Here is a 72089-nt window from a genome sequence, read left to right as displayed (position 1 = left end):
CATGGCGCCCTGAACATTCCAACTCTCCGCTTGAAATGCTGCAGTATTATAGGCTTAGAGCTGCAGTGCGGACTATGTGGCCCTCATGCCCTATTGAACCCCCAGACTCTCCTGAAATACAATACATAGCAAACTCCGGAGGCGCCAAGCGTATAATAACCCATCTGTACAAAATGCAGCTGAGTAAATCTGCGGATACCTCTCTCAAATCACGCGAAGCGTGGGTTAGGGAACTTGGGATGGAAATTACAGACGGTCTCTGGGGCACAATGTGTACACACACACGAAGGGTCTCCCTTAGCGCCAGATTCCGCTGCATACAATTTAAGCTCCTTAATAGGCTCTACTACACACCGTACAGAGCTGTGTCATTTACAGGAACCCCGACTCCCGTGTGCCCTAAATGCAAATCCCGCGAAGCGGATCACATACACATGTTCTGGTCCTGCCCCGCACTCAACACGTTCTGGGCTGCCGTGACGGAGGCACTCTCCGAAATAGTTGGTTCTCCCGTGAACAGGGAGCCACTTGCCCTATTGTTTGGTGCTTGGGAAGGTGAGAATGTAAGGAAAATGTCAACATTTTTGAATGTGAGTGCTATTGTGGCCAAAAGATGTATATTGCAATGTTGGAAGCGCCGCAATCCTCCCACTTTCACGAGGTGGCTGAAGGCCCTTACCTGGACACAAATGTGCGAGGAAGAATACATTGGATCCCTGCCTTCGACATCACGAACCAAAAATGTCTGGTCAGAATTTTGTAGCTACTTCAATAGTAGAGATGAGGTGGAATTGACTCCAACTCCCCTGCCAGGTCAGCACGATATGCTATGTGAAGTCTAACTTTTCCTATTGGTTTCCCCTTGCCTGTGTGTGCTTATGGACGCCTCTCTGCGATATCACTCGATGTTATTTTCAGATGTTCATTTTAACCATGGAGTGCTGCCAAATGAGCGGTTATGCTGTCAGCTCATTGCTATGTAGGTTGTGCTGTGCCTGTCTTAGCCTTTATGCCAATAAAAAAAGTTTAAAAAAAATAAATAAACTGGGTTTCCCACCACATGTGCATCAGTGTGCAGGCAGAGCCTGGACAGAATGCATGTGTGCTTGTGTCTGTGTGGGGGCCGGGGGCTGCCATCCTGCACTGTTGGTGGGCTTCACAACAACAGGGAGCTGGCGCTGTTGGGCCATCCACCCAGCACAGATATACTGTAATGCTGGAACAGGACTCATGAAATGGAGTGGGGGGGGGGGTCGAGGCTCACAAGGCCTGCCCACCGAAGCAGTGTCTAGACCCTGCATGTACAGGGCCCACATGGGATCCCTGACCCTCAACCCCACTCACCTCTAAACTCATCCAGCGATGTGTGTCCTGAAGCTCTGGCCTGCTGGGCATAGCTTCTCTCACCCTTAAAAAGGGGAAACCCTTTAGACCACCCTCTTAATGTGAGGGGAGTGGCTTGAGGTGGTGATGGATAGCAAGGAGGGACTGCTGCCTGAGGATCATTGGCTCACGGTTCATTAGCTTGGCCAAGCTAAATTCTTAATATTGCAAGATTTTACAAAAGAAAGTCCAGCATATTCTGAGATAGTAAGGTGGTGGAAGAGGATAGAATGGTCCCCAGTACCCTGTCACCCCTAAGAGGAGAAGGCAAAACAATATGAACACAGTACCAGTAACGTGTTACAGAATAGCTGAACAATGATAAAGGAACCTTTCAATAAACACTCTGGACAGTGTATGCTCTGATGTACAGCCTTTTAAGTGTATGTATTATGGTCACCAGCTTCACTTGGCATAGCACATGACAAATCCATAAAATCTTAGTACACCAACCTTAATTTCAGCACAACATTGTATTAAAGAACACGACGAGTGACAAGTTCCAGAATGTACCTGACCAAAGTCCATCAGAAATCCATTCAAATTCAGCCTAACCAATGTCTAATATACATATACAGGCATTACTCCTAACTAGTATGGCTGTAACCATAAAAAAACTCGAAATGAACACTTTCTGCTTGCAAAAATATAACACTTTCGGACTACAGTTTATTTCACATGCATTGTGTCCTGCTGCTGCAGAGTCTGTAATCCTCCATTAATGACTCTTGTCAGGTTGTGGGTCTATTTGACATAAAACGTTTGACCTAATCACATTTGATCGAATTTATTTGACAATTCTTTTTGGTCTAAAATTAGACGAGACCCCCTGCAAACCCTTCACTTCCCCTCTAACAAATCTATATCTTTACCCACCCCAATATTTAGGTCGGAAAAATGACATCAAATGTTTTACGTCAAATATTTTTAGGAAAATTATGCTAATACCCTTGGCAATAGTGGTTAATTTAATTTGCCAGATAATATTCTTTGCACCAGCAACTGCAAGTAACTAGAAAACAAAAATATGACAGGGAGAGGTGCTAAAATGTTTTCCCGAAAGTGGTGTTAAACGTTGGGGAAGAATGCAACAAAGTTTGCTCGCATTCATTTTCCCGCAACCCAAATCTTACGTGTGATAGTATGGGACATGGGAGTAATCTAGGAACAAATGGCACTTTTGTCACTTTTGTGAGTCAGGTGTACTTTGCCAATTTATTTCTCCACAAATCCCTTTGCTGAAAGAAAACAAATCTTAGTAAATCGGATCTAATATGTCCAGAAAAGGAAAAGGAATTTCTGTAAAAATGTGAATGAATTCACTCTCTAACTACTACAAACAAAATTTAGCAGATAAATTGAGCTGAATGTCAACAGTGATTCGGGCCAACATGTGTCCTTATTGCTTTGTAAAGGGCATCCGTACAGATAACTTATAACATGTGCTGATAAAATCTTCACACCTTCTTGATCAAAGGAACATTGGAGATAAAAAGGCACATCTTCTTGAAGCTGACATCATGTTTCCATCAGACTGACTTCAACCTCATCTCCAAAATGTTAATGAAAAGTTCATTTCAAATAGTTTACAGGTCATGGCAGGTTTTATCTTTGAAACTGTTTTTAGTCCACAAAAACACACCTGGAAAAATCTGTTTTTCTCACAAAGAGGCAGAATGAAATAGGAAGATTCAAAATGCATAGGCCACATCTTGCACATATGGGGAAACTGGATACCTGACTGCAGCCCCATTTCCTGGGGCGACTCCCCGGGGAACAGAGCTTAAGGCGCCCAGGGAGGGGAGGCCAACCCAGACAACTGCCTCTGCGTTTTGCTGCCGGTACAAAGTTAAGCATTCCTTTGTTTCAAATAAAGGAATGCATATTCTGAACACAGACAGTGAGATGCTCCGGTGACACACAGCCTCCGCCCCCTCCCCAAGTGTCCAGAATATGCTCTTTGTGTTGATAGAGCCTTTAAAGTGGGGGCCTTTTATAAAAGATGGCTTATTTAAAAAGCCATTGTTTTTACACCACAGTAATAAGAACTGAACATGGGTTATTTGTATTCTGAAGGCCAGGACAAAGCATCAGTTAGCTGACCAAATCTATGGGCCTCATTATAAGTTTGCTGGTCCGGGAACTACGGTACCGGTATACTTGCCGGTACTGTAGTTCCTGGACTGGCAAACTACGAGTTGTGCTCGCGGTGCCTTTCTTATAAACGGTGTCTGTGCATCCGACCTTCCCAATCAGCCCTATGTGGCCGAATGGCAATGGGGAGCATCTTTTTCCTGGTGCCCGCAAATGGGAAATTACCGGACCCGGCAGGGCCGTAATGACCCGGTAATTGCCCAATTGCGGGTACCGGATAAAAAATGACACCAGCGGCAGCCGTGCCTTTATTATAGGCACGGCTACCACCGATGTCATAAAGAGGTATTCTTCCAAGAGAATTAACATGCCACACAGAGAATGTTGAAAAATCAGTTATTTATTTTCATGTCCTTTTATTTCACACACCAAAACCTTTTTTGGGATATTACTTTTTAGTTACATATGGCAGATGCCTGAGAAGGCTAACTGTCATTTTCTTGTCTAAGTGGTCAAGCAGCTGCTTTGGGACATGGACTAATTGCATACCCTCCCCAACAAAGAACTTTTCATTATCTTACACGCCAACCACTGCCAGATGGTTCCTCAATGTGACTAGACACCTTGGTTAGGAAATCGGGGCTTATTGTGCATTACCATGCAGATAGTAGTCTGCGGCAAATCAATGCTGTGATGTGTGCAGCAATGATTTGTGCAGTGGCCAAGTCACAACCCTGTTTGTTAAGGCATCTATGTTCTACTCCTCTATATAACAGCACATATGACTTTTTTGTTTGATGTGTCCCATTTTCATACAATAGCGCACTGAAATTGTTTGTGTATGTAGCTCTAATGAGTGTTCCATACTGTCCCCACACTTAATAAATGATTTAGATTGCAGAAAATATATTAAAACACGAGAATGCACAAAGGGTGCTGTAGGGGGATCTCAATGGGTGGAAACAACTGATGGGAGATACATGTATTTTGATCATACAGGGGAAAACAATTCGCTTTGCGATAGTGTTATGCAGAATACATTGCATGCACGTAGTAGTTATAACATGAACCACTGCTGCATTTAAGAGTAGGTCTGAATCCTCACAGGCCGGGTTGGAGATACAGAGGCCTCATCTCTTGCTTGATTTTCACATTCTAATTCCCAAGCGCTGCAAGGAACACACACATACACCCAGATATAAATGTATCAAGATGTACATTTGATCAATTAGGTAGGAATGCAAGCAGCTAAATGGGAGAAGGGCCACAGCCCTGTACAAAGGCCACGCTCATGGGGGCCAGGGCAGAATTCTTGGGTTGGCAAAACATGAACTGAGATTTAGGACACTAGCGCCCCCTGTGATGATGGCTATTCCATTTGAACATCCAGAGGAACAGGGACGATACTCTTAAATCCTGCATGGATCAGTTAGCTATCAAGCTCACCTCTTGGGAGGAGTAACTGATACAGTGGGGGAGTCAAGTACAACAAGGTCCATGATTTGTACCAAGGAGAAACACATGCAATGCCAATAGTGTGGGGAGGATGATGGGGGTGCCCGAATGTCTGGGACGAGAAAAGAGTTGCTTTGTTTGCAAGGACCAGGCTCATTTCGAAGTTATCTGCTGAGTTCATGCTGGCAGCCAGGTGCACATCACGTGGTTTGGTTAGGAGTAAAGACAGGGTGCTGTCTTTTTAGTTTATATAATTATCTTGCAGCACATCAAAGTGGAAGAGATTGTTACCCACGCCTGGTGAAGATGGAAGAGAAGACAACATGACCAGTCAAAAGAGGGGTTACATGTAATTGTTAGCATGATTATATGCGGCACCCAAAGAGAGTGGGGGATGACTACTGTATACTGTGCGCGTCATGGAAGATGATTTGTATGTTATAAGATTAACTCAATTTTTAGGATGAGAGCGAGCTCTTTGATGGTATATTTATAATACGTTGTCGCCCATTCCTTTTTGTGTACAAAGAAAAGCCCTTGTTCTTCTCCAAAAAGGATACACCTTTTTCCCTAGTGGGTTGTTTTTTCTTGATCTGGTTTTTGGAGAGTTACCCTACATTATTGATGACCATGTTATTCTAGACTTCCCAGCAAAGATGGAGAATTCCTGGACGCACATCTGGATGTGCCGCGGCCACCTGCAATGACCAGTCACCTTGGGAGTAGCTTTTCGAGGTCTACAGCAGCCGTGTTACCAGAATTCCTGTCGGATCTTTGGAGCAGGGCAATGTCCCCGGATTTTGCAAGCCATTAACGGGATCCTGTGTCGGAGGACTTTTGGCAAACACATAGATGTAATTGCACCTTATTCAGAGAAAATCAAGTGGGGTATGGGAACAGAGTGTGAATGGCTGAGTGTGTGTGCTTTGGGAGGATTTAATTGGTAGGTTGGAAATCCACGTGATGTTGTATATAAGGTTATGTTTATTTTTTATATAGAGGATTCTGGTGTAACGGGACCCTTTTCTATGGTATTAGGGAAGAAGACAGTGCTGTATAATGGAGATAAAAGGATACAGTTAGAGACACCGTCAATTTAGTGGGTATGTGATCCCTCTGCCCAGTATAAGGGGGGAGCATGAGAACGAGAAGTAGTTGAGGTAGAGGCTTTTGTGGGCCAGGGATCTCCTTACCCAATATAAAGGGGGTGTTGGAAGAAAAGTAAAATTTATAGTGATTTTTGTTGTTGCCAATTTTTGTTGCGCTTAGTATGAGGCTGAGGGAGGGCCTGGCATGTTTTGTAATAGGAGGTTTGTGAGGAGTGAGTGGATGCGTGTCTGAAGGAAGTGTGAACGGGAATAAGTATTGTGGGGGGAGAGCATCCATGGTGGGTGGTAAACTTGGGAAAAGGGGCATTGGTGAGGGGTACAGTTTGTTGGGTTAAGGCAAGGGTGTTTTCACTGTTGTAAAAGAGTGATACAGGGGCAGCTGCAATGGAGCTGGCAATCCCGTTGGAATACATGTGCAAAGCCCTTCCTTTGTTTCGAGAACAAATTCTCAAGTATCATAAGGAATGGCTAGCTGAAGCAAAAGGAGGGATGTATAAGCCACGGCCAGAACAGGGGACAAATAACAGAGTAATACTAAGTCATAAGTACACATTTTTACCGGCAAAATATAAAGGGAAAACATTTTTAAAAAGAAAAGCGGTATTAGAACTATGGAAAATGGTGTAGCATTTGGAAGATGGTTCTACAGAATCCCTAAAGACTAGGAGCAATCTGGTCACCCCATGTGCCACTATACCCACTATTGTTACTGTCCCAGGTGCCCCTGTGCCTCAACTGATGCAGTTCAATGTTCCCCATTAGAGTGTTAACCTACAAGTAGTGCATCAGGATATACGAACCCCATGTATTTTCCCCTGACTGTCACAGCTCCTCTGCCACCCATGCCTGCACAATACCACAACCCCCCTAAACTCACAGAATCTGCTGCTGCGAGGGGTAAAGTGCCAAAGGTAATTGATATAAAACCACAGAAGGAGTTGGCATATGCATTAAAGAAGGTGGAAGGTGAATTGGAACGATTAAAATTAGATAGTAGAGATGGAGAGCAGATGTCTGTAGCTAACAATGAATGGTGAGCGGGAGATATTTTGTTTTGGATAGATAGTACAGCCATTAAGGATATGTAGATAGAGAAGGAAAGAGTGGAGAGGAAGAGACAGGAGGAGAGCATGGATTATGATATGGTATGGTCGGATGATGAATATGATGGTACGCAAGGAGGAGAAGAGGAATGGGACACTGTAAATTAGTTGGAAGAAGAGGAACAACCACCTGCGATCTCTCCGCAAGCAGAACTTTTTTGAGGACCTAGGTTATGAAATAGGTATGGACGGATAGCAGTGGGTAAGAGGTTGGTGTCAGGATAAAGGAAAGTTGGGAAGACGGTAGAAGCACAGTTTCCCTTATTACACATGGGAGTGGGGAGAGCACAGTATATACCGTGGGCCAATATGAATAAAAACAATATTATCAAGGCTCTCTTGTCTCTCACTGCTGGAGCGGGTAAGTGGATATATGCTTTTGAGAAGCAAACAGCTGGTACAACTTTGGTACTAGGAGATCTGAAAATCCTGTTTGTTTGTATACTGGGAGATTAGGCTGATAACATATGAATTAAAGCTGGTTACCCGGGTCTGAAGTTGGGTAATGAAAGCCATGACGGGGCACATTCCAGGTTGCAGAGCAAGATGTGAGATGATGAGGATCCTGCTCAGTACATATTACACATACAGGAGATATGGAGGGCAGAAACAGGAGATTCTTGAGATTGAGTGATTCCATTCTTTAATTGTTTTGCAAAAGGGGACTTCTGAAGGCAGTACAGAAAACTCTAGACAAGATAGTGAGTTTTGAGGCAAAGGGCAGAGTGGAAATTCAGTGTATTATTATACAACACTGTAAACAGCTTAAAGAAGAGTACAAGGAATCACTACAGTGAGTTCAAGCAGAGGAAGCTAAACTGGTTCAGAAGAAATTAGATACAGTTGTGTTGGAGGGGGCTGTAGTGGCAGTGCAGCCAGAGGGATCAGCAGATCTCAGGGTGGTTCAGGCTGACATGCTAGTGGAACCTGAGTGGGAAGGTGTGGGGAGGCGTAAATGATTGGGCATGTGGGTATCAACCACATTTCCAAGGGGAATTTCCAAGGGGGGCTTCAGCAAGGCCAAGGGGGGATTCAGGAGCCCGGGGAGGATGCAGAGGTTTTGGAGAAATTGGAGTTTGGGGCGGAGAAGTAGGTCACTGTTGGATATGTGGGCAAATTAGTCATTTTTCAAGAGAGTGTAGAAGTAGACCATCATTTTCGTACCCTCAACACTAGATACTATCCATATCCCCATTGTGGTCCAGCCAAATACCCTCAGTAGTACGGGCAGCGACCCCTGGTAGGTCCTTATGGTGCGCCATTGCCTGTTGCCCCACCTGCTCCCCGCCAACAATTGTGCAGTTGTCAGCTAAATGTTCTAGTAACATGCCACCATACGCAGTACAGCAAGGACAACAACAGAATCCTTAGATACCGAACAGTGATGCTGTGTTGAATGGCATGGTGACACATTACCAGGGGGCCACAGTGTTTGGGGGATCTCATTTGTTTTCCCAGGGACAAATACATGTCCAGATTATTACAGCCCACAGAGAACCTTAGCATGCCCAGTCCTATCGGTCATTGCCAACCCAGAAGAGGAAACATTGGTGTGTGTGTGGAGACAATAAACAATTAATTTTCATGGTGTACAAAGGTGTGACTAAATCATTAGTGAGGGAGAATTCCCTTTATCAGGTGAGGTCATGTATACACAGGGCTTCTCTGGGTCAATTCAATCAGTTCCTTTTATGAAGAAATTAAGGTAGGGGGCAGAGAGGTGTGGGCCCCCTTGTTGCACTCCACTGCAATACCGATTCATTTCTTGGGAAGGTACATTCTGAGTAAACCTAACATGACCATGTTGTTCACTGAAAGGGGTGCAGTATGCTCGACACCCGGTATGTATACCGTGAGGGTAATGTTTTTTTTACACGCATTGGGCATTGAATCCACAGAAAGAGGAATACCAGTGGCCCCTGATTTGTTTATATATGGTATATGTGGTATTACAATACTACTATATATATGGTGTTACAATAATACTATTGCAATGCAACAGGTGTCTAATAAATACTGGTGAGTACCTTCTGAATTCTTGTTCAGGCATGCCCAACCTCAGGAAGTAGTTGCAGGAACGATCTTCATGCTTGATATAGAAGGGGTTCTTGTTGTTAGGCAGAATTATACACAGTCTATGAACACAAAATTGTTAAAACACACACAGCAAAACACATGCAAGAGTGGGAAAAAGGCTCACACTCTTACCAGGTGAAAAAAATCCTAGAAATCCAGCAAAACTGCTGAGGGACTCAGCAGGTAAGGGAAATTAGCCATTCTGGGGAATTCTCCCTAACATTCGGCCCCTGCAGACTAAGGCACAGGAGGATTTAATCCACTCCTGGATGAATCTCTACCTCTAGTCGATTAAAATAATCCTAGAGAGACCATCAGCATTTTGGTGGTGACATCCTGCTCTGTGCTCAATGGTGAAATCAAACCCTTGCAGGCAGATTGACCATCTCAGAAGTTTTGGGTGTTCCCCTTTCATTTACATTAACCATCTCAAGGGTTGGTGGTCTGTCTGAATCACAAAAGTAGATCCATACAAGTATGTTCTAAACTTCTTCAGAGACTACACAATGGCAAAGCATTCATGTTCTATGGTTGCCCACCTTGTTTCTGGTTCCTTCAGTTTCTTACTGATGAAGCAAATGGGGTGCTCCCTACCTTTCTCATCCAGTTGACTAAGGAATGCACCTATACCTGTATTCGAGGATCTGTCACACAATGAAGGGTGGTGATAATCAGGAGCTCTTAGGACTGGAGCTTGACAAGGGGCTTTCTTCAGGTTTTCAAAGGCTTGAGTGCACTCCTCATTCCATCTAACCTTTTTACGGAATTTTGGAGAGGAAATCACATTCAATGGAGAAGCTTTGGTCCCATAGTTCTCTATGAAATTCCTGTAGTACCCAGTGAGACCTAGGAAAGCTCTCCTTTGGGTTTGAGTAGTAGGGGTGGCCCAGTTTTGTACAGCTTGTACTTTGCTAGGCAATGGCCTTATTTCACCTCCTCCTACCTCATGACCAAGGTAGACCACTTTGCTCTGACCAATTTGACATTTGCTTGCCTTTATGGTCAGTGGGCCTCCTAAGTGATCAATATGTTCTTTACATGTAGGGCTGAACACTGCAATGTCATCCAAGTATGCCATGCAGAAGTCTTCCATCCCATTCAGAACTTGATTGACCATCCTTTGGAATGTAGCAGGTGCATTCTTTAATCCTAATCCAAAAGGCATAATCTTGAACTGGTAGAGGCCTGCTGGCATTGAGAATGCAGTTTTCTCCTTGGCATGGTCTGTCCGGGCTATTTGCCAAAAGCCTGACATCAGATCAAATGTACTGAGGTACTTGGCTGAACCAAGTCTATCCACCAGTTCATCTGTCCTTGGCAAAGGATGGGCATCAGTCTTAGTGAATGCATTTATTGCTCTACAGTCCACACAGAATCTGAACTCCTTCAATCCTGCTTTTGGTACCAGAACAACTTGACTAGACCATGGACTTGTAGAGGCCTCTATAACCCTGAGATCAAGCATCTTGTTGACATGTCCTTTGATGTGGGCTCTCACATGTTCTGACATTCTGTAACCCCCGCTTTTTACAGGTAAACAGTCACCAGTGAGGATATCATGCTGGCTCTAAGGGGTCAAGCCTGGTGAAAGTGAAAACAGGGAGGCAAACTGATTTAACATACCTTTGTACTCCTCCTGTTGTTCAGATGTCAGTTGAGAAGAGGGATTGAGTCCTTCTATTTTCTCATCCAAAGGTTGGCCTGAGGAGGTCAGGTAGATGTTCACACTCCTCCTCCTCTTGAGCTGAAGCTAGAAGCAAAGCTCCCACTTCTGGCCTCGAGACATATGCCTTCAAACGGTTGGTGTGAAAGACTCTGGGAGCCTCCTTAGGTCTGCCTAAGTCCACCAAATAGTTCACCTCTCCAAGTTTTCCCACAACCTTGAAGGGTCCTATACATTTGTCCTGCAAGGCCCCCTGCCTTGTTGGCACCATAACTAATACAAGCTGGTCTTGAGTAAACTCAACCATGCTGGCCTTCTGGTCATGCCAATGTCTGACCAGAGCCCCACCTGCTTTTAAGTTATCACTAGCTTCTGCCATCATGTGCGACATTCTTCTCTGGAGACCTATCACATAGTCAGTCACTCTGACTGCCTTGGAGGAAGGAGCACTCTCCAACCCCTCCTCAATCAGGGCCAATGGACCTCTGACTGGATGGCCATAGAGAAGTTCAAAGGGACTGTAACCGACTCCCTCCTGAGGGACTTCTCTATAAGAAAAGAGAAGGCATAGCAGTAGAAGGTCCCACTTTCTTTTAAGGGGTTCCTCTAAAGCACCTATCTTGCTCTTCATAGTACGATTAAACCTCTCTACCATTCCATTTGTCTGTGGATTGTAGGCTGTAGAGAACTTGTAAGTGACGCCACAGTTTTTCCACATGGCTTGCATGTAGTGGGACATAACATTGGATCCACTGTCACATATCACTTCCTTAGGAAACCCTACTCTGGTAAAAATACCAAGTAGAGCCTTATCCACAGCCTGAGCCATAACAGTTCTCATAGGTATGGCTTCTGGGTATCTTGTAGTGTGATCTACGACAACCAGCATAAACCTATTCCCTGAAGATGTGGGAGGGTCAAGGGGACCAACAATGTCGATGCCCACCCTCTCAAAAGGAACTCCCACCACTGTGAGAGGCACCATGGGTGCCACATTCTTGGCTCCACTCTTGCCAGAGGTTTGGCAAGTGTGACAGCTCCTACAGAATTTGTCAACTTCTGAACCCATTTTAGGCCAGTAGAAGTATAAGGAGAGCCTTTCTTTGGTCTTTTTGAAACACAGATGACCAGCCAAAGGTATCTCATGGGCCAACTGTAGGAACTGGAGTCTGTTGACAAGGGGCACTACAATTCTTTTGCAGTCCCCAGAGATAGACTCTGTTGATTCACTGTAGAAGAGGCCATCTTCCCAGTTTAACCTATGTTTTCCAACTTCTTGCCCATCAAGTTGGTTAGCAGCCTGTTGTCGAAGACCTTTGAGAGTAGGCACTCTCTTTGTCCTCTGTCCTGTTGGGTCCACCTTCTGCCAGTAAAGACTGCAGCTCAGGATGGTCAACAGGGTCAAGATCTCCAACCAAAACATTGTCTTCTTCCACATCTGACCCCTCAGAAACTGGCTCAAGGACACAAGGTTGTACCACACTCTCTGCCTCAGCAGGTGGAGGGGTCACAGGTGTGATCTTGGACAATCTTGGGGAAGTCCTGCTTGGCAGCACAGGGGTGCTTTCTGACTTTTTCCTTAAGGTCTTGGGTTTCCCCTTTGCCTCTTTCTTTCCAGAAATAACAGTCAGCAACTCCTATGGAGTGGGAGTGATAGTTTCCTCTAACAACTCCTCTGGAGAGCATCTTAAGATCATCTCCCTTGCAGGCCTAGTGAGCTTATGTCGCCTCTTACTGGGAGGCCTGGGGGTGCTGTACACAACTCCAAGAGTGTTCAGGTCATTACCCAAAGGGACTCACCGGGCACTTCACTATACACACTAACAGGTATTGTGACAGTCATATCATTACACTGGATGAGAGCTGGTAACTGGGGAAGCATTTGCACAGGGCCTCAGCTAACTTGGTGAGGCGTTTGAGTGCCTTAGCAACATCCTCCACCTTGAAAAATGATTCATCAACCACAGTTATGCTGGCTCCAGTGTCTCTGATGGCAGGAGTCTCCTGGCCATTCACAAGAACACTATCTTTATAATACTCTTTAGTTTGATCTGGAATGAAATTATAGACATCTAAATTCTGTTGTTCCCATAAGCCCAGGGACACTAAAGAAACACTAGCTGAGACTCTCATGGGTTCATCAGCCAGTAGGTGAGGGTTTCCACTTGCCATAGGTACTTCTTCCTCTCAGAAGAATGCTAAGGAGACAGTGTGGAACCCAGAAAGTTTACCCTTATATCTGGGATCCACTTTCACATGCTCAGTTGACCCACAAACATAATATTTCCCACATGTCTTGATGAATGGAGGTTTGTTCTGACCTCCATCTGGTTTGGGTCCAGATGGTGCACTAGCCCGGTTTGGTTTCCCTTATGGTTTACCCTTATGTTGCTGTTTGTGGCCCTCTTTTGGATTGGAGGTATTCAAATTATCCTTGTTATCTTTCTTTGGCTGCTTTCCCTCATCCTTCTTCTGAGTTGCCCCAGAATCCTTGTGAGTAGCCCTGTTGGCAACCCACAAGTCAGCAGCCTTAGCTAACTTCTTTGGTTCTATCTCCTTAGAATCAGCCACATGCTGTCTGAGCTCAGGAGAGCAGGTATCATAAATTAACTCCAACATAACAATATTTCTCATACATTCATAAGTGTTTACTCTGTAACCCTTAACCCAACCATCTAAGTGTTTCAAACATTCACAAACCCAGGTAGCCCAAGGGGTACCGTCATGCTTTGTGAGGTCCTAAACCTCTTCAGGTACTAGGAAGGGGTCTTCCCAAATCTAGCAATTAAAGCTAGCTTCACACACTCATAATCCATCCTATCCACCTCCCCCAACTCCATCACAACATCAAATGCAACAGTGGGTAGCCTAGAGAAGAGCCAGGGCAGCAACTGATTCCCTGTAAGACCTTGAATCCAATGGTTATATTCAAACATTGCCATCCAATCCAAAAAAGCAAGCTTAACCTCATACATACCCACAATTTATATAGGCATACATGGTTTCTTAGGACTGGAAGTATTTTCAAGAGATAACCTTTTCATTTCTGGTTCATGGTTCAACTCCATTTCTCTGAGCTTAAGTTCTTGGTGCTTTTGTTCAGTTTGAGCATTTAAACGTTTGAATTCCAGTTCAAGCCTAATTTTTTCTAGAGCAATGAATTCAGGACTGAGTGTAGGACCTAATGGGGTCCCAATGGACAAAGGGTGAGGTTGCTTAGCAGTTAAGGGAGCAGGACGGCCTATATTAGGAGACAGATCTAATTCCTCTAACTCATCAATAATAGACACATTATCATCCTCATTATTTTCCACATTTGCTTGAGAGTTAGGCATCTCAGACCCACTCCCCAGACTTTAACACATTTTCAATCAAATCAGGCTTTTTGCCTTTGGCAGAGAGGTTCCTTTCTCTACACAGATGTTTTAAATAATTCACAGTGTAACTAAGAAGGGTCTCCTCACTGTAGCTTTCCATATCAGACATGATTAATATTGCTATTTAGTGATGTTAGCCTTGTAGTTAGTTGATCCAAGGTAATAGCAGCACACTAAGTGTAATTACTATACTTGATCCTCACCGCTATACAACAGTGTTAGGCAGAATTATATGCATTACCCTTTGGGAGCACCACACACAATTAAGACTACAAGTGACAGTACAAATTCACCTTTGGTACAATCCTGTACTACACAGTAAAGTGGTAGCGATGGCTGAGCAGCCAGACTTATCTCAAGAGCAAGTGAGCAGTAGCAATAGTTACACAAAGGACAGCAATTACTATGATTCAAACAAACACTGACTCAAGATTTCTGAGTAAAAGAATATACATTTATTTACACATCAGTAGTATAACATCTCACTAAAGTAAAGCAGTTTAAAATCACACTCTTGATAAACCACACCACTCCCAGTAGATTCTGGACAGGTTAAGCTCAAAAATGAAGTGTGAGCAAAATGGCAACCCAACAATTTAAAAAGGGAGGGAAAGACAAAGTTAGATACAAATTGAGCAGCAACAACAGGTAAGTATGCAGGGCAATCTAGAAAGAGAAACTACAGTGATGGAATCAAATAAAAAAGGCTTAGGGCCAAAGTCAATAGGACAAAGGTCTTGTGCTCAAGATCACACAATTCAGGGTAGTTTCGGTTAAGTCATTGGCAAGAGTTCCGGACGAAGTTGGTCGACAGAAAGTTAGTTTAAAGAGTAGAGAAGGACAAGCCCTCGGATTGGCAAAAGGTTTCACACACCTTCACCGCGGCTGGACGAAACAAACAACTGGATTTGCACAGTACCTTTAAATGGAGAAGAAGCTGTAGCTGAAGCGGACGTTCCTGGCAGGTCCTGCAGGCTCACGGTTCCTGAAGCAACTGTCGGACTGATGTGAAGTAGGAAGACTGGAGGGTCCTGCACCACCCAGAGAAGAAACCAGCAGCAGGGCAGAGCCATGAATAAAAGGCGTGCTTCTTAAAACCCAAGTAGGGTCCAACCTTCCTGGCTATCCGGCCCACTGTAGCTCTGTACATTGAATTCGACCAGAAGAGGGGGTCCTGGCTTGGAGTTTGGGCAAAATGGTTGGTCCCACCAGCTCAGGGGAAGAAGATTCCTGGTAGATCTTCTCTGTCATTGCAGTTTGACGATTCGGACCTGAATTAGGGCTTCACCGGGCATTTCAGTCATTGTAGGGGTCCTCTTCTGTCAGCTCCTCATCAGTTCTTTCGTTCCAGTGGTGACTCTGCCTTTCCAATCCCAGAGACCTGCTTTTTATGCAGTTTCCCCCCATTCACACATCCTGGCTGTCAATCACACAGCGGGGTGGCTGTCCAGGCAGGGCAGTCACCTAGCCAATGAAACAGGAGTGCGACTTGGGTTACCAAGGGAACCCATGGCAGGGGTCCTAAAACCCCTCCCTCGCATCCTGCCTAGCCAGACTTTCAGGCGCCTAAGGAGGGCTTCTGCGGAGAAGCCTGCGAAAAGACAGTGAACAAAGGAACCAAACCTGGTGTGGTGCACAGAGTAAAACAAAAGAAAGACATTTTCAAAAAGAAATGGCGAATAAACCCATCCAGAACCGTGTAAAAATGTATATGGTCCAGCGGGTTTAAGTTCGAGGCTACCAAGGTAGCCTAAAAAAATACCTAGGTTATTTAAGATAACCGCAGTAGGAAAAATAGGGTAGTTACCACTGCCACCAGCCAAGTCTTGATGAAAAGGGAGCGAAACAATGCTCCAAGAGAAATAGACAAAAAGGGATAAGTATTAACCCTTTCCAGTACTCTATGTAAGATAGTTTGCAATGGGTCTGTGGATTTTAAAGAGACTAATAAAGTCAATGGCAACTTTACATGTTCTGGGAGACAGTAGTCAGTCCCAGAAAATGTAGTCTGAATTGGGAAGTCTAAAAGACAACCCTGTGTCATGGCACTGAAGGTGCTGTGTAACACAGAGTAAAAATATTATGATTATGGAGTAGGTGAGGCTCCAAAGTCTATGAACACAAGAATGTTAACACACACACAGCATAACACTTGTAAGAGTGGGAAAATGGCTTACACTCTTACCAGGTGAAAAAAAAATCCTAGAAATCCAGTAAAGCTGCTGAGGGACTCAGTAGGTAAGGTATATTAGCCATTCTGGAAAATACTCCCCAACACTAGTGTCATAAGACAGGATTGTGTTCATAGCTGTTGATTCTGATAAAGGGGAGTGGCACACACTTTGCATTGACCCTATGACACCAATGAAAAAGGTTTGACATGAGGACTTTTGTGAGGATAAAGAAAACAAGGGTGAAATAATATTGGAAGTGTGTGTCTCTGGTGAGATCCTGATAAAATACAGACATGTGGCCTGTTCTATGTTACTTGCAGGGAATGCTCCCTCTTTTCCTTCAGAAGATTTGTCTCACGTACCTGACGAGCTGTGGACAAGTAATATACATGATGTAATACTTTTAGGGAGCATTGCGCCAATACTATCACCTTGAAACCCGGCACCATGTTTTCTAGATTTAAACAGTACCCCTTCTGAAAGGCGATGGAAGAAGGAACCTATGACACCACAATGGCCCTTTTACATCAGGTTACCATAGTCCCATCTAATGCACTGTGTAACACAGCTATCTACCCAGTGAAGAAATCGAAGGGGGCTAGTTGGAGGATGATTCAGGTTCTGCGCCCCTTTAATGATGTGGTACTGTGACAGTTCCTGGTGGTTCCTAACCCTGCCACAATACAGTGCAATATACATGTTGAGGCAACCCATTTTACTTGGTGGATTGAAGAACACCTTTTTCTCAGTACCCCTGCATCCAGATTCACAATATCTTACAGAGTTTACGTTTGCTGGGAGCTGATTCCAACATAGTAGACTTCCTCAAGGGAACTGTGAGTCCCTGAGTATTTTTAACAGAATGTTACATGGGGAGTTAGGAAACATTGATTTCCCCACATTAGTCAATGTGTACATGATTTATTGGCGTGTAGTATTACTGAACACCAGTGCAGGAAGGACTCAATTGCCTTTTTACAATTGTTGGCTGACAAAGGGTACAAGGTGGACAGAGCAAAGTTGCAATACTTTCAGCAAGAGGTGCTATATTTGGGTCAACTGATTTCAGTTCATGGCAAAAGAGAGACGCCAGAACATGCAGCAGCATTGCGCACCACCCCTCAGCCAGTGATGGTTAAGGACATACAAAGATTTCTTGGTCTGTGTAATTACTGTAGATCATGGATTTTTGTCTACCTGCTCCATGCCCTCAAGGTAGCACAGCAAACAAATAATGCTTTTATTTGGACTGATGAAATGGTTACCAGCTTTCAGGAATTGAAAAACTTTATCTCCACTGCTCCTGTATTGGCAACTCCTGATTACACTAAAGAGTTCTCTCTTTTTTCATATTGTAACGGTCATATGATGACTGCAGTATGGACGCCGCACAGCACTATGGGTCACAAACACTTAGCGTTTTACAGTGGCATGTTGAACTCTGTAATGCAAGGACAGTTCCTGTGCGAACAAGCGCTGGCTGCTGTTGCTTTTGCCATTGAGAAATCTGCTACTGTTGTTGTGGGGTGCTCTTTGATGCTTTAGGTCGAGCATGCAATTTTTGCTAAGCCGGAGAGTTCTCAATCCACATTGACCACACAAATGGCTTTCACGTATGAAGTGATTCTTTGAAGTCCATCCATTCAAATTGTTTGGTGTAAAACAGAAATTCTGACAACCTTTTTGACTGCACCTATTACTGACAATGATGAGGTGCTTGACTGCATTACATAAAAGGGTCCAGTGGATGACATTCCTGAGTCACATGACTATGGTCTAGATGATGGATAGGTATTTTTTGGTGACATGTCCCCAACTATTGACCAGGAGACAGGCCATTGACATAGTGGGGCAGCATTGGTATGACTAGTTGACAGGGAATATAATATCTTTGTGCAGCAGAGATTACCAGGTCATTATTTAGCACCGGCAGCTGCATTGATTGCTCACATTGAAGCACTTGAGGCAGCACAGGGGTGTCGAGTTACAATTTATTCTGACTCGGCCCATTTAACGACAACTGTTCATTCCAGTTTGTCGAGATGGATGAAAAGAAAATTTCGTAGAGCAGATGGGTTCCCAGTGTAGCATGCAGCCCTGTTGGGCTGATTAATTCATGCCCTTTCACAGCCCATGCTTGCCGCAGTCATCATGTGTCATACCCACACAAGTGGTGCAGATTTCCTCTCCCTCTGGAATGAAGCAGGAGACATGGCAGCAAAACAGGCAACATATTTGCCAGTACAAGACATCCCTTAGCATCCAGAGCTTGTAAATTGGCAGCTGCAGTTGCAGGTCCCATGCACTGCACTTCCTGTTACTGAAATAATTGAGATACAAGGTCAAGTGAGAAGTTGTTGTGGTAAAAAAGGGTGTGTGCACATTCCCCAACTGATTCAGTATGGAGACAGACAGGTGGTGATGCCCCAAGATTTGGCCTTAATGGGGTTTGCCCCATTACCCTGCCAACGTATCCAAAAAGCATATTGCCGCAGATATACAAGAGGGTTTTATATTAAGGAATTGTTGTCTATGTTCATGTCCAATTGTGCAGTCTGCCAGATGTACTTTACTGGGCAAACATTAAAAACACTTTGAGGGGAACACTGCCATGTTGACCCTTCCCGAGACCTCCACATAGACTTTGCAGATATGGGTGAGGGATGTAATACTTTCCATTACCTCATAGTTTTAATATGTCCTTTGTCCCATTGGATTGAAGCTGGTCCATGTGTACATCATGATGTCAAGTTGGCCGCCAAGGTTTTTGTGAGATAAGTGTTCCCCGATGAGGTGTGTGCAAAACACTTAAAAGTGACAATGGCATGCACTTCTTTAATGAGGTGTTCAAGGAAATTGCAGTTCTTTTGGGAATCAAACACAAGCCATATTCCATTTATCACCCCAGGCCAACAGCGTTGTAGAAAGGATGAATGGTTTATTGAAAAATAAGTTGTCCAGATTTTGTGCTACATTGAAAAGGAACTGGGTGCATTGTCTCCCTTTGGCTTTGTTCAGTTTGAGGACCAGCCCTGTAAGGACCATCACCTCTCCCTGCATGAAATAGTAATGGGGAGATGCAAGCATACACCATTATCTCCTGTGCATAGTGCTCTTGATGCTCACAGGGCTGCGTCAGTTTTGGGGGGTGAGTTTCATTCATTTTTGAGTTAACAAAGTGTATAAAATACCTTTCTCAACAGATTGCTCCTCGTCGGTCGGAAGTTGGTGAAAATAGCACTGCACAAGAATCTGCAAGCTTTCCACCATGAAACCTGTTTCCTACTGATAAAATGTATGCTAAAAATGTTGTCTGTAGCTGGAGTGAGCCTCAATACAACAGACCTTATACCATGGTGTATGCTACTCCACTTGCAGTCAAAGTCAAGGAATTACAGTATTGGGTGTATTTGTCTGATGTTAGACAGGCCCAACATTGTCACCAACCACAAGCATTTTATTTGAGTGTTTTTAATGAAGTCAACTTTCTTCAGGGAAAAATAAGAGTTGCATCATTTTTTCTTCTCAAAGATATTTATGTTCAAGTAATTGAAGTTTTCACTTACATTTATCTTTTGTATCTTTTGTAAAGGCATAATGAAGCAAGACACAGACAACAGATTCAAACTTTTACTCAAAGGTTTTATTTTAACTAAATAATCAGGGTGGAGTAAGGCCAAACTTGCCATATGCTATGATGGGATTTCCCTACCTAAAGAAAATAAGGATAGTCTGCATAAGGATGTCCAAATCAAATATCTGTTTGTGTCCAAAACCTATACGTGACCTCATAACTAAATGTAAACAATGTGTAGCCATTTCAGCTTCAAAAGTATAGTGTTCCAAAATAGAGTTCAGATCTGCTTCGAGCTCTTGGCTTAGGATCAGCTTCCCTTTCTCCAAATTGAAAGTAGTTCACAAAATATTGGGGTTCCCTTCCCGAAGAGTTCAATTCTTCCAGCTTTCAAAATGAACACAGTTCTTTGGTATACTTCCCGCTTCCTTTAAGATCAATACGATGTACCAATTCACTTACACATTTCTGTTTCTCAACTTAATTTTATCACAAAATACTGGGGTTTCCTTCCCCAAGAGTTCAAATGGTTACCTTTCAAAAATAATACAGTTCTTTGGGATGCTTCCCAGTTCCTTTAAGATCAATGCCTTGTATCAATTTGCTTAGAAAGCTCTGTTTCTCAACTTCAATTTTTCATATAAGGCTGTTGTAAAACATACATTTCTTTAAACATACTTTCAGTATTTGCCAGTGAGGTTTTGTTGATTCCTCAGTGTCACACTCCTCAAACAGTGTCCCGTGATTTGCTCAGCCACCATGTACTTTGTTATGCTTTCCTGTATTCCTCGGGCTTTTTCCAACACCGGTTTCATTTCGACAAGCAATTCATTGCTCCTTTTTAGCATTGAGCCGTACTTGAATTCTCACTTTCATACCCTCCTTGGTATCCTCTTGACTTTGTCAATACTTGTTTTATGCAACACATTCCTTGATGTCTGTCTCATGCAATACGTTGCTTTCACTCCATTTAAAAGTGTTCACATGGCTTTTCACTCTATTTTTATGTATTCAATTGACATTTGACTCTTTGTGGAATTCAAAAGTGCATTTGATTAGTTTCAGTTTATTCGATATCCTAAAGGTACTTTCTCTGGCATTCAAAAGTACTTTTAATTACTCTAAATTGATTTGGCATCTGTAAAGAACCTTGTTATGAACTACTGGAGCGTCCCAGCATGAGTGTGCATTTGCTTTACACTCACTGGTCGCATTCGGCATTGCTCTTCTTAACATCCTTTGCGACAGGCTTTTCCAGGCTTCTTCGGCTCCTGGCTTCCCCAGAATGTGCCTCTCACTCACGGTCTCCGTCAAGTGCACTCCATGCTTTCCTTGTTTCCCGCAACCAGGGACAATGGGAGTTCCACAACTTCTGTAAAGCAGACCCACTCCGGCTGGTAACAGGACACCTGGACTCTCGCACAGCCAACAACCGGAATCCCTGTCTCTTGCAAAACACTACTTCAGCCACCTGGGTTTCCAGCTTCCTTTCCTCCAGCTCGTTTGCCTCTTCTCAAAACGGCACGCATTTTAATATTCAGTAGGTGTGTTAAGTCTTCCCAGGTGTGGGTCATTGAGTTATTTTGCCTGATTATGGAGAACTCCATTAGGCAAAAATGCCTGGTTGTTCCACTGGTACGCCACCATAGCCCTCTTCCTCGTCTCAGTATCAGAGTGCTGTTAGAACAATCTGATGTAATAAAAAGAGCATTTATACCTCTGTTTTGTCTCTGATATATGTATGTGCATCAGTAAAATGAGGATGTGTCCTCCTAGATGGGCTCTTCCTCATCCCAGTACTAAGGTGTGGTTTCTGGGGGACAGTTTGGAAGGAGGAAAAGGTTGACAATATCCCACAATGGCTTTAGGCATAGAGGGCTCATTGTGAAAAAGGAAAATGGGCATACCATGTCTCACCTAAGGACTTCCTTTCCCACTCCCCAAGTTCCCTCAACGCAGGTGATCTTTCATCACATATTCACCCCCAGGGTCGGGATCCAAAAGCAATGGCCTTTTCCTAGCCACCTGAGAGGGGGATCCTGCGGAAAAAGAAGTGAGGATGCCCTCAGGATCCTCACATACCCTTCCCCTATGAATAGTGCCTCTCGCACCAGGGACAGAGGTACAATTGTGAGTAAATAAAGGTTTTAAACTATGTTGTTTAAAAAATTATACTTTTTTTCACAGAAAACAAGCCAGAGATTCCAGCCTTATTAACATTTGCCAGCCAAGGACAGACTTAAGATCCCGTACCAACCTCCAAATAGAAACAAGACACTGCGAGAAGAGTACATTCAGAGGAACGGCATTTTCCTATCTGATAGCCAAATTATGGAACTCGAACCCTGAGGAAATAAGAACAATAGAAGACTACCTCAGTTTCAGGACAAGTCTAAATCCTGGCTTGTTTTTAACTCACTGAGAAAAACACAAATCAAGCATTTAACAACCACACCACGAATGGACTCCCCAATCCATAAATCCCTGCTTCTACAAACTATAAACCGGAAACAAGGAAAACAAGGGATACATTCATAAAGGAAAACAATAACTACAAAAAACCAAAACCCACTAACCACTTCTTCTCTCCCACACTACCCAGACTTCTCATCTACAATACACGCAAAGAGGGCTAGTGAATGAACCCATCAAAACACACAAACCACACATCATTCTAAACAAGCTACAAACACAAACACCTTACACATCAAACAAGGCAAGCACTGGATGCCACCCTTCTGGACACAACAAGCCCAGTGCACAAAACAAAACACATCCAGAAAGCTCATATGCACAGACACCAGTTGTCCCTCATTCTACATGCATCAACAGATGAGGACAACTTCTATCCTATCCCTACCTCCCTCACTAACCAGCCCTACCCACCTTTACTTGAAGACCCTTGTGAGTTTCTGCTGACCCTGAACGTGGCACCATGTTTCCCCTCCTCTTTCCTTGGTCCCCACCCTCCCCTCCAATTTATTTTTCTCCCTGACCCTCTTGCATTACCCCCTTTTACTCTTCGGCAAGCGTGATGCATTTTCTTTTCTGAACATATTTTACAACATTACTGTGGTATCTTGTGAGATTCCAAGATATTCCTCTCACAAGCCCATTCCATCTAGGCTTGGCAGTTTGTCTGGGTTTCCCAATAGCACAAGCCACAAGGACATTTAATAGCATAGATGATATTGCTGCTATCACATGTCGCGAATCTCAAGAGATGTGCATCAGGAATTCCAACCCTAACTCTGCTGTGGCCAGACATTGGCTGGAGAAGAGATATAACTTGTCTCAGTTAAGGTTCCAGACAGTTGAAGTTGTTCAAAAATGAAATCCTCATGAGGACATTCATGCTAAATTGGACAGAAGAGAAAACTTCTGGATAGACCGTCTGGGCTCTCTTGCCCCCAATGGGATGAAGAACTGAACTACCTATGCTACATCTGATAACCCCCACTTATGGTCAGGGGACTTTAAATGTGGGTCTTGCATTCACATCAACCAGCTTTCAATTGTGGAACTGATCACTTTTCCATGTAGTACTGTATAACTCCCAGCTATTGACAAGAGGTGTTTATTTTGTGTCTTTTTCTCACATCTGGCAGTACCACACTGCGTACATCTTTATTATTATTTATTCTTGCTACATTGCTCAACCTCCATTCATGGACTTTAGACTTTCACTTTGTGATGTGCTTTCACAACTGCCAGCACCACATTGGGGACATTTTCTGTATTTGCAGTGAACATTTTCTATGTGCACTATATTTTTTACTTTGGTTCCATTTGGGACTTTTTCTGGTCGTTTTCTTTCAGTTTGCAATTGCCGACCTGACAGTACGCTCAAATTGACTTCAGGTAATTTAAGTGCCACAGTGTTTTCAATCAGCTCCTATCCGTTCATTTTTGCACTTTTGCCAGCTCACATTCACTAACTTCTTAAGTTTGACACGTACCAACTTCTCCGTTGCCATGGAGAGACTGGGATGCTAGGCAACGCAGGTGGAGCCACACCCAAGGGTGTGCCGCTCACTGCCGCATAACCGGTCAACAGTCTCAGGGAGCCACAACGTGTTGTCCCGTACCTTTGTAATCATACTGACATTTTTACTATGACCTAGGGAAACATACCTAGGATTGACTGACGCGTCCTGATCTCTCCACCCCAGGAGGGATCGGGCACGAGGCATCACAGGCGGGCTACACCTAACAGTGAGCCATGCCTCAGCATCCTATCAGTCTCCATGACAACACCTTAAAACTATTGAAGGCACGCGCGCGTGCATTCTCCATAGACTGTCTGCATTCTGCTTGTAGCAGGTAAGCGGCTGCTTCACACGCCGCTGCATGTACTTTTAACTTCTTTGCAACTTTTTCTGTGCACACTGAGGTGTGCATTCCATGCACACTGATGTTCTTATTTCACTTCTGTTTAATTGTAGAGCATGGAATCGAGTGGATATTACACATTTGTCTCTCGCTTGAGGAATTATTGGACTTGACTGCCTGGTCATATCACAAAGGTACCTTCTTATTCTTTTTCCTTGGTACTACCACACGCTTCCGGAATGTAGCTCTTCAGTATTGTAATCTGGTATTACTATTTTGGTCTGTTTTTTCCCGTTTCACATCTCTGCACGCATACAATACGGTATGTACATTATTATTCATTTAATTTTTTATGTGTATTGGGAACACCCTATCCTATGTGCTAATTGTATTAAATTTGTGAAACATGTTGATTTGTTTATTGTAAAATTCTGTAGGCCTCAGCCATGATGAAGGAGTATCTACTCCGAAATACATTGGCTTTAGAGCTCTCCCTAAAATGAGGCAACAGCTGGCCTGTTGGATATTACATTTTTGTTTTTTGCACTAAAGAAATCTCAGGACTTTCAGTTTGAAACCTGATTTCCAATTTAAGTATATGTTCTTAAGAACTTTCCAGAAAGGGGATCTACTTGATTTACCCTTCCACAATCTTTTGGTAACTCCGCAAGGGGAACAGTGTGAGAGTGACTGGCTAACTGTGTGGTACCCACCCAGTTTTTTCGGTTTAAAGTTGTTTGGATCCAGGTGTCTTTGGATCTGTTCTACCAGTCAACTCCTCGAAATGTTTGTTAACTCAATTATCTGCTCACTATTTAACCCATCATTGAAGCTAATCAGTTGTGCCCACCTCCTAACTTCATCACTTTCACATGTTAAACATTTTTTGTAAATCATGTCCTAAATGTTTGTGCTTCAGTTGTTTAGCAAGTTAAAAGAAATGTCCAATTATTTTTTGCTGCAAACCACTTCCCTTCATCACCTCCACATTCAATTAATCAGTACTGATAGAAACACCCAATATTGCGCCACCACATCATGGAGATTTGGGCGATCGCCCCACACTGAGCAGCACTGCCCTATTCTTGTTAAGCCATGCATTATTGAGATTGTTTATTATACGCATATTTGGCCCTTATTCACAGATTGTTTTCCAATGGGGATTTGCCATTGTAAAACGGTTCTGTGAATTAGGCCTAGATGCGGTTTTCACATAGCTCAATTTTCTCCTGATCTGTGCAGGCCGTTCCAATTTCAGTGTGTACAAGAGCAACACAATAGCAGCACCCACTACTTCACAACCCAGAGCGTATATTGCATCGTCTCTAGTGACTGGTGATGCTTATATATTGCATAGACGTGTTAAAATGTATTTCTTGATCTGACAGTTTAGATCTTGATTCCATCTTAACCCACGGTCTGCCTTTAGGATGAACTGTACTCACTCAGCTTGGTGAAGCGTTCAAAACAACTTCAACAAATGTGACATGCTGTTCCAGCTCAGAAAAGAATGACTACATCTGCGATATGCTGCTGGGAGCTGGGTAATTTTTGCATTGTTGGAATCAGCGATCCATCAGCGTTGGAAGCATGCAGCTGATCCGTGAAATCTGAAAATCACTCCAGTAAATTGGATTATAACTATCGTGGGTCATGTTATAGTCGGGAATGTGCCACACATTGCAGCCACAATAGGAAAGGACGCAGAGGCCATCATGGAGGCATCCGTGCGATGATGCGTTGGCAATAAAAATTCTGCACAGGCATTTCTGCAGAGTGTGTATCAAAAAAGGTGCAATTCGTGTAAGATAGTTCAACAGTAGAGGGGTTTCATTTGCATATCAGAATGTTTTTATTGATTTTAAAATATGGTTTTTGGAACAAAGGTAAATTAGTACAAATATTCCAGGGCATTCTTTGATTTTCTATAACTTTAAGCCGTGTCAGGGATTTAAAAAATAACATTCATTGAGAAACACTATGTGTTCCCCAACTTAAGACTTCTTGACGCTGGTTTGTGGGGGGACATATTTTTAATTGGTATGCATTTTATTTGGTAAGAAACACTTACACATCATATGCTGCAGATAGGCTATTGTTGTACACACACAAAACACAACTATTGACCTGGGAAACAGTGGCAGAGGGCGGAGATTGGGAAAGGGATGGCCGCTCCCTTGTACCCAAAATATGTCCGGGTGTGCCCCCCACCCGCTCCCCGTATTGCCGTGCTTGCAGTAAGTGGAGTGAGGGGGGAGCTGCCTCAGTAGAGTCTCCAATTATTAGAGCTGCAAGTCTGGCACTGGATTGATTTGTTGGGCCTTCTCATCATCGTGTGTCTTTTATGGCATGTCGTACACCATGGTCTCTAGCATAGCAACGATTAGGAAGTCTGACGTCTAAGTGAGCACGATGCCTCGGAAAGCTACGTGTCTCGGGGCCTGGACTGGATGGGAAGAGAACTGAAACGCTGCATGGAAAGTTACGTTTGCAACAAAAAAAAACGTGTTTTTGTGTGCTTGTTTGTAAGTCTGTGTGTGTGCTATAGTTCACGCGTGTGTGTGTTTAGCATGAGGGTCAGCCATATTAATGTGGCATGCTGCCATTTAATGGAAACACTGGGACAGCGCTGAATATAAAGTTGCTGCTGATATTCAGCCAAAACACGACGTTCATATATTTTTCAATTAGTGTCGATTTTGTTTTCAGTTTGTTTCCTTCAGTGGTAGTAGTGAACAAAGAAAGTAGTGGAACTGTGACTCTGGTGGGCCGCGGAAGGAAGCATGGTGGAGCACGTGTCTAGGGGTTGTGACTAGGGGAGTTTGACATCCAAGTGGGTAGAACAGGCAAATAACTGCTGAACCCATATGCATGCATTAGTAATGGCCGAACCCCAAACCCTCACCCATAATGATAGGCTCACATTTATAGGACCCAGGGAGGCACTGCGTCTTTGTTGTGTATGTGGTGGGGGCTGCTGTTGTCGCAGCCCCCGGCCGGATAGCCGACTGACCCCCTGGTGAGGGCAGATCTTTAAACCTGGGCCCTGCCTGATGGTTGTTTCCTTATGGCGCTTGGAGGAAGGGTGCGATGACTGTTCGCACCTTACCCTTCCGTGGCTTTTGTGCTGCCGAGACTGCGTGTCTCCGTAGCTGGGGGGAAGGAGAGGAGCAGGCACGGGGGGTTGGGGCTGCCCCTCTCCCAGCTGCCGATGGTAACAGCAGTTACCCTGCCTCGCTTGTGGGATGCCCATGCAGCATTGCCCAGAAGGGGAGGTCCACTGAGCTGTTTTAATAGTTATTCATTTTCTTTATCTCAGTTGGTCGGTCATTTGAATCATGTATATATATAATCTTTGCTAAAACTTACTGATCTTAACACTGCTGGAACCAATACCTAACTCGTAATTTAACAGATGCTGCTTCAACAGGGGCCATTGTGAAACAATGACTACTGATCTGCCGGAGAAAACGGATGAGTAGTGGCTAAACCAATATTGAATTGATCCCAATCATAAATGTGAAACAGACGGCATGATCGGTATAGCTCCTTTCATTTTTGTGGTAAGGTGAGTCAAGGGTAAGCTATACTGTTCAGGAAGGGTAGTGAGTGATAACAGTAGAAGAACTCAGCAATAGTAGCACGACTGCAAAATAAAAGAATGCCAAATCAAGGTTCTATAAATATATATATATATATATTATATGGATGCAATAGCGTCCATGTAGTTATGGTTAAGTTGGTGTTTCCATATGAAGAGCATTTTTTGGGTGGCTTATAACTTCGCTCCCTCTGGATGAATCCTCACCAAACTTTGCAAAAAAAAGTATATGGCCCACTCTGAATTTTTTTGTAAAGTTTGGGAAAAAACTTTGCGCACGCCTACAGCCCAAACCGCTGGACGGATTTACACCAAATTTGCGGCAGGAGCGGGGGCTTGGTCCCGAAAGCGTGATTTTGCAAATTTGGTGTAAATCCGTCCAGTAGTTTTTAAAAAAATGACCAAAATGTAAGGCAAAATAATTTGTGATATCTCCGTTCGCTCCGTGGACGGACTTCCCGGTTCGCTCCGCGGACAGTGCCCTGATTGGCCGAGCGGCTTGCACGATGTCCGCGGACATCCGACGTGTTCGCTGATTGGACGGCGTGGGGCGTGGAGCGCGTCAGATTTTTGGTGGCGCCGACATCTTGCATTCGCGAACGACTGCGGACAGCGAGGTGAAACTTGGTTTCAAAATTGTATTTAGTGGAGTGTGTTGCTGTGTAAGAGTGTTTGGGGAGGGTGGGGGAGTATGAGATAGGTGCAATGTTGTATTTTTTAGACGCTTTTGTTTTGTTCGATTTGTATGCGGACAACACGGCTGTTCTGAAATGTTCGTAAATAAACAGAATGGATTTGGTGTCAAGTTGAAAGTGTTCTAAGAACACTTGTGGGGTCCTGGAATGTTCGCAGGTGGTGTCCTGAAGACGTTGTTTGTATTGTTCGTTGGCAAGCTGAAAGTGTTCTAAGAACACTCGTGATGTCCTGAAATGGTCGTACATAAAGAAAATGGGAGTGACCTGAGGACGCTGTCCGTATCGTACTCTGGCAAGTTGAATGTGTTCTAGGAACTTCCTTGTGTCCGCGGACATTAAAATGGTTGCAATGCTTGAATCTATGGGTGTGATATGCTGCGGTGGTTGTGGCCAGGGCATAGAATGTTGGGTGCATGGCCATTTGGCCATGCACCCAAGACTCTATGCCCTGGCCCCAACCATCGCAGCATATCACACTCATATGCCATGCACCCAAGAGTCTATGCCCTGGCCACAAGCACCGCAGCATATCACACTCATATTGGCTTATAACTTTGGGTCAAAAACAAATTTATAAGGAGCAATGTTATAAACCAGTATGGGTGTGATATGCTGCGATGGTTGTATTTATCATGTTACACTTACTATTTGGTTTAGTAACGGGAGTTCATGTTTTTCTTGTTCATTTCTGTGATAAAAGAAAATAGCATGTTAGTATTAGTATTTTATAAAGAATTATTACATTGTACAATCAAAATTTTCTTCTTTTTTTTGACCCTTATATTTAGTAGATGACAAACCAGAGTACTGTGCAATTTGCTCAGTTTCTGAGATTGTTGCTAAAATGTTTGGGTCTGTGAGAGAAAAAAAATCCATGTTGGATTAAAAAAAAAAACTTTTTCTGTTATGCTACAGTTTGTTTGTTTGTTTTCAGTGTTTACTTGTTATTTCTGGCTAATGCTTTATACATTGGATTGTTCCAGGTTTTGGGAGCAGTAAGATATTAGGTATTTGTTTGGATATTGTAAAATTGTGGAGCAGTTAGATACCAGTAGGCATATTCTAACTGTTTATTTTTTAATATAATTTCGTGGTATTGATTTATCTGTTTGGATATTTCTAAATTTTGGGACAGTTAGATACCAATTGGCGTATTCTAACTGTCAATTTTTTCTCTATTTGAGTGGTATTAATTTATCTGATTTAGTTGTTGTAGCATCTTCGGGCAGTTAGATAGCTTTTGGAATATTGTGACAGTTTATATTTTTTCACTACAAGTGTACTTAAGGTTTAAGTACAGTTTAGTTATCAAATTTTGGTTTTAAGAACATTAAATAAGCGTTTGTAAGATTTGCTGGTAATCTCTTCTTTAGAGTAATAGTACTATGATTACATTCAAACCATCCACATTTCTTTTTTATATATGCAGTGTAGTGCCCTGAATTGGTTGTGGGTCCTGCGTTGTAGATTATACCTATTGTTGTGAAGGTTTTCCTACCAACTGATATTTGACCATGTGTGAATCCAGTCAGCTTGCAGTTGTTTTTGGTACCATCTGCATTGTAACATAGAAGCATTAGTATTACGTATTTACTATGTGTTTGTATTACTAACGTGGAGCGATTATCTGCATTGCAAGTCAAACATAATCTACCATGGTTTGCATTTTGTACAAGTTGCTGATGGAATGGATTCACAATTCGGTATTGATATATACACAAAGCGTTCATTGGGGATTTTTTCCTGTGTCACATTGTTGCAGAGAGTGCATGTATGTTTCCACATGTATAAAATCTGGAAGATTTCATTTATAGGTATGTTTTTGTTTTCCAGTAATAATAGTAAGTACATTAGAAATTCTTGTGGATCTTCCTGAGAGTTTATAGTGAATTTCACAATTCCAGCACAGTAGTCCAATTGTTGTCTTATTCCATGAACACTATACGGGTTGTCGGGATTGTTTGTTGCGTTTCTATGAAGTACTAACTTTTGCATACACAATGGGTCTGTAAAGCGTAAGTAAATGTTGTCAACAATTGGTGGTAATTGAAATAGAATATTGATTGCTACATTTGCGTACCAACTTTCACCAATTTCATTTATAAGTTTAAATGGACCAGGTAGTTCTGTATCGGAGTGATTTTTCTTTAGTTTGTCTTCCTTCTTTGACAAAGTACTTGGTTTACTTTCCCTAATTGGTTCTTTTTTGCTTGTGGTACTTGATGAAGTTTTAGTTTCTTTTACTCTCTTTGGAGGATTTGCAGTGACATCCTGTTGCATTTCTGTTTGATTTAGTTTTCTTTTAGAACATTTTCCTTTTTGTGGAACAGGATATGTTTGTAGATGGGGGGTGTATAGTGAACAAAGTCTATTGTATTCTAAAATGCAAGGAATATCAGCGTTTATTTTACTTGCATCAAAGTTGATTAGAAATAGACTGTCAAGTGTACGTAAGCGTGATAGTGCTACGTAGCTCATGCCTTCTTTAAAGACTGTGTTACCAATGTCTATCATTGCTTTGTCTAGGTAAGACTTTGTGATTTATGAATGGTGACTGCGTATGCAAGAGTTAGAGAAAATTGTTCTCTGCATACATAGATGTCTTTGAAGAGAATGAATCGAGCTGTTGAGCGTCCTATTCCTTTTACTTCTGAAAGTTTGTCAAAGAGAATATTGACAAACTGAATTTTTTTGTCACTTGGGTATGTTTGAAAGCCAACAACTGTACCCAGTGCTCCATTAACTAGTCCTTGGTCCACGTCAAGGTTACGTTTCAGCATTACTCTGCAATTTAAGGATAATTTCAATATCTTTTCCAAGCCTGCTGTGTTTGAGATAGATTTTTCTAAACTATTTAGTCTTGTTGGGGCTTGGTCACACATGGGTAGTGTCATTCCATGTACATCTAGTTTGTCTGTGGTGCTAATTTCCATTATTGGTTGCATTTCTTTTACTTAACATTATTTCATTGAAATTGAAACAGCATGCAAGAGTTGGCATTAAGGCCATACAATTGACATAATTGTTCCATAACATCTGTAGCACATGCATTATCACCAAAAAGTGCATGAATGTGCCGGGTTTTCAATATTGCTTCTGCTTCTTTAGAAAGTATACCAACTCTGATACTTTTTAAGATGTTGGCATAAGTGAGATCTGCAGATTTGCACATGTTTTCTGTTAATTCTCTGCATTGGAAATGTTGCCAAAGGTTGACATTTCCAATGCTGCCAACAGTTTTACGGCAGAGTTTATGTCCTAATGTTTTAAAAATAGCCTCACCTTTTACTGGTGTGAATTGAAGAAGATCTCCTAAAACAATCATGTGTTTTCCTGCAAAGAGCTCTTCATAGTTTGTTTTGAGTACTTCTTGTAATCTGAGATGAATCAAAGCCAAGATTAGGTTGGACGCCATGCTCACTTCATCTATTAGTAGCATTTTCATTTGTTTCAATACTCTGCGTAGTTCCATTGCAGCTTCTGCAGAAAGTTTGTAATAATCTAATTTGTTTTGGTGTTCTACTGGCAGGAGTAGTAATCCGTGTAAAGTGACACCATCTATGTTGTAGGCAGCTAAACCTGTGGGGGCAGTGACAACAGCTGACAGTTTGTTGTTTGTCAATTGTTGAAGGCACTTACTGATGATTTTGTTTAGGAATTTTTTGCCAGAACCAGCTTCACCACTGATATACAATAGTATAGGTTTGTAATTTTGACAGGTGCATTCTTTGTTTTCATGTTGTACACCATGTGCAATTTCTTTTGTTACTTCTTGAAAAATGCTACGTTGCTCATTGTTTAGCTTTGATTGTAGTATAGTTAAGTCTTCTTTATCTTCATACTGACACATGGTGTTTTCTACTTCTATCATAGCTAATTCTGCCTCATTTGTTATTAGTGGGTCTCCCAGTGGTTCTTGGCTTCCTGTGACAGAAGGTTGACTACTGTCAGGAGTGTCCTTATCTAGTTGGGCCTGGAGTTATTCTTCGTGTTGCTGTTCATTGTGCAACATTGTTTTGTACTGTGCAAAGTTTACATCAGTTATACTGCTTTCATTTGCTTTGAAAGCGTCTTCATATGAGTCATAGTTATCTAGTATTTCTTCTTCTTTTCTACATGGTTTAAAGAGTTGTAGCAGGGACATGAAATATACTTCATTATGTTGAGGAGTCTTTAATGACAATTTGATATGATTAATTAAATTTGGTTTGGTGAGTTTTACTAAGCTGCTTTCACAATTTGTCACTTTGTATTTACGGTTTTGTTCATCAGGTTTTATATTATTTTTGTATGTGTAGTTTTGGACTATGTGGTATAGATACATGGTTTCCAAAGCGGTACTCCTGTTTGGGTAGTATGTGTCCAATAAATTGTTTTTTAAAATGTCTTGGCTGTTGGGATCATGTTTGGCTATTGTTTCTATATCTTCGTATGATTTTAGAACTCTTTTTCTAGATTTAGCTGGACCAAGACTTAGCCATACTAAATTTGCAGATTTACTATACAATGCAGTACCAGTTAATCGATCAGCTGCTTCATAGGATCCACATTCTCCATGGGACAGCATTTTTATGCACAAGCTGTATAATTTCTGAGACACTGTTTTATCTTATGACAGGTCATTCCAGAGGTCTTGGAGCTCTGTCTTTTCTGATTTGGTTAAGTATGCTGTGACATATCGTGCAACTGCAGTAGAATTGTCTGCAATGTACTGCAAATCTTTCTTTGCATTCCATTAGTGGGCAATGATTGCATTGTAATCATTGATATATTTTTCTTCTTCTTTTCTTTTTATGCAATATGTATTTTTAGGTGACTTACCTTTCACTATGTCTAACTGAAGACATGAGGTTGTTCACTTGACCTGTATTTGTTACTGGTCTAGGGAAACCAAATCGCATTTGGTGTAGTATTTCCCTTTTTTTTGTATTTGCACTGACAGTATTTGCCACATTTGTGTCTTTGGAATTGTAAACTTTTTGCATGAAGATCACTATTTGTGGATTCTGATGGAATTTCACAAGTGACATATTTTTCAATTAACTGTAAAACAGTGGCATCACTGTCTTGACCAAATTTCGGAGCATCTTTAATCCATAAAAACATGTGGACATGTGGTGCTCCTCTGGCTTGGTATTCTTTTCTCCAAAAGAAGCGTTGCACTTCTCCAAGGGGAGGAACAGTTTTATTACAAATAAAATGTAGCATAGCAATGAAACGATGGTGAAAAAATCTTGAAACATTAACAGGATCCTGAGAACAAAGTTCTCCAGGTGTTAGTATTCTATGTTTGTTTTGTTTTCATTTGATATGCGTAGGAAAGCATGTAAATCTTCCCATGCATATTCTGCACACCTTAATGTAACAAACCAAGTTAGTGGGCCAAGGTTTCTGATCATACAACGTACATCTCCATGACTTCGAAAACAGTACTCTTTAGTACCACGCATATTTGCTAATAGATTTGTAAGATTTGCTTGTAAAACCTCATCTTTTTGTTGAAATTTTTGTAATAATTGTGTAGCTGTCATATTTTTAAAGTGTGATCCTGATTTTAATATGTGTGCAACTCCGTAACATAAATTTGCTAGTTCACTTTCAAAGAGTAGGTGGAATATGTATTGCACATTTTGTCGAAATCTGGGATCTTCAGAATACATTCGTAATGAGCGATATTCTGATGCTGATATTTGAATAAGTCTATCATCATATCTTCCTCCTTTGCCAGTAGGAAAGAGTAGAGGAAAAGCACGTGCTTCTATACTTTTTTCCCATATGCTGATTGGTGATCCTTTTGTTTGACGCATTTGGTACGTTTCCAGTGCATCTTCTATGGTGTCATTAAAGTGCAATGGATGAATTGTATAATGGTCTAAAGTGTTTGATATTGTAGCAGGATCTAGGAGCTCAAATTGACCAGCTTCTTGTGTCTCTTGAATTATTTCAGTTGTATCTTTCAAGTTTTCTCCAATATTAATTTCTTTGTAATATTCATTATTCTCTTTAAGATATTGCAGGGCTTCTCTAACTTTATGTAAATCTACCAGTTGTTGCCAAATTTGTTTATCTTTTGTAGGTACTCCATTTACCAAGATAATTAAAGATTGTTGAATTGGATGTTGCACTCCTAGAGTGTGCACATTTTCTTTTAGATCTAATGGTAAATACACTACTTTTCCACGAATACCTTTCACTAATTCAGAGGGAGGTAATTTTGCAGTTTTTGGTTGAAGGCGTATTATTGCTTGAAATGGGTGCACTGTTTGAATTATGATGCTCTCATATAAATTAAGTTGTTGAAGGGGTTTTGGTAGTGGATATAATTCCAAGTTATTTGTGATAGCACGTGAAGGAGTTTGGTTGTTGTCAAGTTTTGTAGTGCAGTAACTGCAAAGTATTATGGGGCCAGTTATTTCGTATTTGTTTTCTGCTATAAGGTAGAGAGCTAATTCAAACCATTTAGAATCTTCATTGTCTTCTATTTTGTATGATAGGTCTAGAGTTTTTGTGTTACTTTTATAAAAAGTTCTGTGGCAACATACAAACACGTGGTTTGGTACTTCAGCTGAAGTACTTTCAAATTTTAGTATTTCTTTTTTGTATGTGTGTAGTGAAAGGTTGCCATGTGCAGAATTGTTACAGAGTTGGTTTACAGCTAATTCATCTTGTAAGTGGGTTTCACATCCAAAATATTTTGTCTGGATATAGTCGATTTCTTCTAGTAGGTCTTTTGCTGTACCATGTAGAATAATGTTATTTAAATTGGCTAGTGCTAAAGCAGGACTTTTAGCATAGTACAGTTTATAAACTAGATTTCTTATACTTGCATGATGTGTTGATATCCTTTTGATATCATGGAAGGTTGTTTTGCAAGTAGGTCCTGTAATGCAGGCCAATGAATGTCCTTGTAGTCCTGTGTACTTGCGTACTGGACAAGCATCCATAGTTTGCAGTAGTTTAATTTTGATTTTGTCTTTGCTTTTCAAGTATTGATTGAGGAAATGGCGTAAAGACTTGAAAATTTTTTTGGGAATGTTACACATTGACGTGCATGACCATTTGTACACTAGATGTTCTGTATCAGTTGAATGGAGGGGTAAATCTACGTTTTCAGGGCATATTTTTGTAAGTAGTACTTCTTGTTCCATTATGGTGTTATTAACTTTTTCATAACCTCGACCACTGCTTTTTATGGCAATTGTATTTGTTTGCTTTTGTTTGTACGCTTCTTCATTAAAGTATGGTTCTGTGCTTGTAGTGTGACTCTGTTCACCTCCACAGATATTTAAGAAGTTATTTCTGTTGACATTTCGTTTATTGAGAAGTCTTTTTTGTAATTTAGTTATTAGTTTTGTTAGTGGTTTCATTCTGCTTAACACTAAAATAAATAACTTTCTTTTGAGAAGAATTGCACTATCAACACTTCTAAGATTACTTTCCTACGATAGGTTTGAAGTGTTGAACCTGGTTTCTCTCCTGTTTTTATAAGATTTTGAAGGACTTTGTGATGGAACATTTTGGCTAAAATACTTTTCTTGGTATGCTTACTTTGTACTATATCAAGATTTATAGAAGAAGTTTTATTTGTAGTGATAGTTGATTTTCTGTTAATTGTTTTTTGGGTTGTTTTACTTTTTGATAGAGGAGGCAAAGTTTTTGTACTAGAAACTTCTTCTGTTTCACTGCATGACTGTATTAGCTGTTGTGTTTCAACTTTGCTCTACTTCTGCATTCCTTTCTACGGAGTTGCTTTTTGGTAGGCATTCTTTAGGGTCTGTTGAAAAAAATACAGAAGGTATGGATTGGGGTGTTCTGCAATGCATGTGTGTTGTGTGCATGAGTGTTTCAGTAAGATGATAAATATGTATGTAATGGTGTGTGATTGTATATCATCATTACCGCATTCATTAATGCCTCATTCAAGTCCTGCTCTGTCCCAGACAGTCTTAAAGAAGCCTGGGTGCGCCCACTTCTAAAAAAGCCCACTCTCGACCCCACGATGCCTAACAATTACAGACCTATAACAACTGTCCCCTTCCTTCTCAAGATTCTAGATAAAGTGGCACACAGCCAAATCCAACTATACCTCGAATCTAACTCCATCCTAGGCACCAGACAGTCAGGCTTCCGCAAAGGTCATGGAACAGAGACTGCTTTGCTGGACCTAAAAAACCAAATAACCAAGATATTGGACAAAGGTAAACCCGCCCTTTTACTTCTCCTCGACCTCTCTGCGGCATTCGACCTAGTGGACCACAAGACCCTCACCTCACACCTCTCCCACTCCGCACATTTCTCTGACCAAGCCACCTCCTGGATAACCTCATTTCTTGAAGGGAGGGCCATGAAAGTCTTTTCAAACATTTCGAGCGCAACACCATCCATAATACACTGCGGTGTCCCTCAAGGCTCCTGTACAGCACCTACGCTTTACAATCTATTCACTAAGCCCCTATTCGAGAAACTTGATGCACTTGGGATTGCCTACACCAACTACGCCGACGACACCCAAGTGCTCCTCCCTCTATCAGGCTCATACCACAAAGACGCCCTAGCTCTAAAACTCATATATGCCACCATTCAAGCCTGGATGGCCACTAACGGCCTATGTCTTAACGGGGATAAGACTGAAATCCTTATCCTCGGCCAAAAATCCACACTGGCCAGGCTAGACAGCTGCTATGCCAATTTCAACATCGACAACTGCACTATCCCAGTCCTATCCTCTGTGAAAACGCTAGGGGTCTACATTGATGCAACCCTGTCCATGGACAAACAAGTTAGTGCCATTGTCTCCGCATCTGCACTAAGCACTAAACTCATCAACGCCATTAAACCATTCCTTTCCAAAGAAAACTGCCTTTCAATAGCAAGAGCTACCATAGGCGCTAAACTTGACTATTGCAATGCACTTCTAGCCGGCACCTCTGAAAAAAACCTAAACAAACTCCAGGTCACCCAAAATAACGCTCTAAGAGAAGCACTAAACATCTCCAAAAGGGACCACATCTCACTGGCAAGGCAATCAGTTCACTGGCTCCCTGTCAAAGAACGCATCACCTTCAAGGTACTGACTACTACCCACAAATGTATCCACCACACTGCACCATCATATCTCTCAGACACCATTCTCAGACAGACCTCATCCAGACCTACCAGACTCTGCTACACTAACCAACTCACTGTACCACGCATCCACAAGGTTACAGCCGGGGGGCTGGGTTTCCCCTACATAGCACCAAAACTTTGGAATAATCTCCCCCACGTTCTAAGAGCAGAAGGCTCCCTCACAGCGTTTAGAAAAAAACTCAAAACCTCTCTCTTTAACTAAAATTCCTCTACCTACTGCCATTCAGGCACACATTGCTAACTATTGCTACTGCCCAAACTGTATGCATGTATGCCTCTGTATGCTGTAACTAAGACGCGCTTTCCCTGTAACCAGCGCTATTCTGTAACCAGCGCCACGATGCCTCAGGGCTGATTCTGTGCGCTTAACAAATGCGAATAAATAAATAAATAAATAAATATATTGGGAAGTACAACTACTAGGGATGGGTATTCTTGAATTAATGTGTTACTAAACTGGGGTTCAGATGACAGAAAAAAGTAAGCCAGTGGTGTGGAGAAGTATAAATAGTATATCTAAAGATATACAATTAAAACAGTTGTTTGTTCTACAACATCTAAATTCTAGCGGCTGAGTTGGATAATTTGTGTGTCGAAAAATAGGAATTTGTGGGCCATTCTGCCAGTAAATCACTGTTTAAGACGGGGGGATTTTTGGTCAGAATGGTGCAGAATCTCTATTTTTAGGCACAGAAATAGCATGAATTAACCTTACAGTGTGTTTGAGTAATAATTCAAATATTATGGTAACATTCTACTTACTTTTTTTCTAAAATGAGCAGTTTGCTTCTTAGTTGTTCTTTGTACTTCAAATTCAGCTGCTTCTTTTCAGGAGAATGATCTTCACTGCAATTGTAAAAGAAAGAAATTAGTAATTTGGTTTGTATATAACACTGTTTTTAATTTAGACATAGATTTTTTAAATTGAAATGCTCAGCGCCTTCTTCAAAACCATTAAAACTATTTTATGACTAACTGTAGGAAAGAAAATATCTTTACTATGGCTTGTGAAATTCATAATGTACCACTGTATACCACTATTCCTGTAACTAAGATGTTCCACGTAATAGTGAGTCAATGTCATAGCCTGCTTTTCCACGTAATAGTGAGTCAATGTCATAGCCTGCTTGTCCTATATAAATGTAAGTAATTATATAATTAAAAAAATTAAAACCAATTATGTATTTGTTCAAATATTATTGTTTGAGATTTGATCATAGAGTGTGCATGTAATTTTGGTTGATTATATGTAGTCTATATATTTTATTTCAAAAATGTTAGTTTAAAATTATTTGTGTGTGTGTATGAAGAAATTAAACGGTATAAAGGTTTGTAAGTCACAGTTCATTTTAGGACAATGAAAAAATGATCGTAGATTCGTTTTACAAATTATACAAGGTAAAAGTCGGTTAGAAAATATGTTCATGTACTGTATAGAAAATATGCATACCTGTAGTTTGTGTTCATGCATATTGATATGGACGAAGCTGCAAGTAGAAATCTTGGAGACTTGTATAGTATTTCTCGTAGATCGTGCTTGCCAATGGTATGAGACTTGTACTCCGAGAGATTCACCGTACATTTGCAGTGCTGATCTATGATGATGTAGTTACATGTACAGGTCTTGGATTTGATTGGTGGATGGTCATGTGATTTCTTAGCTACATCCAATGAGGGAATGGCACAGAGAGTGAAGTGGAAGTGGTAGAAGGGCTGTCCATGTTACGATATGTTCGCGGACATGGCGGTAGTTCTAGGACACCGCGTATTACATCTGGGGAATTTGGGGTGGGGAGGCATGCAAATGAGATTGAATGTAGCAAGGGATTGGTCAGTAAAGTTTAGTGAGTGTGTTGTGCTAGGAGAGGTTTTCTCAGATATTCGTTTTGCTGAGAGAAGAACAGATAGCTATGGCTGAGTGTTTCAAAAACAGATTGTGTGGATTTTGGGAGACTTGTGGATACATTGGTTGAAGGTGCATGCAGAAAGCTGTGGAGTATCTATAGATCTTGTATTCACACATGTGGAAGTGCACTGGCATGGAGTGCATGGAATGAAGTGTTTGGACTTTCTACCTCTCTGTGCAACTTTGAAGATAGAGGAACATCCAGACATAATTGTAATTCATCGTGGAGGGAACAGTTTAGGACATGTGTCTGGAATTTCTTTGCAATTTGCAATGAAAGAAGGACTTCAGAAGATCATGGACATGTTTCCAAACTCCAAAGTAATTTTTTCACAGATTGCGCAGAGACAAATGTTGCTTTGTTCTTTCTCATGTGGTCCACAAATGGAGAAAGCAAGGCGTAATGTTAATAAGGCTGTTTGTGCCTTCCTAAGAGATTTTGGCATGTCCTCTTTTCACAATGAAAATATTATGTTTTGTAGTACATACATTTTTCGCAGAGATGGAGTCCATCTTACTTATGCTGCCAATCAGATTTTTCTGAGAAATGTACAAAATGCATTGCGACCTTTTTTAGAAATACAGCATCCATTTTGAAGTAGGTGTTAAGTATTTATAATTTTTGACATACAAACACCTCCCAAAGGCTCTTTTCAGAGCCACCACTTCCTCCCAGAGAAAAATGCAATGGTTACAATAGGATAGCACCCCAATTTTGTTGATGTTCGTGAACTGTCCGCAGACTTTCAAGAAATACAAAGGGTCCTGCTTTATTTATCTTCACTTCTATTTTTTACCTGTGAAAGGCGGCTCTGAAAAGAGCCTTATTTTTTTTTGATTTTTGTTATTTTGTATTTGTTTTGGTTTTTTATACACGACACACTAGGTGAGGAGGGGAAAGGAGGGTAAAGGGGGGACACCAACCACAGGGATAAGAAAGGGCGAGCTGAGAGAGGAAGATGTAGAGTGGGTTTTATTTGTGTAGTGAGCAGGTCTTCTCATGCTGTGAGACGATAGTCTCAAAAGCACTCCGAAGTCACTCCCCCCTGCAGAGTACTGTGTCACAGTACATACATACAACTGTGACCCTCGAAAGGTAAGGGTCATCAGAATTCTGTATGGCCTGTGAGGCAGCTTGAGGAAGACGCTGTCCCACAGAGGTGTTCCTTGTGGTGACAGGATCAGAAACGGAGGATGAAGTAGAGGCAATCAACCTACTACGCTCTTCGCAAGGTACAACCTGGCGAATGGCCCCAGTGTGGAATGAGTTGAGGTGTCGGTGGTCCAAAAGCTATACGAACCATGCCTCCCGCGACTTAGTACCATTTTGCACTCATTGCAGGTGACACGGTTCGCACGAGCCTTAGGACCATTCCCATGAACGGTAAACAACCGCCACACCCAAGAATCACGCCGATGGCGGGTAGTAGGGATTTCCTCTACCTCATTCTCATCATCCTCTTCTTCCTCCTCTGTATCCTCACTCCTGTTCCCCTTTTCAGTCCCTTGGGAGATGGTGGTGGTGGAGGGTGTGGGGGTGGTGCTGAGGCAAATGTAGCACCAGGTGGCAATAGTGGAGCCATGGATGTCATCGGCTTGGAGATGGAAATCTGAAAATCTGCAAAGTATGCAGCAAAATGCAGTGTGCTCTGTGGAATAGCCAGAAACACAATGAGAATAATCTCTAGGGCGTGGTCTTTTAGAGGGGTGCTTAGACGCGGTTCGCGGACATGCGCGCCTTCCGCAAGACAGATCGAACACCAAAAAAGTTTCAAAAAGTCACAAAAACTATGTGGAAACTTAGGATTAGTATGTGGGATATGTGGTATGGTGAGTTTTCAATGAGAAATATTGTGGATTACTTGGAAATGTACTTTTAAACTGTTCGGGGACACGAACAGTGTCCGCATTCAGAACACGCGATCAGCGTGGGCGCGGTCACATGATTGCTTCGTGAGCATGTTCGCTAAGGAAGCGGCCGTCCGCAGGATACCCAATGTACGGACATTGTTTTGCGCATGCGCGTTGATGTTCTACGGACAGTGTTCGGGTCCTGACCTAATTAAAAGTGCGTCACACGTAAAACTAACAGTTACAGACAGCCGTTTGTTCTTAGCCCAGTTTAACTTACTTGTGAACAATACGGACAGACATATAGTCCCCAGCACACCTCCATGTTCATTTATTTACGAACAATTCAGGACACCACGAGTGTTCTTACAACAGTTTCAACTTGCTAACGAACACTACGAACAGGCATAGTGTTCTTAAGGACACCTCCATTTTCGTTTATTACGAACATTTCAGGACACTACGAGTATTCTTAGAACAGTTTCAACTTGCATGAGAACATTACGGACAGATATAGTGTCCTCAGGACACTTACATTTTCGTCTATTTACGAACATTTCCGAACAACCGCGCTGTCCGTGGACACCTAAATTGGTTTTAACAAAAAGAACTGAAACTAATTACAACACAATATAAAAAAGTGATCTTTATTTGACATATATTAACAATTTATGACTGAGAAGGTGGGGCAGAAACGGAAACAAAAACAGGAGAATTAGGGATTTCAACATAATTGGGATCAGGTGAAGAAGGGATGGAAATGTCATCAAAACGTTTTGGTCCATGGAGAGGGTTTGGGGTTAAATGAGTGGAATATGGTGAGGGGGGACAAGTACAGGTGGGACAATGGTATCTTGTTGTTAGTTTTAAGTGATCTTCCACAAAGTTTTTTAAATTGGTAAAATTTGCCATAAGTTGGTCCATTTTTCGTTTATGTGTTCCAGAGTGTTATCCACCGCTTCTTTTTCTGTAGTAGTTTCAATTTTTGTATGGTCTGTACACAAAACAAATGTATATGTTAAATGTATACAAAATAATATTTATTAATTGGTTTATATAGTAAAGTGTGTACCATTAGGTGCACTATCTTCTGACATTTCCTCTCGTGAGAAATGCTCCTCTAGCCACTCCAGAGTACTACACATTTCTGTGAGAAAACAAAAAAGTAATATATTTTTTTTTATCTAATACAGAACGTTTATAAATATATGAGTAAAATGAAGTGCACTTACTATTTCAGGTAAGATATGTGATGAGTAGTTTGTAAATCTGGTCTTGCTCTTAGTTGTGGAGTGTCTGTGAGGTAATTATGTTGGAAGCCACTTTATCTTCTTTTGGTATATTCCATTTTAGAACATATTGTATTTAAATGAATTGTTAGTGTGTTACATATATGGGTAACATTTCTTCAGTATTACTACATATACTTTGTATGTGTGTTGCTTTGTGAATTTGTTAAATGTTCCTATGTTATGATATAACAATTACACGTACCTCCCCAGAGATTTTAGGTGGTGGTACTGTTGTCCGAACATGTCCGCGGACAGTCAAATTCAGTAGAAAGGGTTCAGTATGTTCCATATTACATGTACATAAAGTCAAAGTTATTATTGTTAAGTTGTGCTACTAAAAAACTATGAAATTCAGTAAAAAAACTTTGTTAAAGGGACGTTATTGTTCAGTTGCGCTACCAAAAACTTATGAAATTCAGTAAAAAAACATTGTTAAAGGGACGTTATGGTTAAGTTGCGCTACTAAAAACCTATGAAATTCAGTAAAAAAACTTTGTTAAAGGGACGTTATGGTTAAATTGCGCTACTAAAATCCTATCAGATTCAGTAAAAAAACATTGTTAAAGGGACGTTATGGTTCCAAGTAAAACTGAAAAACCCCTGAAATTCGCCAGTTATGGTAAGCTAAGCAACCATAACTCGCACCACCACCGTGCACTGCTAAGACAAACACCCAGGACATCAAAGATGACATCACAAATGTCATTGATGACATCACTGATGACATCACATGTGCATTTACCTTTCATGAAAAGTCTGTACATGGTTTTCTTATTGTAATGTTAATAAAAAAAAGTGTCAAGGATCATTGGAATAAATATCAAGGGCTAATTAGTCCATCCAGTATACTAGGGTGCTCATGTGGAAACCTAGGCAGTGTGTGCAGCATACATGATGGAGGTTCAATATTCATAAGCTTGCCATGTTGAATAGTGAAATGATAACTGTTTTCTTATTAGACTTTTGCATACTGTGAAACATGTGATAAGAAGATAATAAAACCCACGTACTACATAATTGCATTATTATAGACAAAACACAAAGAGACAACACCACATACAAATATGAGTATATACAAGGAAATTACCTTTATGCAGAGAAATGATTGCTTTGTTTCAAAGCTGCTACTTACCCTATGTATATATATCGCATGATGTGACTGGACCCGAAGGAAAGTAGTGTGAATACAAGATATAAAAATAGGTGCATATACAGGGAAAGTACAGTAATAAAAAAACAACAGAACTATCAGACAGTGCTGATAACTCTACTGATAATGTTAATGCACAGAAAAGATTGCTGTCTTTCATGCTTGTGTCTTCCCCTATGTATATGTTTCATATGATATGACTGGACCCTAAGGGAATTATTGTAAGAACATACTTGAAGGATAAGTCTACAAATATACTACCTTTTCCACTTTTAATTCCTGACTGACTGTTACTGAAGAAAACCATGTGTCCTAGATATGTCAGTAAAGGAAAAAGGGGGGAGCCAGACATGTGATGTCATCAGTGATGTCATCAATGACATTTGTGATGTCATCTTTGATGTCCTGGCTGTTAGTTTTAGCAGTGCACGGTAGTGGCGCGAGTTATGGTTGCTTAGCTTACCATAACTGGAGAATTTCAGGGGGTTTTCGGTTTTACTTGGAACCATAACGTCCCTTTAACCAAGTTTTTTTACTGAATATATATATATATATATATATATATATATATATATATATATATATATATATATATATATATATATACGTATATATATATATGTTATAAACAATCCATAATGCTATTCACTAACTGAAGACACTAACAAAAAGTCACCTTTGATGATGCAGTCCGTGTTTTTAAGATGAAAAAGAGTGTTGAAAGCAGCACCACAGTTCCTGTAATGGCTTGAAGATTACAAGAAAGGTTGAAGCAGTTTGAAGGCAGCTCATAGCGGTGAAACAGGATTCCAATCTTCTTTGGACTTCTTAGGAGCTAGGAGGAGGCTGGTTCGAGTGCAACTGACAGAGTGGTAGGCTTGGTGCACAACGGGTCACTGGGGATGGTTAGGGAACATACCTTTCCTCACCCATCAATTCCATTTGCCTTCATGTACATGTCAGAGGATTTTGTAATGGACTGCACTGCCAGCGAAGGTTCAAAAGAGTATTCTTCTTCTTCTTCTGATGTCCAGAGTGAGAGACCCCTTTTTTATAAAGGCACAATGTGATAGGGGATTAGACAAAAGTTGTTCTGTTGGAAGGGGTCCAGCTTCTAATGCTGTGACAATTGACTCATGCCTTCTGATATCATATTGAAAGTGCCTTGTCCTGCATAATACAGAGGGAGAAGGAAGGACGAGGTCCCTAACTGAAAACCAAGACGTGAGACCCCTTCCTCGACCACCTTTTTCTCTAGCTACTCTAACTCTGCACATTTCCCATGTCAGCTGACTTTAATTGTCATTTAGTGTGCAACGCCATAGTATTAGGATGGCCTTTGTAATATGAGTGCCCCTTTGAAGGTTTCCCAAGAGATCTCCTGGAGCGAGCTCCTGTGCCTTGAGGGGAGGTGTTATCCATAATCACAGAGAATCAAAGGAATGCAGCATCCCAGATATTGCCTCCCCATGGGCAGTGAGGGCCGCCAAGCTAACTATGAATTTAAATCACCTTAACATCAATGTCCTGGGTTTGTAGGGTTGATACTTGCATGATATTGAATTTGAATGGCTTTAATATTTGTGTTTTCTTATCAGTCAACATAACATAACCACGTACGCCTTATTCTAAGAGATGACCATGCCTCGAGACTGATTATGTAACAATTATCATTGTTGCAGAACAATATGCAATGTGCAATATATATATGCAGAAGTTGTAGTGCCACCACTTTCTGCCGGCAGCTGGCATTCCAGAACCTGTCAGGAATAATAATGTGACCTTTGAACCTGCTCTGTGCTACTGAAGAGCAAGAGCTGCAGATGTCAGGAGCTTGGAGCAGTAGAGGCACATGGATGCAGTATGATTTTGGCATGCACATTTTATGAAAGCAGAGTCTGCTTAGCCGACCTCCGATCCAGAAACATAATTTCCCAAAGCATTTCATTGTAATAAAAATGAAAAAGCTAGTGTTTTCACATCCGCACCAGATTTCATTCTGTCACAGTCATGGATAGAATTAGGTAATGTATTCAAATGCCTATGTCTCAAAATTAAATTTGTTAATCTCCTCTGGCCTGATAGAGTCCTATGGATGAGTATGGATGAGTAGTCTGTTTTCCTTTATAGACCAAATGTTCCAAATGTTCCACCCTTAGATTCTAAACTTAAGACAGGCAGGAGCAGCACCATGCATGCATTTGAAGATGATGAAAAGAAGGTTAAGGTTAAGCTGAAATCTCTACTGGGTGCTATACTAAGCAGCTTAGATATGGATCTGTGTCCTACCTTCCATAATCAAGCCGTTTTGAACCACCTAGAGTCTAATATTACGTTTCCTTGAAGTTTCCCTAAGGAGTGCATTGCAATATTCCAAGTGACTAGTAACTACAGCTCCTACTAGAAATTAACACTTGTCTAATGGCACGAAGTAGCCACCTGATATTAAATGAATATCCCTTGCAAATGGCCTTGACCGTTATTAACTATGATGTCTAAACATTTCATCGATAAAACAAAGGAACATGGTGTTTGTGGAGAAATTCCTGTTTAGTAGTACAAGGACCTTCTCATCTTCCTTTGGCTAAAATGAAGGCAGCTAGAATCTATCCAGGCCTAGCTGTAATAACTATATGTTTTTGGAGCACATGCTATTTCAGTTAGTGCACTTTTGTATGACAGGAGCACATGGTATCTCATAATCAATATATAATATACATAAAAGGATGCATGAATTCAATGCAACATATGCAAGTGACTTCGATGGGTGTACAGACATTTATAATACATTAAGAATATGTTCACTGCTAAAAAATCCTATGAGCAATGTTCCTATTTTTTTTCATTAAGGTTGCATAACATGAGCTTGGTTAAACTTCATTAACATTCAATAACATGTACTACCCCAGACCAAAGAGCTGCACGCTTGGCAAAACATGTCTATGATTATTGAACATTTTCTGGAGATGTATATCCTTGACTTTAGTTTGTGAACACTGATGCCTCATTAGGAAATAGTTGCATACCATGAGACCGCAGCAGGGCTTCATTCAGAGACAACAAACTAGATAAAGCAATGGATCGTGGAGGTGAGTGACTGCAGATTATCACAGGACAGGTGTATTGGTCTCTGCACATCAGAACAAAGAAAGGCATACACCGACCAGGAATCCAGGTAAGTCAAAAATCCTAAATGACTACTCAAGAGCTATTAAGCTAGCTTCAACTGAGTCACAGGCCCCTCTAAATTGTGGGTCTGATTTCATTTGTAAAGTTTGAAAGGTACAGACTCCAGCCCTGAAGGCAATCCGGCTGCATGTTGGAAAGGCGTGGATGTGCAATGAAGCAATTTCTGCATACAGTCACTGAAGTCTAGGTTAGATCTGTATGCGCATTTTTTTTAAGCACACTATTGCACTGTCACACGTGTTTGTGTCTTTGTAAAAGCACACTGAAATGTAGGGGGACATATTTTTTGTCTGGCAAATGTGTTGCTGTGTCCCAAGTGGATTTTGGGAGAGAAACAAATACATGCTATAACTCATGTCACATGATCAAAGAGCAACTGAAGCATACAGGCTAAATACCGGACATACATGTCACTTTTATATTCACTGAAAAAACATTGTTAACGGGACGCTATGTTTAAGTTGCACTAATAAAAACCTATGAAATTAATTGAAAAAAAAACGTTGTTAAATGGTTTTACAAGGTAACATCTAAAAAGCAAAGAAATTCCCCAGGTATGCAGAGCTATGCAACCATAACTTGCACCACCACCAGGCACTGATAAGACCCAGGACACCGAAGATAACATCACAAATGGCATCGCTGATGACATCACAGACATCAATTCTGATGAAAACTCTCTACAAGGGGTTCTGTTTAGAATCTGACTAGCAACATATGAAGGGTGATCAAGAGACCTCTCATAAACTACTCCATGTACTAATTGAAACAGAAACGTTCTATTGAAGTGTTGTTAATGCACCAATATAATAATACAGACACATAGGCAATGGCTGCAGCCAATCTGAAAATATTGGCCATTAGAATCATAAATAATGCCTATCAGATTCTTGATTAATGTTGAATTTGCAACTAACAATACAAGAATCAGTGCATACCAATATGAGGCACATAACTCTAGTAAGAAGGAAAGAAAAACCATGACAAGGAAATGCCACAAATTTAAAATGCATCATCATGCATAAAAAATGTAATTGTCTGTCTGGGGCCGGCCTATTGTCCCTTGTGTGTGCACTGTGATCTCGGGCCAAACTCCAAGCAAAGTACCTTAAGAACATAGCTACAATTCTCTCTGTCAATGAAGAAAAACAACCACCCCGGATATGTGATGCCATCAGTGATGTCAATAATGATGCAATTTGTGACATCATCTTTGATATCTTGATTGTTAGGCTTAGCAGTAGATGGTGGTGGCACGAGTTGTGGCTGCATCATTGATGAGTGGGTGCCAGGACAGCCCGAAGATGGATACAGATAAATATCCCACTTTTTTTATGTGGATGATGCAGTCCTCCTGGCTACAGCAGCCCACTAAATATGGCAAAATGTAAGGTGATGGTTTTTAGGCAGCAGCACTCAAAAAGGAGAACAGTAAAACTATGAGCCTGTGGTGACAGTACAGAACCAGTTTCACATTATGACTACCTCGGAGTGCGGTTTGAGGAATCTGGTAGCTGGGGCCACAAGTAAAAAATCATTATTATCCCTCAATAAATACTGTGGTGAAATTTCGTCCTTCTTTATTAAACATGGAAGGGCGGCAATCTCACCCGCTCTGGAACTTTATAATAAACAAGCAGTCCCTCGCAGCCATGTATGGCTCGGGACTATGGGGTCATACTAACTCCTGTGTTCTATGTGTATGTGAAAATACATTTCCGAAGAAATTATTACTCCTACCAGGGTTGGCAACATCAGCTCTGGTCTACCTTGAACTAGATAATAATGGGGTCACAGATCAGATATCAAATAGACCCGTTATGTTATCGGACAGGATTTGGAATGGGGAAGGGTTAGAAGTACAAAGGAAGGCGTTGTCACATGTAATGAGCCACAAATGGTGGAAAAGCCTAAAGTGGTTAGCACACATGAAGGACCGTCTCCTAGAATTAAGCATGCCTGAGCTATGGAGTGAACCCCAGGTACCATCAGTATGGAATTTCACTGACCTAAGAAACAAAGTTGAAAAGCAAATGTACGACAAACTTTAAGTCGATGCCACAAAATTGAAGTTTGGTGGGGATTACCTTAATACCTCAGTATAACTGGGGTTCATGACTGTTAGGCAGAAACCTGTGCAGTTCCGTCTGGGACCACTGCACAAGATTTAGGACTACAGGTGTTTGGCAGTAAACCCACTTGGTAGCAGTCTGTACCACACAGATTCACTGGGTAGCTGTGGCTGAGCAGTCAGACTTCCCTCAAGAAGAGTTAGGCAGTATGTGGAGTATACAAGATAGGGCAATTTACACAGTAGAACAAGCAAACACGGAACAGAGCTTGGGTGTAAAGATATATAGGTATTTATTTATAACAACACATCTATGAAAAACACTCTGGCACTAATACGGCAAACAACTTCAATCACAATTACTATAAGTAAATCAATCCCTCTAACAATAGTTCGACAAGTCTAGGTTCAACGGCACCACTTATTTGCAGACAGAGGTGAATGCTTTAACCTGGATGGCACTCTAGTATTCATTAGGACGGGAGATAAAAGGCAGGGTATGAAATCAACTCGGTACCAACAATTTTACGAACAAATGCAAGGCAAGTAAGGCAGGGTCTACTGTAGATCGCAAAGTTCAGAGGCCAGGCCCACTCGGAGAGAGGCAAGGCGATATGTCCCAAAAAGTATCACAGTGGAAATGCACTTCAAGTCTTTGTCGCAAATTGTTATCAAAATATTGGACCAGTTCAGAACAGAAAGTTAAGAAAGCTTGGAGGCGACCCAATGGAGAGGCGAGGATTAAGACACCTCACGCTAACCGTCAAAAAGGGAAGCCAGGCGGACACGGTACCTTGTATGTGGAGAGACAGCTCCGGCGGGGGAAGTTGTTCCTGGTGGTGGATGCAAGTCAGGGCTTTGCCAAGAGAAGAGATGCTCTCGTCGTCGAAGGAAAGTTGAAGATCGTTGCGTCACCAGGGAAGAGACTAGCCGTGGAGTGCTCCGTCACAAGACACCACCTTTTGGTCGCGGTACGGGTTAGTGGCTATCCGGTTGCCGGGGTGCTCAGCGCGGGCAATTCGACCACTACGCCCTGGAAGCGAAGAAAAAGCAAAGGGGGACTGGTTGTGCCCACCAGTCAGGGGAAGAAAACTCTACGGCGGGGAGATCTCCTCTGTCGTCGGGAAGTGGTGAGACGGTTCAGCAGGGCTCCACCAGAGTTGTCGTTGTTGCAGGTCGGCTCAGCTTTACCCTCGTCGGATTCCTAGGTCCTGTGGTGACTTCTGAAGATCCAGTCCCATAAACCCTGCTTTTATGCAGAAAACCCCCATTCATTCAGCCTAGCTGTCAATCAAAACACGCTAAGTGGTGAGCGGGGTGGCTCACCACTTGGGCCAATCACACCAGAGTGCGACTTGAGTAGGCAAGGCAACTCAGTTCAGGGTGCCTAAACCCCCTCCCACATCCCCTGTGGTACTCAGACAGAATGGCACCACTTTGGAGGGCCTCTGTGCAGAAGCCCGCCAAAAGTGGAACAAAGGGCTCAACCTTTGGTTTAGGAGTCACAGAGACGAACACAGATGCCATTTTAAAAACTGGCAGAAAATACCAACCGATAGATTTATTTAAGATAAATAAACCGGTGGTATGTTAGAGATTAACGAGAAAAAGTATTAACCTCCAACAATGGGAAGAATCCCATAGAGTTATATTCGGGGTCGAATATAACAAGTAGTTTCCATTGCCACCAGCCAAAACTCGACGAGGGGGGACGGGACAGTGCCCCCTCGAATAACAGACCCAGGGGTAATCGAATTACCCCTACTAGTATGTCCACAATAGGATGGTTTGTACTAGTTCTGTTAGTAAATTTAGGTCTAGTAAAGCCAATGGTGACTTTACATGCACTGGGAGACAGTAGTCAGTCCCAGGGTATGGAGTCTATGGTGGGGATCCTCTAGGACGCCCCAGTGTTACGGCACGGAGGGTGCGGTGTAACACACATAGAAAAACATATGAGACCCTATGGAGTAAAAGACCCCATAGCCCATAGAACACATTGACATTCAAAGGAATTAACCACATTCATGTCCAAGAGTGGGAGAACAAGAGTCTCACTCTTGGCAGGATGGAAAAACAAACTCCAGAAATCCAGCAAAGCTGCTGGGGGACTCGCTAGGTTAGGAAATTCAACCTAAACAGAGAATTCTCCCTAACAATGACTTCACTCTTGTGCCCTTCGAGAAATCTCTTTACATCTCTTTAAGGCTTGTATCCCTTCCAATGGCTTGTTTAACTAGGAGATGACAGGTGGCAGGGGTCCCAATCAGAGCTGTGCCCAATGTGTGGCTCTGGATTAGAAAATGTGCTGCATTTCCTATTACTTTGTAAAAAAACAGAGTGTTTGAGATGCGTGTACCTGCGACGTATTCTGAACAACGCAGGAATTCGCCAAACAGTGCCAGCTCTACGATTCCTAAGAGAATGCCTCCTTCCCCATGTGGTTTCTGGCACTGCTTGTTTCATCCATAGGCCATGGCTGTTGAGAGGCAGGATTATTAAGTACGGCCTTGTCAACATAGATATGGGTGAGTGAGACTCAGTGGCTGCAAGCTCTGCTCTCCCCGATAGTTATTGCACCTATATCTTAGCAGCATCATAGCCAGACACTGACAAACAACAGTAGGAATTTTTTATTGCGAAGTCCAGTATCTATTCTACCTTGTATTGTAATTGTTGGTTCTATCTGCCCATTATGTTGTAAAGTGTCAGTATATGAATTTCTTTTATCAACTGAGAATATTTTTACATATGTATTCTTTTTGTTTGAATTGTATTTTATAACGTAAAGGTTAAAATGCTGAATAAAAGTATGTTTGATGATGATGATGCTCACCATAACTAGCAAATTCATTAGTGTTTTCAATTTTACTTTACAACCATAACGTCCTTTTAACAATGTTTTTTTTACTGAATTTCATATGTTTTTACTAGTGCAATTAAACATAATGTCTCTTTAATAACTTTTTTTGTGAATTTTATAGGTTTTTATTAGTGCAACTTAACCATAACATCCCTTAAGCAACATTTTTTCAGTGAATTTCAATGCTTTTTAAAAGTGCTAAAATGTTACATGCGGTTACATCACGGTTTATAAGTTATTAATAATTCCTCTTCTAAAATATATGAAGAAATATAATGATGGTTAAATTGCCTAGGGCATGAGGTGTGTGGTAAAAAGACAGCCCAGAGTGACAGAGTTGGAGAGGCCATGCTAGGCCACATGGTGAAAGTGAAGCTGGCTAAATGTGGAGTTCCATTGAAATATAACAGCCAGTACAAAACAGTGATTTCAACGTGAGGCCTAGTGAATCAGCGAGAATGGGCCTCGATCCGTTTCGTTAGAATGTACATTCACTCATCTGAAAAAAAGTGTGACTGAGAGCCGCACTATTACTCACATTGTCCAATGGATTCCAAGAAGACATGTGGCATTGCAGATGCTGATTTTGTGTAAATGTCCACCTTGACAGATTAAAAACTGCAACAGTGTACATGGAAAGAAATGATACATTTTATACACTGGGCATTTGGAAGCTAAAAAGGATGAATGATGCCTTACATTTAAGAAATGAAGTCGAATGAGAAATTACATTCAACAGGAATAAGAGACTGACAGGCCGATTCATGGAATTAATGTGCGCCGAAAATTCCGGCGCAGAGGTGCCAAAACGTGCGAATCGCAGTGCAAGTGCGAAAATCGCAGGGAAAACAGCGCACATCGATTCATGGAAGTCTGTGCGCGAGAAAAATATTGGATGTGCGCTGAAAAAGTGCACGGCGCACAGGTCATCCAACGGCGTGCGCCACGGCCACAGCGAAATCGCACATAGCGCGGCGCACATAACAAAAGTAGGCGGAACACGGGGCGTAACACTCGGAATGGGGAACAACGCGTGAAAATATGGGCGTCACGGGGGAAGTACAGGAGGCAAGTGCGCAGAATGCCCACACTCTCGCCTACAACTCGTATTCATGGAATCGAATAGGGCAAACCAGCGCACGGTCAAAGACGCGCACAGGGCCAAACAAGTCTGCCACAAGAAAGCAGGCAGTAGCGTCCCTGCGCCTGAAATAAATGTGCGCCAAAATGTGCGCTTACAAAAAGCACCTATATACAGCTATGATGAATGATCCATACTGTGGCCCTCTCAGACAAATGAGGTGCAAAGGGGTACAGACAAACACGGACACCCGCTGTGTAAAAAATAGCGTGTGCGTGTATTTCGGGGTGCGCGGGAAGTTCCAGACGCGATTGGCCTGGGTATGTGTATTTTAGGGTGCGCGGGAATTTCCACACGCGATTTTCCGTGGTACGTGTATTTCGGGGTGCAAGTGAAGTTTCACATGCAATTTCATCAGGGTACGTGTATTCCAAGGTGCACGGGAAGTTTCACACGTGAATTTGCAGGGTACGTGTATTTCGGTGTGAGCGTAAAGTTCCAGACGGGATTTCAGCAGGGTACGTGTACTCCGGGTGCGTGGGAAATTCCACACGCGAATCCAGCAGCCTACGTGTATTTCGGGGGTGCCGAGGAGTCCTACACGTGAATTGGCCATGTGGGTCCTCCCAGATGTTCCCTCTACACCCTCCACGGCCCCTGCAGGCGGCCCACACCACAGGGGACTACACCTGCACCCCTGCACATGTCCCGAAGGCAGCCTATCCACCATGGCCATGCCCCCCAGCCAACCCACATGTCACCTTGCACTACTGCCCACCAACTCATGTCTCCCAGCACCCCCACCCCCCACCATCAAGGGGCACCCTCCACCAGGCCCCCACTCATGTCTCCCACCCCCTCACCCCCCAGCATCCAGGGGCACCCTCCACCAGGCCCCCACTCATGTCTCCCAGCACCCCCAACCCCCAGCATCCAGGGGCACCCTCCACCAGGCCCCACTCATGTCCAACTCATGTCCCCCTGCACCCCCACCCCCCAGCAGTCAGGGGCACCCTCCACCAGGCCCCCACTCATGTACAACTCATGTCCCCCTGCACCCCCACCCCCCAGCAGTCAGAGGCACCTTCCACCAGACCCCCACTCATGTCTCCCACCCCACACCCCCCAGCAGTCAGGGGCACCCTCCACCAGGCCCCAACTCATGTCTCCCAAACCCCCCACCCCCCAGCAATCAGGGGCACCCTCCACCAGGCCCCCACTCATGTCTATCACCCCCCACCCCCCAGCAGTCAGGGGCACCCTCCAGCAGGCCCCCACTCATGTCTCCCCCTCACCCCCCAGCAGTCAGGGGCACCCTCCACCAGGGCCCCACTCATGTCTAACAAACCCCAACCCCACAGCAGTCTGGGGCACCCTCCACCAGGCCCCCACCTCATGTCCCCCTGCACCACCACCCCCCAGCATCCAGGGGCACCCTCCACCAGGCCCCCACTCATGTCCCCCTGCACCCCCACCCCCCAGCATACAGGGGCACCCTCCACCAGGCCCCCACTCATGTCTCCCAGCACCCCCACCCCCAGCATCCAGGGGCACCCTCCACCAGGCCCCCACACATGTCTCCCTGCACCCCCACCCCCCAGCAGTCAGGGGCACCCTCCACCAGGCCCCCACTCATGTACAACTCATGTCCCCCTGCACCCCCACCCCCCAGCAGTCAGAGGCACCCTCCACCATGCCCCCACTCATGTCTCCCACCCCACACCCCCCAGCAGTCAGGGGCACCCTCCACCAGGCCCCCACTCATGTCTCCCAAACCCCCCACCCCCCAGCAGTCAGGGGCACCCTCCACCAGGCCCCCACTCATGTCTACCACCCCCCCACCCCCCAGCAGTCAGGGGCACCCTCCAGCAGGCCCCCAGTCATTTCTCCTTCCCACCCCCCAGCAGTCAGGGACACCCTCCACCAGGCCCCCACTCAAGTCTCCCACCCCCCCACCCCCCAGCAGTCTGGGGCACCCTCCACCAGGCCCCCACTTCATGTCCCCCTGCACCACCACCCCCCAGGTTCCAGGGGCACCCTCCACCAGGCCCCCACTCATGTCCCCCTGCACCCCCACCCCCAGCATACAGGGGCACCCTCCACCAGGCCCCCACTCATGTCTCCCAGCACCCCCACCCCCAGCATCCAGGGGCACCCCCTACCAGGCCCCCACTCATGTCTCCCTGCACCCCCACCCCCCAGCATCCAGGGGCACCCTCCACCAGGCCCCACTCATGTCCAACTCATGTCCCCCTGCACCCCCACCCCCAGCAGTCAGGGGCACCCTCCACCAGACCCCCACTCATGTCATCCAACCCCCCACCCCCCAGCAGTCAGGGGCACCCTTCACCAGGCCCCCACTCATGTCTACCTAGCCACCCACCCCCCAGCGTTCAGGGGCACCCTCCACCAGGCCCCACTCAGGTCTCCCATCCTCCCCACACCCCAGCAGTCAGGGGCACCCTCCACCAGGCCCCCACTTCATGTCCCCCTGCTCCACCACCCCCCAGCATCCAGGGGCACCCTCCACCAGGCCCCCACTCATGTCCCCCTGCAACCCCACCCCCCAGCATCCAGGGGCACCCTCCACCAGGCCCCCACTCATGTCTCCCAGCACCCCCACCCCCCAGCATCCAGAGGCACCCTCCACCAGGCCCCCACTCATGTCTCCCAGCACCCCCAGCCCCCAGCATCCAGGGGCACCCTCCACCAGGCCCCCACTCATGTCTCCCAGCACCCCCACCCCCCAGCATTCAGGGGCAGCCTCCACCAGGCCCCACTCATGTCCAACTCATGTCCCCCTGCACCCCCACCCCCCAGCATCCAGGGGCACCCTCCACCAGGCCCCCACACATGTCTCCCAGCACCCCACCCCCCAGCATCCAGGGGCACCCTCCACCAGGCCCCCACTCATGTCTCCCTGCACCCCCACCCCCCAGCATCCAGGGGCATCCTCCACCAGGCCCCACTCATGTCCAACTCATGTCCCCCTGCACCCCCACCCCCCAGCAGTCAGGGGCACCCTTCACCAGGCCCCCACTCATGTCTCCCACCCCCCCATCCCCCAGCAGTTAGGGACACCCTCCACCAGGCCCCCACTCATGTCTCCCAGCACCCCCACCCCCCAGCATCCAGGGGCACCCTCCACCAGGCCCCCTCTCATGTCTCCCAGCACCCCCACCCCAGCATCCAGGGGCACCCTCCACCAGGCCCCCACTCATGTCTCCCAACACCCCCACCCCCCAGCATCCAGGAGCACCCTCCACTAAGCCCCCACTCATGTTCCCCTGCACCCCCACCCCCCAGCAGTCAGGGGCACCCTCCACCAGGCCCCCACTCATTTCCCCCTGCACCACCACCCCCCAGCAGTCAGGGGCACCCACCACCAGGCCACCACTCATGTCTCCCACCCCCCCCACTCCCCAGCAGTCAGGGGCACCCTCCACCAGGCCCCCACTCATGTCTCCCTGCACCCCCACCCCCAAGCAGTGCGATTTGCCTGGGTATGTGTATTTCAGGGGTGCGCGGGTAGTCTTACATGCAATTTCATCAGGGTACGTGTATTATGGGTCTGCGTGAACTTCCACACGCGATATCAGCAGGGTACGTGTATTACGGGGTTGCGTGAACTTCCACACGTGATATCAGCAGGGTATGTGTATTACGGGTTCGCGTGAACTTCCACACGCGACTGGGCCTGGGAGAGCGTGTTACGTGTATTCCTGGGGTGGGCGGGAATATTCACTCGTGACTGGGTCTGGGAGAGCGTGTTACGTGTATTCCTGGCGTGGGCGGGAAGATTTACACGGTCGCCTCGCCAAAAAAAAAGGTCCAATCCGGAAACACGTACGCCAGCATGAAGCAGGCGCACGTCCCACGCAGCATAAAAGTGTGCGCAAACAACAAACAAGCTCAGACGCCAGGATGAATATACCGTTCCTAGCAGCAGTGGCTGTGGGATACCGCAGGAGGAGGAGGAGGATAGTCAGGGCCAGAATCTTCATACCCAGAACCAGCCTTTTTGGTATGCCTGATGACCAGGTGCTTGGGAGGTACAGGTTTCCACCTCACATAATACTCGACCTGGTCAGTGAGTGGGAGGATGACCTCACATCACCCACCCTGTGCTCCCAAGCACTGAGCCCCCTGGAGAAGGTCCTCAATGTACTGCAATTCTTGGCTACCGGATCATTTCAGCGGACAAGTGCCATAGTGGGGGGGGGGTGTCACAGGCCGCGCAGTCATGGTGCCTACACCAGGTGTTGGTCATCATCACTGCACGCCCATCAGTCTGCAGGCACATATACCTGCCCAGAACACCTGCAGAAAGGCAGGCTGTCAGCCAGGATTTCTACAGGGTGGCACAATTCCCCAAAGTGCTAGGTGCCATTGATTGCACCCATGTGGCTCTACGTCCCCCCAGGGCATCTGAGCACATCTATAGAAACCACAAGCACTGGCATTCCATCAACGTCCAGGTAGTATGTAATGCCAAGGGAATCATCACCTCAGTATATGCCAACTATCCAGGGTCCACCCACGACAGCTTCATTTATAGGATGTCAACCGTAAACCGGGACATGGAAGCTGGGCGGCATGGCGATGCATGGCTGCTTGGTGAGTATAAATGCCACAGCACACGCATGCATGACAGATACAGAGTAATGTCACTACCCCACTAATCATCCCCATCACCACCTCCCAGGGGACAGTGCCTACCCTCTGAGCACCCACATGATGACGCCAATTCGGAACCCCATCACGCCTCCCGAAATAGATACAACACAGCCCATATTGCAACCCTCGCCATAGTGGAGCGCACATTCAGAGTGCTCAAGTCACGCTTTCGCTCCCTTGACCGTTCTGGCGGGCAGCTGTTATACGCTCCCCCAGTAGTGTGCAGGATCATAGTGGCAGCATGTGTCCTGCACAATGTTGCAACACTATGGGGCCTGGCTGTGGACATGGTGGTGCCCCCACATCCCCAACCAAATGCACGCCTGCTGCGCATGGGAGGGGAAAGGGCACGGCGTGAGGCAGCCCCTATGCAGCTGGTGGCTAATTACTTCACATAGAAATCACACCCCTGTGGAGTGCACACAGCCCTGGCACATACCATCTGACAATCAATGATGACTCAATCTGACAATTCTGATGAATTAAGGGACAGTCAACTGTCAGAACCATAGCAGCCTCAGATTGTTCACCTGGAAGTGTCACAATGTGTGCATCCCTACCTACACAAACACAACCAATGCAGTGTCATCAAAAGACACACTTCTATGCAGCAAAAATGAATACCCACTTGCAAAATACAACATGAGAACAGTGCCATGTTACCCAACCCCTCCCCGGCACCGCCACACAACACACCATGGCATGTCATGCTATGTGAGAGCAAACAAATTAATCCCCACAACATGACACACGTGTCACAAACTACAGTGGCCCTTATGGAAACTGGCCACACACGAAATGCTCACAGTAATGCAGGACCAACAACACAAATTACCAAATATTTACCAATAATACTAATCACCTACACAACCTCCAACCTACCATAAACATGACAGTACGGATTTAGAAAATTGGTAGTCTCACTACCTGATAATGCCAGCACTTTGAACACTTCCAACTGTACAGTGTTAGCGCCACGCAAAAGTGTAGGTGTACTGCTTACAACATGAACTCCATTTCCAAAGTAGACCGCCTTGTGAGGACATGAGAAATGGACCTGCAAATTAGGAGGATGAGATGGATGCAGAGGCACATATCAATACACCATGCAGTGTACAATACAACAACAATATGCACTAGGAATGTATACACAGTATTGACTACAGACTGCCCACACAATTAATGGGAGTCCAACGTCACTGTGCAAGTCAATGTCACTTGGGCACACCCTTTGCAAGCCCATGGAAACGGGAAGCAGGAGGGGTGTGTGTCACACAAACCCAAGCATCTAACCCAAATTCAGGACAAGCCTGCATGTGCCCAGCACAATACAGCGTATGCCCACGAGAGCCACACAAGGCAACACACTGTCAAAAAATCAAAAATCAAAAATCAAAAATCAAAAATCAATCAAAAATGGCCATGAATGGGCCAGGGGGGGTGGGGGAGGCCACCCAGGAGGTCCGAGGACAGGGTGCACACCAAAACCCACCTGTGTGGATCTTGCAAAAAAAAAACCACCTCCATGGGCTCATGGCCTGCAAGGCTACCCTATTGTGAGAGATTACCTGCTGTCGCTCTCCTCACCCTCTGCAGCTGCATCAGGAGGTGGTGGCACTATGGGAGGCAGCCCACGCAAAGCCCTAGTCTGGTCCTCCATGGCAGCAAGCATGCAGGTGTGGAAGGTCTGGTTCTGGAGGATAATCGTGCGGAGGTCCCCATGCAACAACTCACGGGATGCCCGGACCTCCTCCCTAGTTGCCTGCATCTCAGCTGAGAGCGTACGAGTAAGCCGCTCCAGCTGCTGTTCTGTCCTCATGTCAGTTGAAGCCTCAAGCTCAACAAGAGTCACCCTGAGCTGATGGAGTTCCACCCTCAGGGCTTCCCTGTGGCCCTGGGACTCAATAGAAATGGCTTCGCGCAGAGTCTCCAGTGCCACACGTCTGTCCCTGTTGGACGCCAACATGTCCTCCCTGTGTGACTGGCAAATGGAGTCTGTTGCCTGCTGTAGTTGTTCCATCAGCCTTTCTTTGGGCACAATGGAAGTGGCCACCCTATCCATGGCCTGAGCCATCATCTCAGATGATGCTGCCTGTTGGTTTGCCGTACCGTATATGGATTGCTCCCATTCGGTATTGGCAGGTGGCATACGGCCACCGTGTCGGCGGGCACCACACCTTTCTGGGGCAAGGCGAACTGCGCCTTGCTGTGCCGGCACTGCCTGAGGCTGCAGGACTGCATTCCCCCTCTGATCTGCTGGCCCAGGAACAGGATCAGATGTTGCGGAGTGTGACCCTGCATCCGTAACCACCAAAGGCGGACCTACCAACACTGACATCCCCATTGAGGGTTCTACCCCTGGTGCAGGTGGGTTGGACACTACAGAATCCCTCCCAGAAACACTTACCTGCGACAGCACATAGGTCTCATCATCCGAATCGACACCTGAATAGAGCTCGGGGGAGGTGCACCCAGAGACACCCCTTGAGATAATGGTCTGCAGCAAGTGTGGGTTCTCTCCCACCACCACACCACGTCCCTCACTGGTGCCCGGTCGGGCCTGAGACCCCACCTGGGTCTGCACCATCTCCACAACCCCATCAGTATCAAGTGCGTCATCCCCTGCAAAAACATGAAAGAAAAGAAATGGGAACAGGCATTAGCACCATGGCACACAATTAGGGCTTAGAAGCAACAGAAACAGTACTTCATTGACACATGTCCCACATGACTATAACCCTCCCATGCATGCACTGTCACTGTGTATGAAGGGGAGGCAAAAGGCACACATTGATGACACCAAGATGGAAGACCAACACATTTGCTGCATGCTGGCTAGCAGTGCCATCACACATTGGCCTGTGATTGGCATGTCCAATACACATACATGACACATGCCATCACACAGATGGCATGTACCATAGCCATGTCACACATGTGACAATAGGACTGAGAAATGCCTAGTGAAAGTGGAGGAATGCAAACAATCAGCCTGAATGAACACAGAATAATATGCAACTATGTTGTGGCAAGATGACACTTCAAGGGCAACTGGCGTGAAGTTGGGCTGAATGTCTACTGTTGCCAGAAGGGATACTGCAATACCCAAATCCTGGTGCGCAGAATGTATTGGATGAAGCACATGGGTGACCCAAACAACTCAGGCACACACACCCTCACCTGGAACTCAATCAAAAGCCCTCACACACACACCATGCACATGGATCACACACACATGCATGTGCACTCACCGGACAATGCCTCGTAATCTGGCAGGTCTCCCACGCCTTGGATCTGTTCCTCCGTGACGTAGGTCCCAGCAACATACTCATGTGAAGTGAGTTCAATGTCCTCTGCTGGAGACCCACCTCCAGTCACTAGAGTTGCGGCATGACTTGAGGCCAGCTTTTTCTTTGCCCTGCGCTTCAGGTCATTCCAGCGCTTGTAGCAATCATTAGCTGTGCGCCTCACGAATCCAAGGGCACTTATGATGTCCGCGATGGTCTGCCAGTGTGCCTGACGTTGTGCAGGTGTGGTCTTGCATCCTGCAGTAATCACAATTTCGCTGTCATGTGCGGACACATACTCTACAAGTGCATCAAGTTCGGCCTGATTGAAGCTGGGCTTCCTTGGTGGGCCGGACTGTGTAGCCGTGTCTGGGGCATCAGCCTGTACTGGACGAGCACTCTTCCTCTTCCGCTTGGAAGGTGGTGGGGATCCTGAGTGTCCTACGCCGCTCTGGACACTAGGGGCAGGAGCCCCGGTGGACTGTGGACTAGGAGTGTGGGAATGAACACTCACCATGGGACTTGGTGCAGGCATTAGCTGAAGTGTGATGTAGTCAGGAGGAACGTCAGCAGGATGGACTGGGACCGACACTGTCCTGGCTGGGAGACTCAGAGCTGGGGTGGATGGAGCCTCAGCTGCCCCTGCAGCCTCCCCACCCAGCCTACTCGGGGCAGCAGATGACATAGCTGCCCCTGATCCACGTGGCCTGGTGACACCAACGTGCACCGCCACACGTGGTCTAGACCTGCTGACCTGGAAGTCAGCCATTGAGTCACCCTGTGCCAGGTCTGGTGCCACAATGGGCTGGTCCAACAAGGGCTGAGCAGGAATGGTGTCAGCCACGTTACCCTCAACCGGGGGGGCATGGGTGTCCCTGACTGGTCACCTACACATGGGGTGCTAGGGGCACCCTGCAAGTCCTGGCCACGTCCTCTACCGTATCCACCATGGCCACCTCTTGAGGCTCGGCCACCTTTGCCACCCTTACCGCGTGCTCGCCTCCCATCCATGGCACTGATGTTGTTGTGCGTATGGGAGTTGCAGTAAACTATTGTCCTGGGCAATTGGGGGTCAGAGGGGTCGGGTACTAGATGGAATTCATACCCTTGTGCTCTAGCAAGGCTGTATGTGACCCCTGGGGGAAGATGACGGGTCACGCTACGCACAGGCACCCCAAAAAAGGGAGATAATGTGCACGCAACCCGTCCTAGACCACGTGCATGGAAAAATAAACCTGCACTACGCTGTGGCACCCAGAAACACAAAAAAGAACGTATGCGTGTCACACGCAGCCTAGACTGACCTCTGAAGGGGTACGCAACACACAGGGCAAGCACAGATGTTAAATACGTGCACGACTCACCGTCTGCCAGGAAAAATCGCGTGAAAAATATGCGCGTGTGCGCGTTGGCAACACCCCTGCCAAAAGAAGAATTGTACGCTGTCTGAGGAGACAGGACAACAGAAGAAGTGAACGCTGTTTGAGGAAACAGGCCCAGGAAAAAGACAAAAAGAGAAAAAGCTGTCAGAGGCAACAGGGAGTACGAACTTGGAACGCCGTGAAGTAAATCGCGTGTGAACCGACAAGAAGTACAGATTTCACCCACTCGCTCTTCACGAAAAGCACGTACAAGGAAATGGCGTTCTACACGTAGCTTTTAACATGCCCACACGTCCAGCGTCACTTCCGCGTGTACGCGCTAAGGCCCTATCCTCCAATTACACGAGCTGACACTCTGACGTGCAGTCATTGGACGTGTAACATGCACCCGTGTACAGGGAAACGCCCGCGCATGCACGTCACAGATGCGCATACGCGCTGAGGCCCTTTCCACCAATTGCACGCTATGACACTCTGACGTGCTTATTTTTTCTACGTGCCATGGAAAACACATGTGCGCATAACGTCATAGACGCGCCTACACTCTGGGGTTCTTTGGGCCAATGAATTCGCGTACGTGTGCTGAAGCGCTTACGCGCTAAGGCCCTTTCCTCGAATTACACGCAGACGTGCTGGATTTTCACGTGCCAAATCACTCCGTATCAAGCTGGCCACGCATAAGCACACAGAAGACCAAGCTCCTGCCCAGAAGGCTGAATTACTGCCCCCCAGGGCCCCGAGCACGTTCCCACCTGCCATCTGCTGCTGCCAGATTGCCTACTGCCCACGTGCCCTGCCATTTGCTGCCTGCACATCAGCCAGGGGTGCTGTTGCTGTGACCACCCCTGCTGGAACCGAAGACTCCCGACTGGGATTCCATCGCTCCACAGACCAGCCCCAGGACCCAGTTGCCCACCCACTCCTGCCTCTGGGGTTGTCATGTTGGGCACTGCAACATCTGGCACCACTGGCAACCCCCGGCCAGAGAGGCAGAGGGGCACCAGCTTCACTGCCACCGAAGTTGGTGTCCTGGTGGAGAAAGTCCTGGGGCAGTATGATGCCCTCTTCTGAAGTTTGCGTGCCCACAAGGAAGGACGGACTCGGATCTGGACGGACATCGTGACTGCCATCAACGCGGAGGGGGTTCCAGTCCGACTATTCCATCATGTCAAGAAGCGCTGGGAGGACTTCAGGTCCAGGACCCTCAACAAGGCCCAGCGCCTCTTGAAGGCAGCGGATGCTAAGGGGCGCCGGGGCCACTTGTCGGACGATCAGATGAGGGTCCTGGAACACATATCTCCAGCGCTCCACGTCCAGGTCCTTGAGAGGCAGACCCGTCTGAAGTCGAGTGGTAAGTGTACATGCATCATGATTGTAAGCTGTGCGTGTGGTGGTGTGCCAGTAGTGTGCAGGTTGCACATGTGTTTTTATGGGGCCAAGTATGGGGGGGGTGTACAGGGCCGTGAGGCTAACACATGCGAGGGCTCTCATGTGTGAGACATGGATGGTGCTTGTGTGTGTAGGCTTGCATGCCAAATGCAGATGTGTGGGCACACATGTTTGGATGAATGTGTATGTAAGTAGGCATGTTCGTGATGTCACACATGGATGTTGGTTTCAGCTGCATGTATCAGCACTGTGTACATGTGCATGTATTTGACAGGGGTGCAACAGTGATGCAACATGGATGCATGTGACAGCGGGATGTGGAAGCCTGATTGGCAGATTTGACATGGATGCCAATCTGAACACTGCGACAGTTGGCAGAGGTGTACACATGCGTGCAAGTGTGGTGGTGTGTGTGCATGTGTAGTGCACTCCCTGTGTTGCATGTGATGTCTGGCTCACCTTTGCCTGCTCATGCTGTTGTATCTGAATGGATGGTGCTGGCTGTTGCAATATGGCTGTGTATGGCTCATGTGTGCGAGTTGAAATGACATGTGTGTTGGCGATTGTGATGCCATGTCTGAGGTTTCCAAATGCCACTCATGTACAACTGTCATGTGTGTATGTTACATTGTACAGTGTCCTGATGCCTGTGTTTTGTTTCTCCCTGTCTGCAGCGTCAACTGATGAAGAGGGCGGAGAAGGTGCTGTGGAGCACAGCGGCAGGGATTGCAAAGCCAGCCGGAGATGCAAGGCCCGGCTCCCCTCCTAGGTTGTCATCTCGTCGGGGAGTGAGGAGTCCGGTGCCACGTCCCAGGCCGCAGCTGCCGGGGGGAGGTCCAAGAGGCGGAGGTTGGAGTTGGACTCCTCGGCAGCTGGGACCCCACAGGGCCCAACGGGGGAAGATAGCACGGAGTCATCCAGGTTGGTGGGTGGTTTGGTGGAGGAGGAGGCCGTGCAAGCGACAGAGACGGGGTCTGGAGGTGGGGATTCCACTGGTGCTAGTGGTGCAGTGCAAGATCAGGGACAGGAGGCAGCACAGGCCGCCGCAGAGGTGCCTGTGTGCAATCCTGTCCCTGATCCTGTCACTGCATCATCTTGCACCAGCAGGGATCTCACGTCCAGACCCGTTTTCAGGCAGGGGATGAGCTTACAACAACTGGCCTTCCTCTGCCTGCGGACGTGGCTATCCAGGTACGTGTTGAGCCTGTCCTGACTGGTGTGGTGTTGCGTCAACGGGCCATGCGAGGTGACCTGCAGTCTTTTCATGAGGAGACTGCACGTCATCTCGAACGGCTCGTTGACCGTGTCGGCCTACTGGGACAGGTCACCCAGGCCGGATTCCTCCGTTTGCTGGAACTTGTTCCGACCCCCTCGTCAACTGAACACCCTATGCGCCAGTCGTCCTCCGTGCCATCTTTCCACCCATTTGTCACATGGGTGCCCTGTGGAGCTGCCTCTGACGTTGCGGCCAGGCTGGTGGAGGACACATCCCTGCCACAGTCGGGAGTCGGACGTCCAGCAGGGGTGGCCACATCAACGACTGCACCCCGGCCGGTGGAGGATGTGCAGGCAGCAGGAGCCAGGGTACGGGCACAGGCACAGCAGCAGCAGCAACGAGGTGGGAGCCATGATGGCTCGGGGCCTTCGACATCGGAGGGGCAGGCATCGGCCGGAGGGCAGGAGGACCCAGGATGGGAAGTGTCTTCCGTGTGGCAGCGGTTGGGCCACGCCATAAATGCGGAGCAGCAGCGGGCGGAAGAGGCACGGCTCACGATGGTCAGGGCGGAGATCTCCATGCGGAGGACCCTGAGGCGGGCCGAGTGCCTTGAGGCAATCCGCAGGGAGTTGGAGGAGAACATGTCGTCGGCCCTGCGGACCCTCGGGGCCATGGAGGAGGACCGCCTCCGGGACATTGAGCAGGAGTTCGGTGATGCCCTGGCCCGGAACATCCAGAAGTGAGCCGTCGGACTAGCCCGCTGCCCTTGTAAATAGTTCTTTAGTGTTAAGTTTCCTTTCGGTTTCGTTTTGTTTTGGGGCGCTTGGACAATGCCCCAACTTCTTGTATATAGTTCTTCATTAAGTAGCATTTTATTTTATAGGTTTCATTTACAGGATTGGGCACATGGACACTGGATGTTCACCTTGCACATATTTTGACAATGGATTTGGATTTTTGATTTTTCTTTCACACGAATCAATGTTTTTTTCTTATTTTGGAACCTTGGATTTATTTTCTCAGACTGACACTTTGGAGACTTGCTTTTGGATTCCCTTTCATTTGGATTTCATGCATCTTTTTCATTTATTGTACATGCTGGATTTCATTTATTATTTCCATTTTCTTCTGTTCCATTTCATTGCCTTGCTTTTCTATTTAATACATTATAATTTGGTACTTCAATGTGTGGTATTCTCTCTTTGGTTTCATGCATGTCACAATGTGTGTTCTATCATTCACATGCTGTCATTGTGTGGGTTTGACAGATATGTGTTGATGTGCAGACTAGCCATTTGGGATGCATCATGTGCTGGTGATTTCTTTGTCGGGTGGATGTCATACCTGGTGGTGTGTTCGGACTGGGGTGGCGTAGGCAGTGTATTGAGTGGGCATGGGGGCCATGATTATGGATCGTCATGAGGTGTTGGGGGGACATGTATGGGGGCCTGCTGGCAGGTGTCCCACAGTGCTGGGGGTGGTGGTGCAGGGGGACATGAGTGGGGGCCTGCTGGCAGGTGTCCCACATTGCTGGGGGGTGGGGTGCTGGGAGACATGAGTGGGGGCCTGGTGGAGGGTGCCCCACAGTGCTGGGGGGTGGTGGTGCAAGGGGACATGAGTGGGGACCTGCTGGCAGGTGTCCCACTGTGCTGGGGGTGGGGGTGCTGGGAGACATGAGTGGGGGCCTGGTGGAGGGTGCCCCACAGTGCTGGGGGGTGGTGGTGCAGGGGGACATGAGTGGGGGCCTGCTGGCAGGTGTCCAACAGTGCTGGGGGGTGGGGGTGCTGGGAGACATGAGTGGGGGCCCGGTGGAGGGTGCCCCACAGGGCTGGGGGGTGGGGGTGCAGGGGGACATGAGTGGGGGCCTGCTGGTATGTGTCCAACAGTGCTGGGGGGTGGGGGTGCTGGGAGACATGATTGGGGGCCCGGTGGAGGGTTCCCCACAGGGCTGGGGGGTGGGGGTGCAGGGGGACATGAGTGGGGGCCTGCTGGCAGGTGTCCCACAGTGCTGTGGGGTGGTGGTGCAGGGGGACATGAGTGGGGGCCTGCTGGTATGTGTCCCACAGGGCTGGGGGGTGGGGGTGCTGGGAGACATGTGTGGGGCCTGGTGGAGGGTGCCTTGCACTGCTGGGGGGTGGGGGTGCTGGGAGACATGTGTGGGGGCATGGTGGAGGGTGCCCTGCACTGCTTTGGGGTGGGGGTGCTGGGAGACATGAGTAGGGGCCTGGTGGCAGGTGTCCCACAGTGCTGGGGGGTGGGGGTGCTGGGAGACATGAGTGGGGGCCTGGTGGAGGGTGCCCCATAGTGCTGGGGGGTGGGTTTGCAGGGGGACATGAGTGGGGGCCTGCTGGCAGGTGTCCCACAGTGCTGGGGGGTGGTGGTGCAGGGGGACATGAGTGGGGGCCTGCTGGTAGGTGTCCCACAGTGCTGGGGGGTGGGGGTGCTGGGAGACATGTGTGGGGTCCTGGTGGAGGGTGCCCTGCACTGCTGGGGGGTGGGGTTGCTGGGAGACATGTGTGGGAGCATGGTGGAGGGTTCCCCTGGATGCTGGGGGGTGGGGGTGCTGGGAGACATGTGTGGGGGCATGGTGGAGGGTGCCCTGCACTGCTGGGGGGTGGGGGTGCTGGGAGACATGAGTGGGGGCATGGTGGAGGGTGCCCCTGACTGCTGGGGTGTGGGGGTGCATGGGGACATGAGTGGGCGCATGGTGGAGGGTGCCCCTGGATGCTGGGGGGTGGGAGTGCTGGGAGACATGTGTCGGGGCCTGGTGGAGGGTGCCCTGCAATGCTGGGGGGTCGGGGTGCTGGGAGACATGTGTGGGGGCATGGTGGAGGGTGCCCTGCACTGCTGGGGGTGGGGGTGCTGGGAGATATGAGTGGGGGCCTGGTGGAGGGTGCCCCTGGATGCTGGGGGGTGGGGGTGCAGGGAGACATGTGTGGGGGCCTGGTTGAGGCTGCCCCTGAATGCTGGGGGGTGGGGGTGCAGGGGGATATGAGTTGGATATGAATGGGGGCCTGGTGGAGGGTGCCCCACAGTGCTGGGGGGTGGGGGTGTAGGGGGTCATGAGTTGGACATGAGTGGGGCCTGGTGGAGGGTGCCCCTGGATGCTGGGGGATGGGGGTGCAGGGAGACATGAGTGGGGGCCTGGTGGAGGGTGCCCCTGGATGCTGGGGGGTGGGGGTGCTGGGAGACATGAATGGGGGCCTGGTGGAGGGTGCCCCACAGTGCTGGGGGGCTGGGGGTGCAGGGGGACATGAGTTGGACATGAGTGGGGGACTGGTGGAGGGTGCCCCCGGATGCTGGGGGGTGGGGGTGCAGGGAGACTGTTAGGCGGAAACCTGTGCAGTTCCCTCTGGGACCACAGCAAAAGATTTAGGACTACAGGTGTTTGGCGGTGAACCCACTTGGTAGCAGTCTGTACCACACAGATTCACTGGGTAGCTGTGGCTGAGCAGTCAGACTTCCCTCAAGAAGAGTTGAGCAGTATGTGGAGTATACAAAATAGGGCAATTCTTCACGGCAAGACAAGCAAACACGCAACGAGGCTTAGTGTAAAGATATTAAGGTATTTATTTATAACGAAACATCTATCAAAAACACTATGGCACTTTCACGGCAAACAAATCAAACACAATTACTCTACGAAGAAGAAACGATCAATCCCCCTAGCAATATTTCGATAAGTCTAGGTTCTACCGGTACCACTTATTTACAGACAGAGGTGTATACCTCAACCTAGATGGCACTCTAATATTAGTTAGGACGGGAGAGAAAAAGATAGGCGGTTACGAAATCAACACAGTTCAATACTTCATGGATAAAATGCAAGGCAGGAAGGCAAGAATCACAATAGATCGTAAGATTCAGAGGACAGGCCCACTCGGAGAGAGGCAAGGCGATATGTCCCAAAAAGTCTCTAGTGGAGATATTCAAGTCTTTGTAGCAAATTGTTATCGGCAGATTGAACCAGTTCAGAACAATAAATGAGAAAAGCTTGGAGGCGACCCAACGGAAAGGAGAGGATTAAGACACCTCACTCGAACCGATCGAAAGGGAAGCCAGGCGAACACGGTACCTTGTTGTGGAGGGCAGCTCCGGCGGGGGAGGTTGTTCCTGGTGGTGGATGCACGTCGGGTCTTTGCAAGAGTAGAGATGATCTCATCGTCGAAGAAAAGTGAAGTCCGGTGCACCACCAGGGAAGAGACCAGCCGCAGAGTGCTCCGTCACAAGGCACCACCTTTTGGTCGTGGTACAGGGGTAGTGGCTATCCGGTTGCCGAGGTGCTCTGCACGGGCAATTCGACCACTGCGTCCTGAGGTGAATAAAAAGCAAAGGGGACTGGTTGTTCCCACCAGTCAGGGGAAGAGACTCTAGGCAGGGAGATCTCCTCTGTCGTCGGGAAGTGGTGAGTCAGTTCCGCAGGGCTCCACCAGAGGTGTCGTCGTGCAGGACAGCTCAGCGTTACCCTCGTCGGATTCTTAGGTCATGTGGCGACTTCTGAAGATCCAGTCCCAAAAGCCCTGCTTTTATGCAGAAAACCCCCATTCATTCAGCCTAGCTGTCAATCAACACATGCTAAGTGGTGAGCGGGAAGGCTCACCACTTGGGCCAATCACTCCAGAGTGCGACCGGAGTTGGCAAGGCAACTCGGTCCAGGGTGCCTAAACCCCCTCCCACACCCCTGTGGTAACCCAGACAGAATGGCACCACTTTGGAGGGTCTCTGTACAGAGCCCGCCAAAAGTGGAACAAAGGGCTCGACCTTTGGTTTAGGAGTCACAGAGACGAACACAGACGCCATTTTACAAACCTAGTTCTGGCAGAAAATACCATCCAATAAACTTATTTAAGATAAGTAGATCGGTGGTACGTTAGAGATTAACGAGAAAAAGTATCAATCTCCAACAATGGGACGAATCACATAGGGTTATGTCCGGGGTCGAACATAACAAGTAGTTTCCACTGCCACCAGCCAAAACTCGACGAGGGGGGACGGGAGAGTGCCCCCTCGAGTAACAGATCCAGGAGTAATCGAATTACCCCTACTAGTACGTCCACAATAAGATGGTTTGTACTAGTCCTTTTAGTAAATTTAGGTCTAGTAAAGCCAATGGTGACTATACATGCCCAGGGAGACAGTAGTTAGTCCCCGGGTATGGAGTCTATGGTGGAGGTCCGCTAGGACGCCCCAGTGTTACGGCACGTAGGGTGCGGTGTAACACACATAGAAAAACATATGAGACCCTATGGAGTAAAAGACCCCATAGCCCATAGAACACATTGACATTCAAAGGAATTACACACAATCATGTCCAAGAGTGGGAGGAAAAGAGTCTCACTCTTGGCAGGATGGAAAAAAACAAACTCCAGAAATCCAGCAAAGCTGCTGGGGGACTCACTAGGTTAGGAAATTCAGCCTAAACAGAGAATTCTCCCTAACACAAGCCCCCCCCAGACTAAGGGACAAGAGGATTTAATCCACTCCTGGATGAATCTCATACCTCTAGTTGATGACATACATCCTAGAGAGACCATCAGCATTTTTGTGGTGACACCCTGACCTGTGGTCAATGGTGAAATCAAACCCTTGCAGGCAGATCGACCATCTCAATAGTTTTAGGTTTTTCCCTTTCATTTGCATTAACCATCTGAAGGGTTGATGGTCAGTCTGAATGACAAAAGTAGAACCATACAAGTACGGCCTAAACTTCTTCAGAGCCCACACGATAGCAAAGCACTCTCTTTCGATTGTTGCCCACCTTGTTTCAGGATCCTTCAGCTTGCGGCTGATGAAGCAAACGGGGTGCTCCCTACCTTTCCCATCCAGTTGACTGAGTAGGGCACCTATTCCTACATTTGAAGCATCTGTCTGCACAATGAAGTGTTGGCGGTAATCAGGAGCTCTGAGTACTGGGGCTTGGCAAAGAGCATTTTTCAGGTTTTCAAAAGCCTGATTGCACTCCTCGTTCCATTTAACCTTTTTAGGGAATTTGGGCGAGGAAATGACATTCAGTGGAGAAGCTATGGTCCCATAGTTCTCTATGAAATTCCTGTAATACCCCGTGAGGCCTAGGAAGGCTCTCACCTGGGTTTGAGTAGTCGGTGTTGTCCAATTTTGCACAGCTTCAATTTTACTGAGCAAAGGCCTTATTTCTCCACCTCCTACCTCATGTCCAAGATAGACTACCTTACTCTGTCCAATTTGGCATTTTCTCGCCTTTATGGTCAGATTGGCTCGTCCAAGAGCCTGCACAACATCTCTCAGGTGGGTTACATGTTCTTCCCAGGAATTGCTGAACACTGCAATGTCATCCAAGTATGCCATGCAGAAGTCCTCCATCCCATTCAGAACCTGGTTTACCATCCGTTGAAACGTAGCAGGTGCATTCTTCAATCCGAAAGGCATTACCTTAAACTGGTATAAGCCAACGGGGGTAGAAAATGCAGTTTTCTCCTTGGCATGGTCTGTTAGGGCTATTTGCCAATAGCCTGACGTCAAGTCAAATGTGCTGAGGAACTTGGCGGCGCCAAGTTTATCCACCAACTCATCTGTTCTTGGCAAAGGGTGGGCATCAGTCTTGGTGACTGCATTAAGAGCTCTATAATCCACGCAGAATCTAAGTTCTTTAGATCCAGCCTTTGGTACTAACACAACTGGGCTAGACCATGGACTAGTAGAGGGCTCTATTACCCCGAGTTCGAGCATCTTGCTGACCTCACCTTTGATGTGGGTTCGTACGTTTTCTGACATGCGGTATCCTCTGCTTTTGACTGGCAGACAGTCACCAGTGAGTATGTCGTGCTGGCCCCAAGGGGTCAAGCCTCGTGAAAGCGAGAACAGAGGGGCAAACTGATTCAACATAGATTTGCACTTGTCTTGTTGCTCGGGTGTCAGATTGGAGGAGAGATTTACTCCTTCAATTTTTTCATCTAAAGGTAAGCCTCTGAGGAGATCCGGAAGAGCTTCACTC

The sequence above is a fragment of the Ambystoma mexicanum genome, chromosome 8, assembly GCF_040938575.1.
Source record: "Ambystoma mexicanum isolate Mex_15411 chromosome 8, UKY_AmexF1_1, whole genome shotgun sequence".
NCBI classification, from domain to species: Eukaryota; Metazoa; Chordata; class Amphibia; order Caudata; family Ambystomatidae; genus Ambystoma; species Ambystoma mexicanum.
The sequence above is the reverse complement of the archived record's forward strand: the minus strand, read 5'-3'. Positions refer to the sequence as shown.